The sequence below is a fragment of the Venturia canescens genome, chromosome 2 (genome assembly GCF_019457755.1).
Source record: "Venturia canescens isolate UGA chromosome 2, ASM1945775v1, whole genome shotgun sequence".
NCBI classification, from domain to species: Eukaryota; Metazoa; Arthropoda; class Insecta; order Hymenoptera; family Ichneumonidae; genus Venturia; species Venturia canescens.
In genome coordinates, this window is record NC_057422.1 from 14382487 (window position 1) to 14443434 (window position 60948).

The 60948-nt window shown below is 41.6% G+C and overlaps 6 protein-coding genes across 6 annotated transcripts in view; 5 read left to right on the forward strand and 1 right to left on the reverse strand.

Moving 5' to 3' along the window:
* Nucleotides 1–2303, forward strand: part of LOC122407349 (organic cation transporter protein-like) — a 3010-nt gene extending 707 nt beyond the window's left edge. Inside the window, exons 3-5 of the mRNA XM_043413507.1 lie at nucleotides 14–456; nucleotides 575–1298; nucleotides 1811–2303. Coding sequence (XP_043269442.1) covers nucleotides 14–456; nucleotides 575–1298; nucleotides 1811–2260 — 1617 coding nt within the window. The 3' untranslated portion in view covers nucleotides 2261–2303. The remainder of the gene's footprint in view (nucleotides 1–13; nucleotides 457–574; nucleotides 1299–1810) is intronic.
* A 27076-nt stretch (nucleotides 2304–29379) lies between these two features.
* LOC122405991 (tetraspanin-33-like) lies at nucleotides 29380–35147 on the reverse strand. The gene is made up of 5 exons (XM_043411119.1): nucleotides 34566–35147; nucleotides 33650–33853; nucleotides 33036–33209; nucleotides 32830–32961; nucleotides 29380–32428 (listed from the first exon to the last, which is right to left on the reverse strand). Exons 1-5 carry the CDS (start codon nucleotides 34650–34652, stop codon nucleotides 32192–32194), a joined length of 834 nt encoding a protein of 277 aa, XP_043267054.1. The 5' UTR covers nucleotides 34653–35147; the 3' UTR covers nucleotides 29380–32191.
* Nucleotides 35148–35362: 215 nt separating this feature from the next.
* Coq3 (ubiquinone biosynthesis protein COQ3, mitochondrial) lies at nucleotides 35363–38082 on the forward strand. Its single transcript, XM_043411118.1, has 5 exons — nucleotides 35363–35587; nucleotides 35701–35872; nucleotides 35996–36488; nucleotides 37060–37240; nucleotides 37822–38082. Exons 2-5 carry the CDS (start codon nucleotides 35811–35813, stop codon nucleotides 37947–37949), a joined length of 864 nt encoding a protein of 287 aa, XP_043267053.1. The 5' UTR covers nucleotides 35363–35587; nucleotides 35701–35810; the 3' UTR covers nucleotides 37950–38082.
* Nucleotides 38083–38386: 304 nt separating this feature from the next.
* Nucleotides 38387–50925, forward strand: LOC122405992 (CD9 antigen-like). The gene is made up of 4 exons (XM_043411120.1): nucleotides 38387–38716; nucleotides 46527–46838; nucleotides 47894–48157; nucleotides 48270–50925. Exons 1-4 carry the CDS (start codon nucleotides 38651–38653, stop codon nucleotides 48420–48422), a joined length of 795 nt encoding a protein of 264 aa, XP_043267055.1. The 5' UTR covers nucleotides 38387–38650; the 3' UTR covers nucleotides 48423–50925.
* Nucleotides 50926–51746: 821 nt separating this feature from the next.
* LOC122406967 (vasorin) lies at nucleotides 51747–57035 on the forward strand. Its single transcript, XM_043412846.1, has 4 exons — nucleotides 51747–52620; nucleotides 53936–54565; nucleotides 55009–55379; nucleotides 55475–57035. Coding segments are annotated over exons 1-4 (1257 nt in total). The 5' UTR covers nucleotides 51747–52618; the 3' UTR covers nucleotides 55729–57035.
* An 18-nt stretch (nucleotides 57036–57053) lies between these two features.
* On the forward strand, nucleotides 57054–60581 carry LOC122406966 (monocarboxylate transporter 5-like). The gene is made up of 5 exons (XM_043412845.1): nucleotides 57054–57184; nucleotides 57819–57957; nucleotides 58798–59751; nucleotides 59830–60021; nucleotides 60333–60581. The coding sequence occupies exons 1-5, from the start codon at nucleotides 57065–57067 to the stop codon at nucleotides 60428–60430; spliced, it is 1503 nt and encodes a 500-aa protein (XP_043268780.1). The 5' UTR covers nucleotides 57054–57064; the 3' UTR covers nucleotides 60431–60581.
* The last annotated feature ends 367 nt before the right edge of the window (nucleotides 60582–60948 follow it).

Sequence of the window (60948 nt, forward strand, 5' to 3'; positions counted from 1 at the left end):
TTTTCTTTCGAAGGTTTGCGACGACGCTTACCTGATGAATCTGGCGCAGAGTATATTTTTCGTGGGTGCAATTTGCGGTGGTTTATTGTTCGGTTGGTTGGCAGACAGATACGGCCGAATCCCAGTGCTGATGGGCACAAATTTGATGGCGTTCGTCGGTGGCCTCGCGACCGTTTTCATCACGAACTTTTGGCAGTTCACTCTGTGCCGTTTCATCGTCGGTTTCGCGTTCGACAATACTTTTGTCATAATGTACATACTCTGTCTGGAATACGTGGGCCCGAAATGGCGAACTTTCGTGGCGAATGTTGGCTACGGGGTTTTTTACACTATCGGGTGCATGGTCATGCCGTGGATGGCGTACTTCATTTGCGATTGGAAGTTATTCGCTGTTGCGACCTCCGTGCCACTCGCTTCAGTGATTTTAACTCCGTTCATACTACCGGAAAGCATTCGGTGGGTTTTAAAACTGCCATCAAACTCTTAAACACATTTTATTATATTTCATCGGTTTTTTCGATACTTTTGACGATCCTGCAATCTCCGACAACTTTTAATGCTCGGATGATTTCAGGTGGCTAATAACCGAAGGAAAAATAGAAAAGGCAGTGACGATAATGATGAAGATCGAGAAAGTCAATGGAACGGATGTGCCGCAAGGATTGTTCGAAGACTTTTTAGACGATTGTATGGAGACGGCAGAAAACAGTCCGGCAGAGGACACGAGCATACTTGATTTGTTCAAGACTCCTCGGTTACGTAGAATAAGCATAATATTGATAGTGGCGTGGAGCATAATGGCGATGGCGTACGATGGCCACATACGTTGTTTGGACCAATTGGGTCTCGATATATTTACGACATTCACGATCGGCTCGTCGACGGAATTTCCTGCGGTTTTGTTGATAATGTATACGCTGGATGTATGGGGAAGAAAATGGACGCTTTTCGGGGCAGTTATGATTTCCGGTATAGCGAGCTTCGTAGCGTGTTTCGTACCGGTCGGTATTTATTTCGCTTCTTGCGCAATGGTTGGACGATTATTCATCAATTCGGCAACGAATATCGCGCTGCAATACGCTTCCGAATTATTGCCGACCGTTGTCCGCGGCAAAGGTGTCGCTTTCATACACATTATGGGCTATGTGTCCTCGATCATCAGCCCATTCGTCGCTTATACCGTCAATATTCATCGGTTATTGCCCATGCTCATACTCGGCACTGTCTCCATATTTTGCGGCCTACTTGGACTATTCGTACCCGAAACGCTCAGGGAACAGTTGCCTCAAACGTTGCTAGTAAATACCTCCAAAATCTTTTTCTCTTTTATGGATATCGAACGTTCTAGTTTAGGCAACGTCAACCTAATTTTCAACGTATTAAAAAATTTCAACGTAACAAAAATTATTAAAAAGCGTTTCGTACCCGAAACGCTCAGGGAACAGTTGCCTCAAACGTTGCTAGTAAATACCTCCAAAATATTTTTCTCTTTTATGGATATCGAACGTTCTAGTTTAGGCAACGTCAACCTAATTTTGAACTTATTAAAAAATCGTTTGTGTGATAAATATTTTTTTTATTTTGATTTTCAAGTATATTTCTGAAGAATTTTCTTTCTCGTTTTGAATCAACAACATTCAAACGAGTTCAGCACTGAAATAATGTGCATTTTAACGAGTAGAATCCTGGACGTTTGTTTGGGGAATTCATTTCTTAAAAATATATAATAGAAAATGATGAAACTTTCTTCTGAGAAATTATTGTTGGAAAAAAGTTTGTTTTTCGGATGTTTTTCGCTTTTTTTCTCCAGGACGGTGAGCTGTTCGGAATCGACCAGAGTTTCTGGGACTTTCCTTGCATAAAAGGGGCAAGAACATTGCGAGGTGGTTTGGGCATGACGAGCGCCCTCGACCTGACACCGAACAAGCATTATCTTCACGCTGCTGTGCCGGCGCGACGAGATGCTCAATTACGCAGCAGTATGGTTTCCGGTTACACCGGAAACGAGAGCCGCGTGAAGGCTATCCGAGCTCAGAAGATTCGCGAGGGTATACGACCGCGAAGGAGTTTACTCGCGACCGCAACGACCCCCATGGAATACGTCGAACGCCTGAGAAAAGGTTATCGTGAAAACAGAGAAGAATTAGCACGACGCGAAAAAGCACAGCAGGATATTGGTGGACCCGTCCCGTCGCAGTCCCCGACCGATCAAAAGAAGAAAAAAGTTCGAGTCCAAACGGACGACGAAAAAAATCCATGACTCCAGTTCTTTCGACATCCTTTTTTATTGATTTACCAACCAAATGTTACAGACCCTGTAAAGACATGAGTCGTGTCGACGAATGTGTAAAATATCATTAAAATATTCGTAGGATCAAAGCATCCAATCGACTTTATTTTTGGTGCATGGAATGCGATATTTGATGGACAGTTTGAATCTAGATTTTCATCTTTTCTATGAATTTCCATTTTTTTTCTCGTATCTCCGAGTAAATTATTTTCGTCCCTGCAATCACTTGGGACGATCCATTTGAACATTGTACTGTTCACTTTCCTGCAGCAGAGTGAGTCGTTGTGGAAAATAAATTCACACATTTTTCTACATTCTTTAGAAAATCAAAGTTCTAACTCCTCGTTTTCTTTATGTGTATAGAAACTGAGGATTCTCTTCTCAGCTTTTCTTCTCGCTTCGCTCTCATTCCTTAAGATTTGTTGCGCCTTGTTTTTGTGTTTTGGTTATACAAATTGATAGCAACATCTGGACTGTCGTTTGGCGTAAAGGAAGAGTTGACCGAGCGAAAAATGGAGTAGGAAATAGCGATATTCCGTGGCACAAATAAATAATGCTTAATTAATGGAAATTTATTGGTGTAGTTTGAAATAAATTGGATGAATTAATATACAATTTCTCGAACGAACTGTGACGAGCGAGGAAGTGAAAAAAGGAGGCAAAATAATCATTTTTTACAGGAGATAAATGATTGGAGCGAGGATATTTATTTTGATGTCGAAAAGTCCAAACACCCTCGTCTCTCGCCCTTGTGGCGTGTTGGCGTGAGATTAAAAAATGGTGAAAAACGTTCGAAATGAGGGAATCTTCTCGAAGGCGTTCCCAAAATATCTGCTCAATTACTGGAATTAGTGACAACAGGCATAGCGGAGAAAAGAATAAAAAGAAAGAAGGAGCGTGAAGATTAAGACCGAAAGAAATTTCAACTGCATGTGCGGCAGTTTTTTGGGCTCCGAGAGAAAAATTCTCGTCGGCTTTTCCAAGAAAAAACGTAAAACCTCGCGGCCCGGCACGATTTTCGATCCGGTGCCATCGCAGGGCGTGGCACACCCCTCGTCCACGCACCCTGCCTTCGTGCTGGGTGGCTGCGTACCATCCTCGCACAAGGAACAAACTTAAAATGCTAAAAGAAACGCTCGTCGAATGTTCTAATGAGACAAAGAGACAACACTTTCGAAAACACCAAACGATCAACAATTTTTTTCATTCTGGGAGAGAATGTGGTCAAATTTTCTTCCACAAAGTAGTCGCACCGAAGCATCTTTGTTCCGACTATACTCGCTTCAATTTTTTTACAGACTGCGTTGGATTCTGATATTCGTTAAAATGTTGGAATTAAAAAAACCAGAATTTCGAATAGACCAATAATTTCGAGACGCCCTTACTTCGAATCAGAATAACTCAATTAATTGCCATAAAAAAAATCATTCGATAAGTATCACGAGCGACGAAATTCGAGAACCCTAAATGCAACAATTTATTCAACGTCCGGCCGTGTAATCCCACGATCAATAACGAAGGACTTGTGTACGCAGTCCGGTCATTTCGTGGCGGAGGACAACTGGAAAGGATTTTTTACAGCCTGGTCCGTGGTCTCGTGTTCGAGACTGTAAGATGATACGTGCTGCAAGAATTTATTTGAGTTCTGAAGAGCTCCGAGGAGCTGGAAAAGTGAATATAATAAAAGGAAAAAAAGAGAGAAACGTTAAATGAGAAAAGAGCTTTGGTTGGCTCACTCGACAGGACTAATGGGCTCGTAATGAGCGCTGGACATTTTCCCTCTGCCGGATACGCCCGCACGATATGAGACTCCACCTAGAAAATCCCTTTTTTATGCTCTTTTGCGGCTCATGAGAAATGAACAGCCGCGCGCTTATTTCACGTCGTGGCCTGCCATATGCAATTGACGTATTACAAGAAAAGTATAATTTTCACTTTACCCAACGAAAACTCCCGGAGCCCAGATAGGCGAGCATATTATTCAGGAAATAATAACGAAACAAATTTGACGAGAGAAAAAAAAGCTTTTCTCTCGTCCGGAGAATTTCTGGTGCGCGAGAGCTCGTAAAAGACGATACCCGCTCTCGAGTTTTACGACTTTTCTCTCGCAATCGGCATTTTCGGGATATTATTTTGAGAAAAATGGAATTTCTTGTTCCACTCATACGTGCGTCTGTTTTATGTGTAAGAATGTATTACCTCGCCCAACTATACGTGCGGATACAGGATGTCTGGAAAGTCTGTAGCCTGGTAAGTCCAGCCACGAAATTCCGAAGAGAAAATTTCCAATAATTTTAGTCTCTCAGAAGCTTTGTCGATGAGCTGTTGATCGATTTCGAAGCGAAATCGCCGCGCTTTAAATTATCCTTCGCGTCAACGAGACGAAAAAAGTTCGCTTCGAACGATTTCTCACAGTTGACATGCTCCGTGAATTTGGTACGAAAATTTGAGGACACTCTGTACGTGGATTGGAAACGAACGCTGCGGGGTAGAAAATCCGACAAAGTTTCGGAGGCCCTCGAGACAAAGTTATGAGCGCGCGCAACCCTGAAAGGGAGAAACCAGTTGGAAAATCGTAAAGCAAAAATGCTACAAATGTAATCGTGCGGTTGCCGCCTTTCTTTCTCGCGGTACTTTTCTCCAGCGATAGGGGGCGTGAACGATTTTGATGGAGAGATGCACAACACCGAATACGTTTATACATCTGGGTGCTCTCAAACTTCTTCGAGAATAAGAGCCAGCGAGAAGAGTGACGAAAACTCGTCGAACAGTAAAAAATCTGTCAGAATTGTGACGCATTTGTCAAACATTTTATTGCACCAGGATGCTTTACTTTCGGCGAAGAGAAAAAGCGATGGATGTCAAAAAAAAAAACACATTTCTAAGGATTTTAGATCCGTAGCCCCCATTTTCGGCGTTGAATGAACTCGTCATCGACGGTGTCATTGCCAATGAACGGGGCGCTGTAAAAACTTATACTTTTCCTACATCATCGCTTTTTTCAAGGATCCAGCAATAAAACATATTCATTACGGTCTCCCAAAAATTCTGGGGATCACAAGGCTTCATGTCTCAATAGCGGATCCACTGACCACACTCGCGCTTCAACGCATGATTTCGAGCAGCGTTTTATTCTGTCGCTCATCACCGTTTGGCTCGATGAAATTAATTCAATGAAGATTATTGAATACAAAAAGATAAACATTTTAAAAATCGACCGAAGGGGCGAAATTGAATCAAAGAAAGAGACGGAAAGAGGCGAGGGGTGAAGGGGAGACGAGAGGGGGGCAGAAATCGGAGCAAACGTCGTAAATTCATTAATAAATTACGAGAGCCAATTATAATTCTGTCCAATTTCGCAGGCGGGCGTGTAGCCAATAAATCTCACCGAAACAACCCAACGATTCCGTTGTGTGTGTGTGTGTTTCGTCGATTATGTATCCACAAGTTCACGCATACTAGTGCAGAAAATCCATGTGTACATGCAACAGCAAAACCTTACTTTTATCTCGTTCTCTCCCTCTCGCTTGCTCTTGCTTTCGTTATTTCCGTCCCTCTCATTCACATATATACATATCATGGACCAATTGGCTCTAAATGCGTTGTCGTCGATGCATAACGTTTCGATAATTAATCCGAGACTCCCACAACCCCCTCGAGTATCAATTAAAAATTACATTCGAACGTGACTTGAAAAGTCCATGGAGTCCAAACCACACCTTTCTCAACCACTGCCGATTTATAAAGCGCACATTAAGAATATTATGCAACTGTACGAAGATTGACATGCAAATTAATCACATTTCAATCCATACTGTTTTCTTACGTCATCGATTTCTTACGTGGGAATACACGCATGCGACAGAATGATGGAACAAATTCACCTTTTTCAAAACACTCAACGAATGCTGCTTGAGAAGAATCGAGATTCAGAAATATCGACGAATTGATTTTTCACTCCGAAAAATGAGGGAATAAAAAGTGACTTTTTGCTTCGCTATGACATTATTTCGCGGTTGAAAACGTAATTTCGAATGGTCTGAGGGAATTTTCGAGACTTTTATTCACAGCTGGAATTTCAGCTAATGTTGAATTTTTCAGGGAATCGAATTTTGTGAGAATCAGTTTTTTATGAAATGAGAAAACTTGTCTAGCGTCTTCAGAAACCGCAGATTTTTCGGACTTCTTCTGATTAGTGAAAAATCTCGTTTTAACATTTATTTTTTACAGACCCTGACTTTTTGGTTCGGAATTTTTTGGCGAATTCTCGGACACTGTAAAATCGTCGTAGTACGTAGTCATTATTAAGGGGGAATATCTGTGTATGATTTCGAGGGTGTTAGTAGGGCGGCAAATCCGTTTCGAACCGGAGAAGGGCATTCGACTGGCTCAACCACTTTCGTAAAGCTTTTTTGCTCGAAATCAATTTGTAGAGCACAGTCGATTAATTTCGGGGCTAGCCAGGTGTGGCTGCTTCGGCGTGGACGTTTTTTGTTTCTCTCTTCCTTTTGCTCGTTGTAAGTGCTCTCGCGATCGTGATATTGCGGGGGTTAAGCGCGCCATATAGGTAATGAACCGGGTCATCGAGGCTGGGGGAGACCGAGCGCGTTTCCGTCTTCCGCGTGTGGTCCGCGCTCTCGCGAACCTGATTCGAGGCTCATTTTTTCTTTTGCATATTTTATAACTATTTATGCGATACGAAAATCGACGAATTAGAACGAAAGATGAAAAAAAATAATTGATCGAAATATTTTCGAAGGAAGAAAGTGAAAGAGCGAAACTCGAGCGAGGAATTTTTCAATCTTCTATTTCATGGCGAAAATTTTGAATGAATTTATTTCGGTATTGTTCCACGTTCCCGTGTCTGCATATTGACGAGTAAAATCCCGCTAAAGCGCGATAAAAAAAGTGATAATGTACGCCACGATGTTGGCAGAGCGTGGGTAAAATCTGATCTCCGTGGCAACGAACGGAATTCTCCGGGACCGGAAGTCTCTTCGGGATTTTGCAGCGGTGATTTTCGCAAAATGGAGCAGCAAAAAGGTACGTGTATAGTTGCTCGATCGTTATACGCGAGGTTCAGGTAAAACGAGGAAGGCAAAGAGAGAACGAGAGAGAGAGAGAGAGAGAGAACTTTACGACAGTGCTCTCGAGAGAAGGAGAGAGCAAATCGTGATAATTCCAGCCTCCATGCAACAACACCAAAAGACTCTTTATAGTCAGAAAGAAGACAAAGAGAAAGAGCCAAGGAAAGAGAGGAAGGATAACTGAGAGACTGAGAGGTGGATAGAAAAAGAAGCCACTAAAAACATCACCGCTACCATTTCTCCAAGCTTTAACATTCTCATCGTCAGCCTGCAGCCAACAACAATGTATATGTGGAATCGCGGGTGTTCTCGATGCACTCAATACTGTGGTGTTTCTGAAAAAGGAAGGAAAAAGGAAAGAAAAAACAGGAGCACAAATGGCGGTGAATGGTGAGCGAGCTCGAGAGCTGGCTAAAACAAAGAAAAGATCGTCGACGCGGTGGTATCTATATTTGTATACATTTATGCATGTATATAGTGAGAAACGTGAGGAGGCAAAAGGCGAAGTGCAAAGCATTTTGTTGGGCGGAGTCGCGAGCGCATTCACCGGCTGCCCTAAGCAAACAGTAGTTGCAAACCGTAATTTTCCGTACGTAGAGGAAACGATCGTTTCGCGGGGTACTACGAGTCTATATATCCGTGTGATGCGGAGTTTCCAGAGAGGCCTCCAAGCTCTTCTAAGGTCGGCAAGCAGTCTCGAGAGTAAAGATCATCCTGTGGCTATACTCACAGGGTGTCCTCGAAACTGTGCGAAATATTCGCAGGCCAAGGGGGCTTCGAAATGTAGTCACGAGAGATTTTTTGGCTCTTTTTATAAGTTGATACTATTCAGGGTTGAAACGCAGCGGGCCCTGACGAAAGTGATGAAACAGTTGAAGATCGAAAATGTTTTACGAAATGCCGCCGAATCAGACTGAAGCGATACTTCGTCGACGAAAAATTGGAGAAAAAATGCTCGAAAACTTTTCTGATCCACGTTTGAAGGTCCAATGACCCACGCAATCGATTTATAACGCGATTTCAAGAATACCCTGTACATGGAGCGAAGGAATATGACGAAGTTGATGCGAGTATATGCATACACGAGTATATAGGTTGGAGCTAGAGGGTCAGGTGAAAATTGCCCGGTTGTTTCGTGCTCAAAGAGCTGCTGATGCTCACGCCGAGGCTGCGAATCAAGCTCCATCATACACACAGAAATGCAGCGTTATATGCGCACTGTGAAATACGAAGGGAGAGGAATGCAAACGCTCGCTTTGGTATGCTCTCTCACTGTATTCGTGAGGCTGGTTTTATCGACTCAAATTGCTCGGAAAATATGAACCTGAGGAGAAGAGCATCCTCGCGCCAAATAGCATCCTCACGCCCGCGATACTCTTCCATACTCTCGGGGCTCTTCAATCGCTATGCTGCTGCTCTCTGGGATGCTTACAACGCGTTTTGCACACTTCGTTTCGGCTCGTATCTTCCTTGATGGAAGTCGCTAAATAGTCGGCTGATATAAAAACTCAATCGATCTTCGCCCGCCTGAAAACGATCGTCCACGCGAACGAATCCGGTTTACCTTCAAAATTTTACAATTTCCAAAAACTTGCGTCGTCATTCCGCAGTCGTTGCGTCCCGATACGAAGAAACTGGCGCATAATTTTATTTGTGGCGTGGCGCGGAGAAATGATTCCTATGGCGATTCGTCTACATGCCATCGACGTTGAGGGTTTCATTATCCTCGCGTCAAACTTCTAATAACCCCAATCGATCGTTCGATTAATCAATAAGTTTGAACAATCGCGAGAACGTCGGGAGTTGGAGTGTGAAATGTCTCACCTGCGCGCTGTTCCCTCGCGACGTATAATTCGTCATAAATATCCTAGTTTCAACATCACGTCAAACGCGAGTGACAAGAACAATTGAGAGGTTGCTGCTTAGCCGAGCTCGAGAGCCTGCACGGAAGAAAACGTTTCTATGCCTGTGCAGTGGACAAGGCCACGCAGTGGCACGCCGAGGAGCGAACTTGAAGAGAAAAGGAGGCGAAATCGAAGAATACTTCGGAACGTTATAGGGCGAGAAATAGAGTGAATATACATGCATATACAGAGATATCTGCACGGTTTATAACGGGCTTGGAAGAGGCGTGAGAAAGCAACGCCGTGAGAAAGGTTCGGGCGCGCGATATCGACGAGATATAGACGCCCTCGACTCTTCGAATCACCGGGAAGAAGTGAGGAAGACAAGAAAGACGATTATAATGGGCCGTGGAACGTTTGATTCCGAATGTCGTGATGCTCTCGCGATCCCCAGAAGCGAAAACTCGCTTAAATAAAAATCCATCGGGTATTTAATATCGCGTGAATTATCACAGCCCTCGCGTATGTGTGTGAAAATAAAAAAAACGAACGCACACCGCACATATTTGAAGTACACAAACGCCCGCCCCCGTGCAGCACATACACAAATCGATTACAGAAATTTACGAGACAAATATGAATATAATAAATATGAAAGTTAACAGGCGCGGCGTTTCGATATAGCCAGTTTCTTTTGGCATCGTATCACGCACACCTGTGCGTTTCGACATCCCCGTATATTCCCATACACACGCATAAACTGCCTAATGTTTGAGCAAACTTGGGCTCCTCGTATTTTACAAATATAATATTAAATTAAATAAATTTATGATCCGAGTCGTTAATTTGTCCCGGGGCTTACGATAAGAATATCGGGATATAGACCGATTCGCAAATCGTCTCGTTCCCAATAACCTATGCGTTATGTACGCTTGTTCCGTACGACTATTTTTATAACTGTATTTGTCAGCTTCTGCGAGCCAGTTTTCAACGAGTTGTTCTAGCTTGCTGTCGATCTCAATAACACATTCGGAACGAATCGCTTCGTACATACGGACTTGTAACCATCTCAATTGGTTTCTTCACATGTATATTGTATTCGATGAACAATAAACTCGAACGTCGACGTCCCCGGGTATGGGATTGTATCTTAAGGAGAATAGTTTCAAAATTTATTCTACCCGAAACCGAAATTCTCGTGTCTGAGTACACAGAAGAGTGTCAACCGCGGCCGAAAACTCCATTTTTTTCAAATTTTCCCGTGCTGTGATGCGCCCGTACTTGTACGCCGGTACACAACTTTTTTTCGTCAGCATTCACATTTGTTTACTGCTCAATCGAACGGATAAATAAATAATTATTATGCGAGGGTGCAAATGGAATATTCTATGCATCCATTACAGCGCCCATAAATCCCGTCATCCGGCGGATACGCTCGTATACATTCGCGCGGTTGTATAATTCGCGTATCTTAGCCTCAAATCTCCACGAGAGAAATATCTGCCCATCGCCTCATGTAAATACTTACTGTAATTACGAGCTACGAGGTAATTACGGCCAAGTCGCGTGAAACACTGCGCACCATGTGCGCGCGCGAGCAGCACTCCGATTGTACGAGGCTACCGAAACGGACGACTTTTCAAGCGACACTGTTTAAGGAGTTTCGGTACAGAAGTCTACATATTAAGAAATTGATCAAATTTGGCGATCACGTTCTTCAACATCAAGTGCGAAAACACAATTTTTTTCAAAATTTTCTTCTACTTAGTTATCGAGTAATTACGCGTTAAAGCAGATTTCTTATGCCCGGGATGTATTTTTGTATACGTGAATTTTAGTGATCAATTACTCGATAACTGTGTAGAAGAAAAATCTTTAAAAATCTGTATTGTCAAATTTGGCACTGAAGAATATGTTCATCAAATTTTATGAAATTCTGAACTTTTTGAAATTTTTTATGTTTTTAGCACGGTTTCAGCATGGCAACATTGTATCGCCTGTACCGAAACTCCTTAACCTTGTCAACAAACAGCGTTTCTTATTTCATTATTGAATAACTATTGAGCGAGCGTGCAGTTTAGCATTAGCATCAATTTTTTCATATTTTTCGAGTTCAAGAACTTTTGGAATTTCAGCATCGAAACCCCGTGGAATCGGAGACTCCTGAATGGAAGACTGGATTTTGGCATACTTTTGGATTTCAAGAACTTGAAACTGCTCTCATTGCATGACTGCTGGAAAGTTGTACAACGATGAGGAAATCCACGCAGACGCGGATGCCGCTCAAGCTCCTTCGAATCGAGACCAGACTCTTGCCCGACTTTTCTCGTCGCTTATGTTATTCGATAAAATCCACATTACAGACGGTACATCAAGTACGAGCCACAGTTCCAATTGGCCCGTTGTTCGACCGAAGGCCGATGTTTCTTGCGGCTAGAATAACAAGCCCGGACAACGACCACGCGCTCCTCCACACATACACGTCCCTTCAGAACCCTCCGCGAGGTACGAGAATATGCGGAGTCGGGGGACACCGGAGTCTGCGCGAGCATTATATTGCCATTGTATTCCCAACGAGAGCTTATATCGAGACGGTTTAGATACATCGGTATACCCTATAAACTGTCCTCCCCGGCAGTTAACTCAAATTGCATTACGGCTACTCGCCTACGCTCGCGCACATTTATACGTGCCATTTTAGTCCCGAATAAAACCAGCCCCTAAACCGGAACCCCAACAATTCTATTCATTGAATCCCAGCAGGTTATCGGTCACATTTCGACAAACCGCATTTCCGATTGCTTTCGGAGCGAATTTTTTTATAAATCTCCACATATTTCGCCCACTTTTATCAAATTTTGCCAAATTCGTCAAAATATCTGATTCAATCTGAGCTGAATTGTCCACAAAGATTCTCTCGCGTCCAGCAACTGGGATCGGACGAAAAAAGTGATCGGAAGTATAGTCAAATTCGAGAGGCTGGAAGCGAAGAACTTTTGTACAGAAAGAAAAAACCGAATTCATATAAAAATGATGAAAAAATCGTTTACAGCATCGCGGAATTGGAGGAAATTGGTGACAAAAAATACACAAAAGTCAATAAAAGCGAAGTCGATTCAGGGCAGATATTCCTGTACTTTATAACGTCGATGAAGAGAAAAGAGCTCTTTGGAAAAGACCAGCAGGGTGGGCGTATTGTGTCGCCGAGGGGTAACAAGAAAGTCGACTCCCCCACCGGGCGCACACCAACCCTCCTGTACACAGAATTTATCCGCTCGCGTGTGTGTTCGTTGTATGCGATAGCTGTGGGAATGTGTACGTGCGGATATCGCATAGATCACGGAATGGAAAGGAGCACACATAGGAAGGCTCGCCCGGTGCTCAAGGGAAGTGCATAATTCGTCGTACAGCTCTTGTACACGATCAATCGACCGATCTATTTGTTTAATAGGGGGTTATTGTGTTGGCCAATGGGGGAGCGATGGAAGCTTCTTCGAATTGAAATCAAATGACGCGTGACGCCCTCGTCGCATTCTCTTGGCACGTACCCGCCGAATAATCATTTCATTTGAAAGTGATTCCCTTTTTGATGAGCTCTAAAACCAGGAGAAAATTTCGCGAATTCGAGATTTTCTGAAAGGAATCGATCGCTCTTTCGTCGAATGGAATCTGCACGCGCGGTTTCGGGCTTTTATTTGAAATTTTTCGAGCCAAATTCGTGAGAGCTTTTGGAAAAGGCGACGAGTCGAGGAAACGGAAAAGTTTCGTATTTCTTTGACGTTTTGAGTACTTTCAATGTGCTTGTTTATTTGAATTGAAAAATTAGACATGCCGATATCAAATTCTTCTTTTATTTCTCAATTTCTTTGTACGCACATTCGATTAAACTTGATTCGGTGCTCGCCAACGAAGTTTCCAGTTAAACCCGAGCGAGCCCTCACACACATAATAAATCTTGGGCGCTCGCGATCGCATTCGCTCACTTTCGAGTATATTCGAATCGATCACATTGACACGCACAAACCAAACGTGACGAATTTCTCGAGACTTTTTTCCTCGGAGCTCATACTAATGAAGTTTGTCTTTTGAATCAAATTTGAAACGTTTTTTATTCATCAATATCGTAGACAAAGAAAAGAGATTTTGAATGAATTTTTTCGCTCGTTTCGTAGCACTCGACCTCACATTTATTCTCACTGCGAAGCGTTGAGATACGAAAATCAATCATTAGTCGAGAGCTTACGCAAAATTTCTACTTTGTTGCGACAATGTTAAGAACGTTTCTCGACAATCGTGTAATTTGACGCCATAATGTCATTAATGAATTAATTATGAGGTTTGATTAACTTTATCTGCTTTTACCGAGGACTCATCGCGGCTGATATAAAAGCACAATTTTGTAAGCCTCGCTGGTAGGCGTTTATCGGTGCGAGTGGTACGAAAACATGAACGACGAGGCATCAGAGTTCATAGTTCGTAAAGATCAGTGATAATGCTCAATTAATGATGAAGCGAGCAATCTCCAGCACGTATTACGTCACTTTCTTCTTGTTCTGAGCCTTTTTTCATCTCGTATTCTCTCCAGGGATACAAAGTTTATATTTACTTCGTAGATTATACTTAACACCAAAAATATTTCTCATAATTAACGATATAATTGAAAAGTTATTGACGAGGCAGAATATTTGCTCAGCCTCGAGGGAAAGCCTGTTGGGAAAAAGGTGAGCGAAATGGCGTTTCCTGATCCGGCTCCCCCGGATTCCACCCTCTATAAACATCAGCGCAGGGGTGCAATTTTTTCAGCCTTCAAATGGGAGCGATAAAAAGTTCGCGAGAATTCTCGTACGAGGATTCTTCTTCATACTTTTAACATTCATAAACTTCGAGAAAACGGTTTACCCGTTCTTCGCGCGGCTTTTTCCGTCTTCCCACCCCATCGCTACCCTCCCCGGAAAAATGACAATGCATAAATCGTAACCCCGAAATAAAGAATACGAGAAGATTCAGGGGTTGTGGAGTAACTGCGAGGGCACATGAAAAACGTTATTTGTGCACTGTGCCTCCGAGTCGTCCAACCCCTACGACGTATTTTCCACTTTTTGGTACTTCGAGAACGTGAAAAGACGAGGTTTTGCAGACGAACACGCGCCATCCTTGGAAACGAGAGGCTGAAGAATGCTCGCTCTACATTTTCCTCGAAATTGATCGTTTTTTATTTCTCGTACTTGTTCGCTCCCTGCTCGCTCCACACACACGCACTCTTGTGCTCATTATTTCTCTTGTTTTATCCGACACAGGCGCCTTCGAGACGTTCTCTGAATACGTATTAATGAAAACGTCCGAATTTTTACAGTCACTTTTAATTGAACGTCGTAAAAGTACGTCACAAAACTTTTTCGAACGATTCATTTCCGCTTTCTTTATACTCGCGTCCCGCTAATTCAAAGCACATCTGTTTTCTACGGTGATGAAATTTCAGAGCTTCTTAATAAATTACAGTCTCAAACGAATTTTCCTAAATCCTCGAAATTCCAAAGAAATATAAGCGAATTAGAAAATATAATCGCAAATATTCGTCGAATTAGAAGTTTTCATTTTGATGATTCAACAGAAATTTTCTTCAATAAAAAAACGTATTTTCCCCACTGTACAATCTCCAGACTTTCCCGATGTACCGATCCCGCGCAAATTTTTTATCACGAAGCAGCATGAACAGGGGAATAAACGGTGCGAGAATCGAGCACTCGGAGGCTTTGGTGGTATACGGCCACATGAGCTTTTCGTTATGTACCTAATCTAGCGGAAAGCTTCAATGCGTTTGCACTGTAAACACGTAGCGTCGTGGATAGAGCATATCCGCAGCCATATGTTATTCTAAGGGGTTCCAAAGGGCTCTCATCGAAAGCGATATTATAAATGTATAGATATATACTCGGTGCGGTGTAATGCGACGTGTTGGGTGGATGAAATACACACTCATATGTGAAACTCGTATGAAGTAGAATAGCAATAGAGTGTATAGAAAATAATGTACGTCACTTTCAATCAATTGGTCCATTTATCTGGCCAGGTGTGAAAACTTTGTAGCATCGTTTTTGATAATCGATAAAGTAAACATTGATTCTCCTGGGAGGAGTTACTAGAGAAATTCTCCGTTAGGGCGACACAATTTTTATGGGAATCGAAATCGATCGAGAGTATTCGGAACGGTACTCTGATGAGGCATTGAGAAAAATCATGACGCTGAAGGTTGCAACACGTCCATCAAATCGAACGAAAAAAAAAGCATTTGCGATTCGTCAATTTTTTATTTCACAAATGTATTCGCGTAGGTTGAAAAAACTAAGAAATTGCGAATTGGAGAGGGAACGAAATTGGAGAATTAGAAATTGTTTGTTTCGTTAATTTCGAATGTCGTGCCATCGACTTCGGAAGGGAATCTGTCACGAGGAAATGGTGAAGAAATTGTAGCGGCGCCTTGACACGAAAAGATAAAATTGAGGCGAGGAAAGAAATGGTATTTAACAGATGTCGAGGCCTCAAATATCTCCCGAAGGTCGTTTAGTTCGCTGCCTCTTCTCGCATACCGAGTTCACACTTCTCTCCAAATGCATATGTACGAACGATGAGCACAGCGGCACGCGCCCACGCCCTAATTCGAAACAGATTCCCTAGCGGACTTTCTTCCGAAAGGAGCGAGCACATAAATTTGCCAGAGCACTTAGACCGAGCGTTGAAGAGACGAGGAACTTTTACTTGCTCTCGGCTTCCTTTATCGTAGCGACTTTTTTCTCTGTGGATTATGAAAAATTGCATCTGCAGGTTTTACAACGCTCCCTGCGCGTCTGAAGCTTCACTGACGTTCTGATGAGTTAGTGAAACCATGCTTCGGACCACCCTCGAAAACTTTTTTGACGAATCAGAAAAATATGCAGAATGAGAACGAATACTCTGAGGAAGGTCTAAGCGTTCGAAGGTCGCGAAGACCAACAACCTCTTAGAAGCAGCTAATCAACAAATGCATAAACTTACGGATCTAAAGTGCTCAGTTAAACGGCCCGAGAGCGGAGGAAAGCAGTAGAAAAACATGAGCCAATAAAAATTAGTTTAACGATACTCTCTGTGGGTATTGAAAGTGGTAGGAAATTGGTTCGATGACGGAGGTAACGCTCCCGAAGCTGGTGGAGATTCGAAATGCTCTTCTCCAGAGGCTTTTACGTGCTCGTCGATCGACTTCGAAAAGCGCGAGTCCGCGAGTATTATTTTTGAGTGCTGAAGCGTTTTACAGGGAGAATCGTAAGTGGAAGTCTCGACACGTCGTAGCGATCGAGGTTTCTTACAGCTGGAGAGCTCGTGAAGAAAGACGCCTCCGATGACTGAGGCTATACATTTTTTTCAGTTTTTTGTATCTCTTTTACTCTCAGCAGAGATCATTTCGAAGCGGTCCGCGGTGGTGGTGCAGAGTAGCTGGAAGATTGCTAGCGCGCGTGCTTGCTGCCGCCTAATAACGAGGGCGCACTCGCCAATTCAGCGCCATCAGTGGCCGCCGCGTCCCTAGCCATAAAGCGCGAGACACACAAATCGCGGGCGAAACCGCGGCGCAACTCGAGCACAATTCGTAATAGTTTGTTTACACGGCTGAGCGGTAAAAAGGCTCGTTACGTTTGAAAGCGAGCGAGCGAGCGAGTAAATTTGCTCGGAGGCTTCTCGCGATGCTGCTGGCTCGTCAGGGAAAGCTACCACTTTTGAGAATGGATGGTAAAGACTGTCTTGCGAGAGACGGACTCGGTGTTCGAACGCACCTCGATTCTATAAGGAGTCCCGAGAGCAAGAGAATCGTCCGCGAATTTATATCTGCTACGCCCTCTTGGCAACTTTTGTTGCGAGAATGCTATTCAACTTCTCGCTATTCTCCACCCGTTTACATTTCAACTTTACGGAGGCTGATCCCCGATGACTGAAAGTTTGTTGGTTTTCCCCTTTTTTGTATCTTCCACACGCGGTCGATCCTCTTTTCAAACGTTTTGCCCAGCAAAGCTGCTGGACGCTGGTGCGATCGAATTTAACTGTGAGCTTTACAGCTTCGGTTTGCACCATTTTCTTCGATCCTCCGCGGCTCTTGATTATTCTTCGCCTCCCTCGGTTTGTGCGAGCTCGTAACTTCTCCGGGGTTCGTGATCGCTCAAGTATTTCTTCTCGAAGCCAATCGATGCGAAAAGTCATCAACGACTGCCCAACGTTTTGCGGTCTCTCAGGCTAATAGCAAAAGTTCGATGTTCAACGTTCTTAGTATACGAGCGTTCAATCGTTAATACTCGATCTCTTGACAAGCTGTTCGTAACACAGTAGAAACTGCTAAACCTTCCAGCACAATCGACTTCGTGGCATCTCTGTCAATCCGAGCGACGAGGAGAGTCAGCTTCGGTATTTGATTAGCCCAATTCTCTGTCCACCTCTGAACCTCACTTGGAATTTTCGAAATCGAAATTGACAGCTATCTCTCTCGTACTCACGGTTGCGATATACCGACTGATCCATCCTCTTAAGATGATCGATCAGTCGGTAATCACAACCGTGAGTGCGAGAGAGATAGCTGCAAATTTTGAAAAGGAAATTTTTCCACATCGTTCGTCTCATCGAAAAAATAAAAATGTCATCGGATTTTTGCGATCGTGCTGCGTACGATGACATTTTTATTATTTTAATCGGACGAACGATGTCAAAGAGTTTCAATTTCAAAAATTCGAGGTGCGATTACCGACTGATCCATCATCTTAAGGTAACTCTATCGCTTCCAGTCTAGTCATACCATTGCTAATAGTTGAGACTTGTAGTAATCAATATTACTGACATATGAAAAAAAATTATTTTTACTAAGTCAAATTTTCCATATGCAATCCTTTGAATGAACTCAGTCTTTTTCTACTCGACCACTCGTGAGGTCAAATTGAGGTTAGGACCACACTCAGCTGGTGCCTTGCTGTCAAGTCTCTTTATCGTAGCGAGTCGTAGGAAATCCAATGCCGGAAGTTCAAGCTAAACGTAATATTCCATAAAAAATAGGCCGACGAGTGCAACTTTTTTTGGGTGTATATGAATTGCAGTTTTTTCCAGGATTTCATGGACTTGTATGCAAACATATTCTTTTATATCAACCGGAAGTAAGGTTTTTGTATGCCATTTTGTAGTTCCTTCACGAAAGCCATCCAATTTGAATAATTAATTTCTCTGAAATGAGGTGGATAAGCGACCCTGAAATTTTACACAGCCCTTTATTAAAAGTTTAAGTACAGCATACAAATTTTTGTATGAATACTTTTGAGCTGAGCCTAGCGATAGAGTTACCTTAATCAGCATACTCCGGCCCCATAATTAGAGGCTCTGTATCAACTTCCGGCGAAACATCCGTACGGAGATTCTTCGATAGAAAAGAGCACCGACGACTCGCTTCTCTGGCCCCGCTCCGCGCAAGAGTCATCGAAAGGTATCAGTATCTGTAACTCTCCCGAGGGACAAATGAATCGAGGTAGAGAGAAAGAGGGCGTTGAATAAAAAGGAGCGTAGAAATACATATATTCTAATGTGGGGCGCGTTCGCTCGTGGCGCGATCTTCTCGATCGCGTACGTATGTGTATATACTTTAATGCTCGTACACTGGGATACCAGCGACGTACGGTTCCGCAGTGGGGTGGCGCGGGAGCGAAGGAGATGCGGAGAGCGAGTGGGAGCGAGAGAGAGAGAAATGGGGCGCGTGTGTGAGCACACGAGATTTAACAAGGGTCTGACAGGCTCGTTGCCGTTGTTATTTATCGGTTATGTCGGCGCGCATCTTTCTCCCATCTCTCGACGAGCATGCTCAGAACGACAGAGAAAGAGAGAAGCGAGAGAGAGGGAGAGAGAGAAGGTAAATAAGCTCGCTTAGCTTCCCACCTACAAAAGGGCCCTATCTAGATTCTCTCTCACTTTCTTCATCCCACATAAACCAACAAAACATCGTGCAGTACCTGGCGAGGTCTACGGAGAGGAATAGAGAGAGAGAGAGAGAGAGAGAGAGAGAGAGAGAGAGCTCGAACCGCATACCTCGGATCACACACCGGCGTACATAGATAAATTGAGGGCAAGTAAACAAAATGGCGTAGCCGAACACCACTTAACGCGGTTATCCGGAAGGGTTGAGTCCTTCCGTTCCTCAGACAATCCACATACTCGCACAGCACACGGAGCCTTCCCCTTGCCGGGAGAGAAAGAACGAGGCGCGATGAAGCACCTCGCGCCACGGTGTTCGGCAAGTGTACAAGAAGGGCGGGCAAGAAAGCGCTCTCTCTCTCTCTCTCTCTCTCTCTCTCGCCCGTAGCATATACCCACGCGAACGCGTCACGTACATACTCAAAACTCGAATAGTTGCTCTTGGTCGTGCACTCGCCGAGACAAGAGTGTATGCGTACTCAACGGCGAGCCTGAAGTTGGTAATGGTCGCGTTGGGTCTCTCTTCGCACGTACATACGTCCCAGGCGCCTATGTAATTTCACGTTTTCACGTGTGGAATATCCCGGCGAGCCACCAAGGGGAGGCGGGAAGGGCAAAGGGAGAAAGATGCTGTTGATGATGGTACGCGGCTCAAGACCGGTGTTCTTCTTATCCCACGTGCTATATCTTCTTACCCCATATAGTTTAAAGTACGCGTCCCCATGTACGTGTGCACTCGGGCCCGCACACTCTCGGATACTTACGGCAAGGTGGGGTGTTCTCGCTTAGCGCTAGCACGTGTTAAAAACATAACCACTTACTCGAGCCGTGGGCTCTCTCGGGCCGTGGGAGGAAAGAGGAGGCTTTATTTATCGCGGAGCTCCTCCTACATGAGACACGGGAAAGAGAGAAAGCGCCGTGTCCCGAGACGAGACGGAGCGAAACGCGCCTTGCGGGAGAGAAAGACTCGGACGGATTATTTCCAGCGCATGCTTCTCTCCCATACGCGTCATCTCTCCCCCGACTCCGCGGAGAGTTCTCTTAACAAACGTCGAACGCTATCCCAGTCCCGTGCAACTATTATCACCGAGCAGACTGTGCCTGCGCGCACAACTCGCAGGATCCTACTTTATTCGTTTGAAAGCACTAAAACCACGTAACCCCGGTCATACACGCCCCGGGACCTCCAATCTCCGTGACCAACCTCCACCTCTATCGCTCCCATAAAACTCTAACCGAGCTCTCCTCGTCGTACCAACCATACGGAACTAACACTCCGCTGTACTAGTCCGCACGCTGCGGTTAACTATTCCGATATGCCGTGACTGTATCAACCGCTCGTTTGCTTATCTCTCCCGGGTCAAATCTAACGTTGCATCTATATATGCTCATACGTGATATTACATATGCGAGTAACTAACACCGGGATCTCTATGGCGCAGCTAAGGATCCACTTACCCTCGTAGTATGAGCTTCAAAATAGTATGACGGCCGCGGAGAGGAGCTTTCCGGGAGAAATCCAAGTACGCGGATTCCTCGTGACAATCGTTTGGGGGTTCGCCTTCGAATTGTTTTTTTTTTTATTTACAGAATGTATCTGCGAGAAGAATATTCCACGGACGATCGGTGGACTGCTCTCCGAGGGAGCGGAACGTCGACCCAATATTCCTTTTGGACACACCTGTAACTCCGGTATTTCCTTGACCGCGGCCGCTCGAATCTCCGTGTGCACAGAGTTTGCGAACGTAGAAATCGATTCCGGGGAGGAGGAAAAGCAAGCAGTCACGTGAGACTCGAGTTACGGTAACTAATGAGCTTTTGATTTACCTCTTTTGTACGTAACAGCTGTGCGCGATGTTATTCAATGTGCAACAATGGACGGAGGACTATTGCGGAGTTTGGTGTGATACTCGAAGGACGCTTCGAGAATATAAAACGATTCTCGTGATCCGACGCTGATTTTTAACATCCGAATCTTTGAATATATTGTAAAACAAATGCTTGGCATTTGTGCTCGCTGATTCGTGTTATTTCAAATTGAGCAAATGGAAATATGTATACAAATGAATGAGGCGTCGTGTAACTCGCGCGGCTATTACGCGGAGAGTGGCTAGTGGCAGCGAACACACAGTTATTTGCCCGGCCTCTCTGCGCCGAGTCAACCGTTAACTTTTATCTCTCGCTTGACTCTCGACTACTCTGTTACATCTCAGAGAGTTATTTAGTCACGAGTTGTTAGCCAGGCTTTTACACGAGTCAGTACGCCGCTGGTATTACTTTAATGATATTTGTTGATGGCACAATCGAAGCTGAATGGATTTCTGAGCTGCTGCCTTGAGAAGAATCGCACGATCGGAGCGAACAGTCGCAGTGAAAAGTTGATTAATTCATCTGCGTGCTCCGCAACGAGCCAACGGTATCGTCGCTTGCCATTGCGGACGCCATCATTTGTGTATATACCGAGCGAGAAAAAACAAGGGACGAAGGGAAAACATCGACGTCGAGCTTTTCACCACTCGCGTCTCGACCCTCCAAATGGCAGTTAACGCCACGAGGGCAGATTTACCACGGGTATAGTCCGCGGGGACCTGTCCCCGTGACTGAGCGATCCCCCGGGTGCGCGCACGCTCATACATGCGAATTGAGAAAATTTACCATCGTGTTCTCTCCGGTTTACTTGGGATATAGTCACTTTCGTCACTCGTATAAAACATAACAGAGAGAGAGAGAGTTAACACAGTCGAACGAGTCGTCCTAGCGGTGGCCGACGCAGAGGGACAAACCGGACAAAATATGTACGCGGATAGCGTTCGGGGACGCTGCTGCGCCAGAACAAACGAGTGTCTCATCGCTGGTTGTGTCTGCGCGTCCCCACCCGTATATCGCCCTCGTTAAGCTTTAATCGTTTTCATCAACTTGCTGTTATCAACGCTTTGCCGCGACGCGAAAATTCGCTGCTTCCAAAGCCGATCCACGTTCCCATGTAGCATCAATCGTCGGTGAGAAACGAGATCGATTCGTCGCGATCGGAGGCGGGCAGTAAAAATATAGGAAACTCTGCTCACGTGCATCCGAAGGAAATGGAACGTCGTTTTCTCCATGACTTTCATCCAAACAATTAATCAGTTCTCTGATACCGACGGAAGCTTTTACTTCGACCAAATTTTCAGGCCCATAGACCCAACCCAGTCGACAGTCGATGGATCGACTCTCTTCGAATTGAATCGCTATACGTGCGAACTTGGGAGCTTCTCATACATGAGACAAGCCAATGGGGGAGGAGGAGGAGGAGGAGGCAGATAACGCAGCCAGAAAGCCTCGTAAAAAATGGTTAACAAGCGCTGAGTTAGATTATATCTCGATAGAATTATGTCTTTATTAGGTGGAATCGGTGCCCGATGACTGCGAAGCTTCGACTCGGCGAGAACAAGAGCGAGAGAGAGATTGGAGGAAGGGGCAAGAGAAAAGAGAGAACCGCAGGTGTCCCAATGGACACAGAGGCCTGTGTCCCCCCCTTCCGCTGGTCTTTGTGAGAAGAAGAATATCTTTGGGCGTCGAACAAAAGAAGGAAAAAATGGGAAACGGGAGAGCAACGCTCCGAGGGTGTGAGCTCGTTTTAATATTATATACAGGATCGTCAGGCAAAATAGTGTGGTTGAAGAGCAACATTTCACATTATTCACTTGCTTGCCACGTGTGACCTCTCTCCCAGCAAGAGATTTCTTTCTCCTCAACATTTAATTCTTCGCCCAGGAGAGCCTACGGAGAAAGAGATCTTCGGTTGGAGATCACGATCGAGCGATTGGACCTAAGAAACTGGAGGTCAGTATATGGAAACAGGAATATAAAGAGAAACAAAGCAGTGCTGTGGACACCTTCCTCTCGCGCTCTTTCGAAGATTCTTACGAAAATACTCTCGCGCTTCGTGCACTCGGATTTGTGTCACGTCTCATCCCCCAGTACTTTCCTCGTAAATCTTCGCGCTCACAGTCAACTTTTTCCTGCCTCCGGTTGACTACACCCTAATACTCCTGGATTCGATGTACCCGCGGTCCGTCACATCCATCGCCATCGCGGAGCGAGAACCTTCCCGGAAAAGAAAGTTTTAGAAAAACACTATTTTGGGGAAAACACGAGATAATGAAGGACGATAAAGTTACGTTGAAGGAAGAAACGAGAAAACAGGTGAGATTTCGAAGCAGGATACAACAATGGAATCACATTTTGATGAGGGACTTTCATGTTTACGAATTACGAGCACGTATGAGCCCAAGAAACCGGACACGAACCTTTTCAATTCGTTTTCTCTCGAAAGAACTTTGTGCAAGTCTATAAAAAACACATTCGAAGCTGCAATTAGTTTTCACTGGCTTTTCAGTCCGGACGCATTCTCGAATTTCTTCGAACAGCTATCTGCGAAGGTTAGAAAATAATGTTCGAACGATGAGCCATTAATTTTCCTGTTACAACATCTCACGAGTGAGGTTGAAACTTTGTTTCGTCGTGGCAACTCCTTCGTACGGTCTTCCAGAATTTTGGTAGCGCAGATCGACCCAAAAACACTTTCAACCTCCATGAAATATGCGAGTTAAGAAAACTAGCAGAAAATTATTCGCTTCCCCGGCACGAGACAGCTATAACTCGGTCCTCTCTTCACGGGATACTTGACGAATGAGTTTCCTAATGTTCCGAATAACAGGCTTCGGTCTATTGACTCGGTGGTATTGTTGCGGACACATGGGCCAGCTCTCGAGAGTTCGAAAAAGATCGACAATGCAGTCTCCCCTCGGAACTGCATTTCCTCTTTTCTCTTTTCCCAAACTACAATTCCATTGTGTCAAAGAGACCGAAAGATTTTTCAAGTACCTTCCATGTGGCTCGTGTCCCGGGCACAGGCTTTCAACATTCGAACGAGCCTGGATATATAAATTAGAAAATCACGAGTTGGCCAACGAGCCGATGGTGCCTTGAACGTTACACAAATTAATTCGAGATAAAAATGTCAAGTCCGCAGATCCCCAATCAATTATACAATTGAGCGATAAAACTTAGTGGTGCTATAAAGTGTTGAAAAATTCATGGAAAATTCGTCTCGGCTCAACGATAAAATCAGCTTCGTCTATTTCGACCTCTACTCGCGGCTACTTCGTTGATGAACGTTATCGCTTATTCAGTATCTCCTACAAGGATCATTTTTCTTTGAGAATTCTTCGTCCATGGTATCGTCCTCATTATGAACGATTGCCAAATTATTCTTCGTTCTCAACACCGAACAACGATAGCCAGGCCCCGCATTGACGTATCGGTTGTCCACGAATCGAGTTTCAGTTACGAGCTTAAGTGAGGCGAGGGACTCGCGATCCTCGTATTTATATAATTTGGTGAGTATCGCGTACGTGGCGCGAAAGGAATAAGAGTTGGACAAGAGAGTAATGGCTCCTGCCAAGGAAAACAAGTAACCGAACAACGAGCACGTTAAGGTATAATGTATTGAAATTCACCTCCGGCTAACAAACGAAACTCGCACTGTTTGTGTGTGTTGCCTAATCGAATTCTCCATCTCTCTTCTCATCGGCACTCGACGTAAATCTTTTTCAATACTCTCGATATTAACGAACCTCAAGTTTTACAATGAACGATCTTTCAGCTGCGTAATGGGGTAATTGACGAGAAAAAATGCTTCGTTGTCATGGGCCCATTTAATTTCAACTCCGGAGATAAAAAATCCTCCGATTTTATGGACTCTCCTGCGTGGCCTCATTGTCCGAGCTTGCGAGATCAACGAACCGTTAAGGGGTAACCGTATGTTCGGAATTTCATTCCCAAAAGCCACGCGACATTATTACGCTACACCCCCGCCAGCTTCCTTCCCTTTCAGCCCTCACCTTCATCATTTATCTCTCGGCGAATCCTTGGAGTTGTAATCCCAATGGATGATCAAATGAGTGACTCTTCAGCCGAGTTTGTTACAGTGCATTAAATCTGTATCAGCTGTTCCGTGACGAATTTTGACGTGTCCAAAATCTTTTAATGTTCACGTAATTTATTGTATTTTCGACGTTTATTATCTAGTGTTGATAATGCCGGTTCATAATTAATGCTTTTCTAAAACATAAGAAACTAGGAATAAATGAAAAATAGTTTTGATTCGGCTTTTGTTTGGTTGCCAAATGATTATTCTGCCAACGAAATCAATTTGTTTTATCATTCGTTTCAATATAATTGGATATTTTATTGTAAAATAATTTCACGTATTAATTTTTATCATATCCAAAGTAATCGTGTCCGATGTAATTTTAATTATTGATTAGATAGCGACACAACCGTGCAAGAAGAGATAACCACGATTTTTGCGTTTGCTGCTGTTAGTCGTCTCGCAAAATCTTAGTCGGAATGCATATGTCGATTTTGTGAGAGTTTGTTGGATGTAGAATTCTAACGTGTACTGGTTGTTATGAATCTATGGTTGATTAGAAATAAATCATTATTTACTGTGGATTTTAGTTTCAATCTCAATATTAAATTAACTTGAATTTCATTCCTTTCAGACGAATGAACCATAAATATTCTTCATCGATAAAAATAAAAGAATCTTTGAATTTATTCGCATGTTTAACAGTACGAAAAAATAGGGATAAAATAATATACAGAGGAATAAAAGAGAATCAATCCGAGCCGGGCGATTTGGGACATAAAAAAATGTAAAAGTCGAGTGGAAATAATTTTTTAATAGCCAATCCGGGTCTGATTGGTTCAGGAACGAATCGCATGAGTTCAGTTGCCTACAGAACTTGAGAATTTATATTTTTCCTCAAGTTTTTGTTGGAGCATCACTTCTGTGCTATTGACAAATGATCGAATCCGTCGTATTGTCCAGCAAATGGGGTTTCGTTGGATAAAGAAAATAGTGTTTCCGGGATGATCGAGGGTTCCTGAGCCCACGTATCTTGTGGATGGAAATAAATGTGCGTTTGCATTACGTAAGCAGGAAATTCAGAAGCGGAAAAAAGCTCGTGTACTGTTTAATGGTTGAGCGTTTTGGGATATCTAATTTAATATAAATCATCATTTGTCGGCTGGTACAATCGCAAACGAGGGGAATTATAACGTCGCGATGTTTCTTAATGGAGGACGAGATAAGATCGCCCCTTATATGTGCGCGGGTGCATGTGCTGCCCTCCCCGTTCGAAGTACACTTGAACGACGTACGTGCGTGACGCGATCTTGTGTACGTAAGATTTTTTCAACATTATTTTTTCCTTTCATCTCCCTCACAATGTGCGGATACAGCATTGCGTTCCTCTGGCAATAAATCTCGCGATAAGCCAACTTACTTAATGTCGTCGAAGCTCCGCGCATGTGTTTGTTGGTTTTCCCGCTTTTTTTAATCCTCTCGCGTCCATATTTTCCTCATCGCGCGACTCGATATCGCACGCAAAAAATGGCTGAGTTAAATTCCGCTTGGTGTACTCCGTCAGTTTGTCGCCGAGCCTTTCGGCTTTGTTTTCGACAGTGGAGAATGATTAGAATCACCTCATCCGAGCTTACGAGATACACAAAAGAGCCCCACAATCTCCGTGAGATTTGAAGCAACTCGTTCGAGCCCGCACGAGCTCTTTTCTAAATAACAAAAAAAACTCTCGGGTTCGTTAGATTTCGGAGAAAAGTGAGGTTATTCCGGCTAGAAGCGATGTACACAAAAGCGAGTGTGGAGAGAAAAATAAAGCGGCCTCTGAGAAACGGAGAGAATAAGTGTCCCAGAGGACGAAAAGTCATCGCTACGTCGATGTGAACTCGACGAGCGGAAAAAATATACAGAGAAAGAGACACGGGGAGAGAAAACCCGGGAAAGGACGATTCTTATTATTCATAAATTCATAAGCGAGCTATTCACACCCTAATCGAAATCATGGGCGCCATTAAATTCGGGCCGCGCCTTAATAGTCGGGAACAATGTTACGGTGTGCTATTTGTCATACGAAAATTGAGTCGCATGGCGTAGATTGTCCTGCCCATCTGTGTATATATTTATATATCTTCCACTCTGCAGTTTCGTTACACTCGCGGATATACATATATGTAGGATTCTATCCACATAAATACGTATGTACAAAGAAGGGGAAGGGGAGAAACTATTGTCAACGGGCATGGAAACACGACATCCGAGCTGCCTCTTACTCTGCTCCTATGTATTCTATATACACATAATATATCCTACGAGTCCATTATATACGAAGGTGTGTGCATGTGTCAAAAGATATATACGTATACATGTATAGAGGTTTGCATTCGACAAATGGAACGTTTCCCGCTGGTCACGGTCCTAATCATTAATATATGGCTGAAGGAGCCATTGTTGCGAATTAGGTAGCATTGAACGAAGCATTGTCGTCAACAAGAGGAAGGGGAGGGGGGAGCGGCCCCCGGACGACTCACTTTTTCGGTAGCGAAGTGCAGGAGTGGGGCAAGAGGGGCGTAACGTGTCGCGCGACCGCGTACCACGGCGTCGTACGTTCTCCTCGAAAAATCTTTTTCACGAGTGTGTGTATGTTAATAAAGTATTTATGCGGGGTTCAAGTTAATAATCGAGTGCATGTGAGTGGGTGAGAATGGTTTATAGTTTTGAGGGAATTTACCTTTTCGTGGGTTTGTGGGTGTGGGTCTTGTTAAATGATGTTTCTGGCAAAGTTGGAAGGCAACCGCGTGACCTTTCGTTTTTTGAAGACTCACGAAAATATAATTAAAACTCGACCCGTGATGCATTCGTAAAGTTAGTTTTGTTTTGTGCTTAAAACTTGATTTGGTTTCACTGTGTGAGGGATGGCGGCGCGTATGTTTTTGTTATCGCTCTTTTTTTTACGATATTTCTAGTATATGCGGCTGGAAAAATAGTTACACATAGTCATCCGATAGACGCGCGTCGCGAAACTAAAAACAAGATGATAATAAAGAGGAGACTTCACGAATGTGAAGAAACGCGAGGCCCGCGCTCCGAAATCTCTTTTTTTGCTTATTCTTACTCGGTTCTGAAATTATTCATAAAAACCGGTCGTTAAATTTCGCACGGGAAGGATGAAAAAATGAGAGTGAGAAAAAGATAATTTACGAAAACGAGCCTGGCGACTATTAAAATGTGGTTTCTTTTTTTCTTCATTTCAACGCGCGCGTATATGCGACAACGATTAATCGCGACAATTATGCATGCATTTTTTCACGAGCGTTTTCACGAATTTTGAAGATAAAAATTTCGTAAGATCGGAATGTTTGTTAAACACACTTTGTAGGTCCGTGAATAAGAACATTATTATACCCTCTCGTGCTCTCGACATTTTTCGATAATACTTTTTTTACCTCCGCATTCTTCTACTAATTGACACGTATAAGCAAATATAAATTTTATTTAATTATTTTTTTTTTACATGCTAAAGCGTTACTCTCAAAAATTTCCCGAATAATTCTGTGAAATGGCTTTCAAAATTACATTCGAAAGCTACACTTTCGTTGATTTTTGGCGGAAACATTCCTTCCAATGACGATTCCACCGTAGTTTTGCCAGATCAAAAACTAGAAACTTTTTTCATCAAAACATCATACCTCAAAAAAAATAAGCATCGCAGTTTCCATAAGCATCGACTGGATTTCATTTTCCAACTGCATTTAAATCCTCGTCGTCGGCTTGAAATCTTCCATTCTCGAGCAGGTGTCAATTAAATGCGATGAAAGATTTCAGTCAAAATTTCAGTAGCACGTAAACAAACATTATCACTCCGCTAGCAACACAAGAATAATTAGCTCAGTACAATCACTTTCCGCGAACTCTAAACGTCGATAACTGCAATATTGCTCGAATTGGGGGAAAATCTCAACAATTGTTTTGATTTTGCCCGAAAAATACTGCAACGAGACTGAACAAGTTCTCTAACGGACAAAAGAGCGGGAGATACTGAAGCGCGGCTAAGACGCCATCTTGTGGCGTGTATTAGAAGTAGCAACGGACGGCGATTCCGAACTCTGCCGAGTATGCGAGTGCACCCAACCTACTTTATCGTTGAACGAGACGTTGGAAATTGGAACGAAAGTCAGAATCGATCTATTTCCTACCTGAAATCCTCGAAGGCAATACTTTTGAACTCCCCTCAACAGAAAAGATCGAAGACTGTAAATAAAATAAATCATACGAGTAAACGAATGATATTATGAACTTTCATTCGGAATATTTTATTTATCGCAGTTGGCGCGTCATCGTAGAACAATTTCCGTTAAATACGAAACTAGTTTAATATCCTATATAATATATATATATATAATATATTTATATGTGTATAATATAATTTATGCAAGATTCAATCGTCCAATCGACTAAAACTTATCATCACTCAGTACCTCGAACATCGACAGGCGTTCGTGTGTATTTTTAAAAGACAAAATCAGCTCGATTCAATTTTCATTTTTTATTTTCTTCAGCTTTTTGTTTATACGATTATTGTCAGATTCTTTAAATGGAGTAATAAAAAGACAAATATAAATGATATGACTTTTATGGAAAAAAAAACTGAATTATATACTGATTTTGGCACTGGACGCTTTTTCCTTGTTCGAGATATAATTCGGCTAAAAAATAAGCAGTCAAAATAATACCTTCGTCCGCGTTATACTGCTTTTCTTTTTTTACTTATTTGAGGTTATAAATTTGTATACAATATAAAACAACGAATCAGATCACGAAGTTCGGATAAATCGATGCGAATGGAGCCAAACCTACGATATCTAGACAATCATTTATATGCATATGTATTTGTATTATATTCATATTTATGTATGTATTTATATACAATACATTAGTGTATCAAGTTTGTTCGTAATTTATTTACATTTTTTTTCAACTTTTTGTACTGACTCGGATGAAAAATTCGTCAGTGTGTGAGAGCACAATGCCACTGAGCAATTGTACTGCAAAATGGATCTGTTAAGGTTTACCTTACTTTTCGGTTTCTTATAAGTTGAAAAAATTTTGACATTTTACCAAAATTAGCATCTGATTTACATGACTCTGGTACACTCGAGGATATTTGACGAATACATTTTACGCCAAACGTCATTTTATCGATCAGTAGTTCTGACGTTTTGGTTGTTGATTTTTGGAATGAAATGTTTGTAAAATGGTGAAAAATTTGTTCAAACACAGAAAAGTGATGAGACGATTTTTCCTTCGTTTGCTTTGTAAAATTTCGAAAACTTGGGAAAAATGTTCTAGTTTTGAGGTTAATTGAAGTCAAATAATGCTAGCTTATGCGTTGAACAAATCTTCACTTAGGCGAAGTTTCAATAAATTCCGTTCATCGTAATAGCTGAACATCGATGTGATATTTGGAAGATTAACATTTTCGAGATTTCTGCCGGACGGCTAAGTACGAAAATTCTCATAAAAAAAATACAATTTTTGGCTGAAAATTTAGGTTCAAATGATCCTTGAGGGCGATTCACAAGCCCCATTGTCTCGACGAACTTTGGCCTTCGCTCCTTTGAAAAATGCGAAAGGAGAAGCTTAAAACCTAAAATTCATCGAACGATATTGATCATCGTTTTTCCGCAGTTTTTTCTTCTTCTTCATCTCTTTCTCGAATTAAAATAGTGAGTGCAACATGGACACGGCCTTTAAAGCTGTGTGCGTGATTCCATCGTTTTTTCGCCTCTGTCTTATACTTTTTGTTATTATTTTGGTGCACTTACATTCGTGTATAAACATTAAATGGCTTTCGAAGTTAAAAATTTGAGTTTCAAGAGCGTCGCGTACCACGACATGTTTTTTTCTTCTCTTTTTTCGTTTTGTTTTGCTTTATCACCTAGAAAAATAGCTACACATCCAATAACACGTGAATTAATAGATGGCAGGCTTTCTGTACGTTGGTCACGACGACGGGAGTCTTCGAATTCTCGAATACTGATTAAACTGAAAATATCTGTTATAACAAACGAACATATTTGCTAGACTCAAAATTGAAAGACGTTTCATCAATTTTGGGGTTTTCCATACATCAATAATAATATTTTTAGTCATCATAATAATATAATATAAAAATTGTCGAAAAATCTACGCCTCTCAATTTCATTGTCTAATCCTACGAGCCTAGAAACGAAAAAATCGCACCTTACGAACTATCTTTTATAAACCACAGATCGATAAATATCGATTTAATCGATAAACGTAAATAATAATTGATCGTAATAGTATGCCCGTGGAATTGCTATGGGCAATTGAACGAGGACACTTGTATAAATGCATAAGTGATAAAAATGGCGGCGATCGTATGTAATCTTAATTTGTGACATGGATTAAAAGGCTCAGGAATAAAAAGAATAGAAAGGGAGAGAGCTCGGAGGGAGAGGCAGTGAAAATTCTAGTTTTTCATGGTTCATAGGAGCAAGGGATTACCCAATTTTCCAGATAATATCATTCACGCGGTCCACGACAATGTTTTAAATACCAAAACGATGGTGATTAATGGTATTGAATTTTGCATCGATGGAATGCAGAAAAAATTCATTTCTTTTTCAATTTCGTAATATCTCACATAATCAACATTTTATTTGCAGATTTGATCAACTGATTGATGAGAAAAAGATTCGAATGGCAAATTGACCAATTTTTTAAATCCTGAACTCGCAAATACAATTGTCAATGATGCGAAAATCGGCAGGATATTGAAAAAAAAAATAGAATTTCGTTGCATTTCAAGGATGAAAAACTCAAAATCATGACGAATTATGATATTAGGTATTTAACCAGTGCCGATGTACATGTGAAAGTAATTCCTGAAATAAAGGGCTAGTTTGATTAAAGATAGAATGCACAGGACGTACAAAGCGATCGCGAGCAAGACGAGCAACGCCATACGCGCGTTTGCGCTCGTTTCGGCTTCTTGACCGCGACTACGACCGTTGGCCACCTGCCTGCCAGCTGGTGATTCTATCTGATACCGATAGGAGGTGGCCTGAGGTCAAGCTCATGATCGCCAACGCGCCCTCTGCATTTCAATCTGTCCCTCCAATGTCTTTGCCAAATATATCACGAACAATTGACTCAATGCTATTCCTAATGCGATACCCGCTATCGTGTAAAGATTTCTCTCCGCCCAGCTACGCACGATTTCAATACAACCGCTCGTCCACACCTTTTTACTCGCCTCAGACACTGGAAGCACTTGCACCTGATAACCGCACATTATGTTTACCAATCCGCTCTGTAACATAAAATTTTCCATCAGTTTTCAATCATTATATTAACGGAGCACATGAACCATTTGGAGGGTCGCAGGAAATTAGATTTTTTAAGCATTTTAGGATGGACAAATTCATTCAAAAATTTTGATACGATCAATACAAATATTACAGCTACCCGATGTGAAAAGGGTTTTGAAAATGATCTAAATTAAAGCAGGTAATTTTGATCAATGGGTCGAATTTATTTGCGAATCAAAGAGTCAAGGGCTGGAGTAAAATTTAGGGATAATTTGAATTTTTCTCGCTAATTCGTTAATCATTATAAATAATTTGTTGCCGAGTTATTATCTATGCTCCAAAACTAGAAATGAATTTCATTGAATTCATTTCATGAAAAAGTATTTGGAAGAATCGAACTTACAGAAATATCAGTCGTGTTGATGCAGCACGAAAATGGCACTCCACAGCTTTCTCTACCAGGACTTGAGCAATTGAAGTACTCGTTTTTTCCCCAATCCATGTAACCACCTTGACTCAGACCGCAACATTTGAACTGCGGAAAAACAGAAAGCATCACATTACAATATCAATGATTTAAGACTTGCTGGATTTTTTCTAAAAGCTTACTTCTTGCTGGCCGAAATCAATGAAATTTTGTAGATCTGGATCTTCTCGATAAGTCTGAATGATTTTGTCTGTAAAGGATTCCTCCAGTAGAGACTGCAGTGTGTGTGGAAACACAAAACCAACAATAGCCACTCCCATTTCGAGCAGGAAAAAACCTAATAGACACCAAGAGTACTGAAAAAAAAATGGAAAATTTAAAAAACTGCTTTTTTGGCATTCGCTCAGTTTTCGAATGGAAGTTCCTATTGTTCAGAATATTTTTTTCTGTTCCATCCGAGAACAAGTTGATCAAAATGTTCTATTTGGTATGATGAAACTTGCAAAACTAGTCAAAATCTAAAGAAAAATTATGAATTGTAAACTTTGTTTTCAAATCATTTCGATGTGGAATGGTACTTTTGTTATAGATGACTGTTTTTAATTAAAAGTTTTGGTAATTATTATTCCGTTAAATCTGTACCCTTATAATGCTACCGTTATTGAGACATACTAGGAAAATTATTGATGATTAAATCATTTGAGTTAATTATAGAGTTGTTTATATTGATTGTAGTCAAAAGATGTTATCGATTTAGATGTTTTCAATGATGTCATTGGAATTGAGAAATACTCACGAATTTCAGAAGACAAGTGTTTTCTCTAAGAGCCCCAACGCAGCCAGCAAAACTGACAATGAAGACAACTCCTCCTGCTATGACCATGACCAGGGAAATATTCAAAACCACATCATAAACATTTTCAACTCTGATCGATCCTGTTGCTTGCCATTTGTCGTAAAACGCATAGAGACCTACACCGATCAATAATCCCCCGAAAAGCTGTTTTGAAAATGTAAAATAGAGCGTGATCAATTGAAAAATTTACCATCTGTGTATAATGTCATTTATCCTTACAAATATAATCTATAATAGTAGTTGACTCTGAACTTCATTTTTCAACGATTAGATATAGCATAATAGAATGCTGAATGAAAATTAAGCTTTTGTCATTTTTAATACTCATGGATCAATTTTCTCTTCATATTGTATGTCTGTTATTGGTTTTTGCTTTTTTTGATAATCCCATTCATAATAAATTACTCATCATTGAAGTGTTTTCCATTTTGTTTTAAGATGTTCTTCTTTGATCTTGCTTTTTAAGGTTAGGTCTAGATTTATCAATTTGAAAAACTAAACATTCAGACATATTTACATTGTAACAGTTAACAACTAAAGAATATGATTTTTCAAATCTCTAAAAATATCAAATACTTCTGAAAGACTGGTTGTTGAAACCTAACAATTTAAGGTATGCTAATTATATATTAATGACACGAAGAAGCAAGATTCAGGGTATGTAGATGAGAGATCTTTTTTAAAGATGGTGCCCCATTGATGAGGTTTCTTTGAAAGACAACGTTTGATTATAACGAAATATTCCGAGCAATGGCACTTTCAAAGTTGGACTTCTTCAAGGATCATTTACATTTGTGAAGTGCCAGCATAAACAAATGCAACAAGATATATCTCAATTGTTATTTGTAAAACTTACCCAAAAAATAAAATTCAGTAGAAAAATCATGTACTTTACACATGAGCTAACGTATGTAAAGTTATTTGTGCGTCTGCGATTATACATTTTGGTTTAGCAGTAGGAAAAAAAAGTGGCCGAAATAAAAATAAACTTGGTTGATAAGCGAAATTCTCCGCCTGTAGATTTAGGATGAAAAACACCACACAGTCACATATATATGTCAACAACGAGAATGAACGATCGCTCGACGATTGATTGCAAATACACGAAAAACGTCGAAATATATTGTTTTCACTCTACATAATGGGAGTCCACATGCTGTTCGGTTATGATTTATTACACGGAGTTTTCTCTAATAATTGTGCTTTTGTATCACTTCGCGAATGAGTTCACAGTAGAAAATAGATATGAGCATTCTTTGACAGTTTGGTACTAATCCGCCATTACGACTCTGTTCCAGCGTTCCTCACCTCAAACAACTTTGAGGTACGCGGAAAATCAGCTGGTTCCTTTTCTTTCCGTTCCGCCGAATTTATTTCGGGGGTGCGCAAATATTTCATCTTACAAACGTTTAATTTACTCTAACAATAAGTCACTAACGCTTTAAAAACAAATGGGAAAATTAGAAAAAAATCAAGACGAAAAGTCAAAGAGCACCTTGCTCAACTGATGATGATACGGGTTATTGAATTCGTCGGTACGTCGGTACCATCGCTTTCTGCTCGTCTTTGCCGATAACTTGTTTAAAAAATGTTTCTCTTAATTTTGCAGTAAAAGAAAAATTTCGAAAGATTTACATTTTAGTTCATGAGATTTTTAAAAGGAAATGAATCTGCGATCTTTTCAAATTTTACAAGTGGACACTATGCTTACAATATATTTTTCAGGAACATTACATCGTTTGTTTATAGATGTAACCTTTTCATCCATGCAGCGATGAGATTGCTCACACGAAGAATTCGCTGTAAACTTGGCAGCGCCAATTTAAGTTCTAAAAGTACACAAATTATTATACCGCAAGCAACATTTCTTACATAAATGTAAGTCCCTGATGTGTTCACAAGGTTCACAACTAATTATCCAACGCGACGACGTATAATAAAATATTTCACATTTTTTCTCTCTATTTCTCTACTTTCATTTGTTTCTACAGATTTGTCGCGTGAACAGCTGATAGCATAAAACCGGGCGAAATTATTATGACAAATTGACAGTAATTTATTGTTTTTTTTTATTGAACGAATTGAAGAATCGTTTACGAAAATGAGAGCATTGAGGATCAACAAATCGTTTGATCATATTGTCAAGCAATTTTTTCGATACAAGTACGTATTTGACAAGATTACATATCAATAGAAATCAATATATAAAATGAGTTATCAAACTTTTCAAAATATATTCAAAAAGTATATGCAATTTCTGGAAAAGAAACTTTGTCGATTTAACAGTTCAACAGAATCAGTGAAACAGCTTGATGATGCGATTAAAGCAAAAAGATCAACAGTGGACCAAGCGGATGTCAAGCACCATGCAAAGCATAGCGATCAATGGTGGAATCTTGAAGGAGAATTACGAGCTTTGCACGCTTTGAATCCTCTTAGAGTACAATTTGTAAGGGACGGTTTAGCCAATGCTGGTTGGAAAGAGAACAGTCCATCACGCCCCTTAGAGGGAGTCAAAATTTTGGACGCAGGTTGCGGTGGAGGCATTTTGGCCGAACCACTAGCAAGAATAGGAGCCAATGTCACTGGCATTGATGCTTCCGATGAATTGATATCCGTTGCCAAAGAGCACGTCAGCTTAGATCCAAGTTTGTGCAAAAAATTGATTTACGTTCATGGCACTGTGGAAGAACTTGCTAACAATGAACCTCAGACCTACGATGCTGTTGTTGCTTCTGAAATTTTGGAACACGTCGCTGATAAGGAACTTTTTTTGAAGGTAGAGCTTCATTTTGAGTAAACGTATTTTATGTATAAAAAATTTTCTTGTTCATGTTCCACCGAAAATCAAACATGGAGGACTAAAATCTCCTGGTTTGTTTCCAGTCATAATTTTCTGTCGGTAAATTGAAAATAAAAAACTCAAATGAAATCCAGTGAAAAACTGAAAAGTACCCTAGCGGATTGTACGACCAGGCATCGCTCAAAAAAAGTACAAAAACGACCGAAGTTGGTCGTTTTTCGATTGTTTTCGACCAATTTCGGTCGTTTTTGTACTTTTTTAGACCAATGCCTGGTCGTACAATCCGCTAGGGTATGATCTCAAACACTCTGCAAGAAACTTTTTTAATTTGAATTAGCAGTTTTTATTCTTATTTACTAAAAGCGGTTGCAGAAAAATATATTTGAGGAAAGTGTTCTGAAACTTTATTATGAAAATTAAAATTCGATCAATTAATATGTTTGAATTTGGATGGGGCCTGATCTTCGAATATGTGTTTGAAAATTATTGAAGAGTCTCCAACAAATCATCAATTATGTATAATGGCATGAGTTTTCGTGTTTTCTAGTCTTGCGTTGATATTTTGAAACCGGGTGGCTCAATATTCGTCACAACGTTAAACAAAACAATACAATCCTTCCTTGGAGGAATCGTTGCAGCTGAATACATCCTGAAATTGGTAGCTGTTGGAACCCACGATTGGAACAAGTTCATTGCACCAGAGGAAACTCAAAGGCTTCTAGAGTCCTGTAAGATTCTTTTTTGGTTTTCTTCATTTACCTTTAATACTCACTGTTCCAAAATTACAGAGCCGAATCTTTCTTTATAATTCATTCGAAGGATCCTTTTCGATGTGTTTTTTTACATTTTACAATTGAACAAGAAATTTCCATGAACCAAAATAATATGCATCAAGCCGTTTAATCGAAAAAATTCAATGAAAAAACTTTTGCCGAGAATTCATTAAAAACAATTAGTCAACCAACTTCAAGATCTCTTGGAGAAAATATTTAATTGTTGTAAATTAACAGACATTCATTTCGATGGATTGTTCAAATTGTATAAAATCTTGAAAAATATAAACAGAGTTTCACGTTATTATTTCTGTCATCACAGCTGAAATATGAATAGCTTAGTAAAAATTGTCGTTTGCTCTTCTTCTGTGTTATTCTCTGTTGAATTTCGGTTTGGTTCAAATTTTGGTTTCACTTGATTTCAAAGAGCTTCTTTTTTAAACTTCCAGTTCATAACGGCTCCAGTCAAACTTGCATACGTAAATAATCAATAATAATGCCTAAAAATATTACATAACGTTTATTTCTACAATTAGGTGGCTGTAAGACCAAATTGATCCACGGTATGTTCTACAATCCATTGAAGAATGAGTGGTTCTGGACAGCTTCAACCTCGATAAACTACGCGATTCATGCAGTCAAGAAAGAACAGACTAGTCATTGATATTTATTAGCTGCTACGACGAGATTGTAAATATTAAATTACAGGAGAAAATGATGTTTCGTTGAATTTATAAAATAAAGAAAAGTGACAAAAAAAATTTAATGAAATAAAAGGAGAAAATGTCCTTGTGGAATGAGGGGAATTCTGTTTTATCGATCGAACGAGAAAAAGACGCCTAAAAAAGGAATAACGATGAATTAAGTAAATATAAAAAAATTGAAAAAATGGAAAAAAAGTTGAATCTTGATGAACGATAAATCACAAAAGTCTATCGAGTCATCGAAGTTAAAAAGCTAAAAGTTATTCGAGGACAAACATTCGGCTTGACTCCACCCTATGTGAAGCTGGCTTTGCGTGCTAAGCTCGACTTTTCCTGTCTCTTTTCTCCTCTCATTCTCATTCTCGCTGCCTCGCTCGCTTCTCCAGTTGGCATGCGGAGCAGGCAAAGAGAGTAGGCAGGGAGCCAGTCGTATGCGAACCGCTGAGAAGCGTGCATTGTAATTTTGACTCGTGACCAAAGTTTCGATTCGATACAGCTAGAATATTTGTGTTTGAAACTAAACAAAAATTTCACAGCGTTTAAAGCGGAAAAACGAAATTCGCCTCTGTCGCAAAATATTCATTGTCTAGGTGTGTCGGCACCTAAAATTCCAAACGAACGATCAAGCAAGAAAAACGAGAGTAAAAACCTCCGGTTAAAAATGGTGCTTTCAGAGTGTTACGGTATTGTCAAGTACACCCTTGTCTTCGTGAATTTCATATTCTGGGTAAGTTACGCCATCACCAATCTGTTCATCTCTCAATCTTCCCTCACAATCATTTAACTCAATATTTCTCTCGTTTATTATTCAATTAAGTGAACTAAAATAATTCTGCAACTCTCCCGCCAATGTTAACTTTGGGATCTCATCTCGAACCTCAAACAACCATATTATATATTAAAAAGCTGTATTCGCAGCGAGCACAGATTTCGTTGTCAGCTCTGACATTTTTTCGCTGCAACGTGACTGTGGAATTGAAAAAAAAAATTATTTTACGATCCTAATTTGCATTTGGTATGTCCTTTCAACGGCCTAGCAAAGTCGTGATCACGATCTCGTTTCGGACTATTGTAATACAATTCTTTCCTCCTCTTGGTCGCTCCCTCTGTCTGTCTGTCTATATCCCTCTCTCTCTCTCACTCTTTCTCTCCTGCATGTATATTTGCGTGGTTTTCATATGGAGAATCGTCTGACGGTATTCTTATTAAGCTCTCGTATTTATGCGAGAAAAACATACCTTAAATATGCATATGCACACGTTCTGGTATAGAAACGAATGAACCGACTGAATTACAACAACGTACACAAATACAAAACATACGTGTGTATTTATATCACATAGCTTTGTTGTAAAAAAAAAAAAATGACGCTGAACTGAGACTCCTCCGACGTTACGAGGAGCCGCGCTGACGACGATTGTATCACGAACATAAAAAAAAGAGCCTCGAAGGATGTACACGCTATATTTAGTGTTTACGCGCACGAATTTCGTGAAAATCCAACATTTTCTCTCTCGCCTCAGATATTTTCCACGACTCGTCATCGCTTATTTCTGTAACTATTGCTATTCTAATAATCGCAAATATCTCATAGTTTATTGAATCTGGCGTCAGAGTTTGACAGCTCTTATATGAGCATAGCTGGAAAAAGAGACGACGCGACTTCTGTGACAATATTTTTTCCTTTATCAACAAACTTTCTCTAATAAAAGGCGAAATAATTTGTTTTCCTGCCTCTAATTCACTGTGATAGAAAAACAAAGAAAATATAGATCGACCTTTGGCATTTTCATGGCAAAATGTAATAGCGATGAGCCTTATAAATTCAGCTTCTATTTTCTGATATTTTTCTCATTCTTAACCTAAATGCGAATGGGTCACGCAGAGCTTTTTGGTAATTATTTGAGCGGTGAGATAGTTAAATATTTTTTATTAAATTACGTTTACGCTAATCGAATTCGAAGGTAATTTTGGTAGCTCCGAGTTCGTAAAATGTTCAAAAGTCCATTGATATTCGTAAGTAAAGTTGACGCAGCATTGGCAAATTCTTTTGTTATTGTTTCGATGCGCGAGAGGCTTGCGAATGGTGTAATACACGAGCACCGACGAAGCTAATGACTCACGTTGAAAAGGCAATCCAGGGTATTCGAGTAAATACGCATTGTTGGGTGAACGATGAAACGAATTAATCTTTGTGCTGATTAAAGCAAGTGCGTCGGCTTATTTAGGACAACTCGCGTAATGCGTAGATAATGGCAGCCGGTCGTTATATATTCGCTGTTTATTACAACGCTGCTCCCGCGAAGGGTTATTCTTTTCTGAAGAGCGGTTACGCGAGATGACGTAAACACGGGGCCTGTAAACATAACGTTGTGCACAACTTTACGAGTGGCCAAGCATCGGAACGTGGACCTTTTTTCTGCCCTTTTTCGACGTAATTTATACGTCGGTTTTCTGCCTCGAAAATGTCAGAAAATAGACTTCCATTCTGAGAATGATGATCCTTGGCGTGTACAGATCTAAAAGCGCTGCTTCAGACGTCCGGGATTGTTCCAAGAATGTCCGAGGCTTTTTCAATGCGAATGTGGCACTGGAATTTTTCCGTAGTAAAAATTTATCAAATATGGCGTCGATCTCGGAGCAGGCTGGAAGATCTTTCGATTCCCTTTGCAAAAAGTAGTGAGGCGAAAAGTCGAGGTTTCTCGAAAAGCTTTTTGAGCGGTTCGCGCATGGAAAATCGAGGCGGAAACACTTGAAACGTTTGAGATTTCAAACTTTTATACAAATGAGATATAAGCACGTGAAAGATTGACTCACAAGAGTGAATTACGCGAGATATTATTATAAATTGCGTCGAGGCGTTGTTCTTTTGTTTATCTACGTCGCAGCATCATTCTTCAGCCAACTCATCGACGTACATTCCAAGCATGATAATTCCAGCTGCGGTAGGGGTAGCTGTATCGATTGCATCTGGGGTGTAGAGCTCTCTCTCTCTCTCGCTCGTTCTTTCTCGTTATTCCCTCCCCCGAGTTTTCTCTCGCGCTCTTTCATTCATCCACACACCCAAGAGACGACTCGCATACACGCGTCCATCCATCTCCCTCACTCGTTGCTTCTACTCTGCTGGCGAATTGGAAAGCTTTCACGATCGGGGAGTGTAAAATCCGTGCAATTTCCGTTACAATCAAGAACACGAGTCGCAGAGGGGGAAGGAGACGAGAGGAGAGGAAGTGAGCCTGCAGGATCCCATATCCTACCGAGAGTAAATGGGTCACGGCCCGGTAAACTTCCACGGTCAGGTCACATTGGTCCAGATCATACATATGTATACGTTCGACCTATTTAGTTCGGTTATATCGTCACAGCAATACGCTGGCAATACGACGAGTCTGTGCACACCGAGCCACGCAGGAATAATCTCATTTTTGAGCCAATGACAAATTATGCACTGAGCCCTCTTTCCACACGTATAGCAAGTCGGTTTACTCTCCTCCTTATTTCCTCTCCCATAAATCCGATTCAAGTTGAAAGTTGAAGGCTCTGAGGCCACACCAGCAATCTTGCTATGATTAATAATCAAGCCAAGAGCCACGCTGCCGCTAACGAGCTGGAATATGAGCAAAAATGGAGAAAAAAAATGGACTATAAACGCTGTTGCGTGGGACGAATTACGAGCTGTGTCTCTTCATACTTTTTTTTTCCTGTTTTTTTTTTTTTTTTTTTTTTTTTATCTTCCGGCTCAAATATGAAAGTACGCAGTCACATATGAACGACTCAGGCTCTGACCTTTCGCAGGACTGTACGAAAATAAAAATGAACACTGAGAATGACTTTTATCAATCTGTTTCAGTGCGTGATTGAAACTGTTCGATAATGAGAAACATCCAGGAATAAAAATGCTGAATTTTAGTACCTTACGCAACAACGATCAATGCTTTAATTCGCTTCTCGCCATTTTTTTCCTCCTTTTTTCCGAAATTTAATTCTCGATGTTCCCTCCTGCAAGCAGCAAGGGGCTCGTGATTCGTGCGAAAAATCGTCGAGTTCGTGCCTGATGAAACACGGACCAAAGGTCGAAGGGGTCGAACGCGAATTCGATGTCAACAACGATTCTTCCCTGAAGCGAACACAATCCTGGGGCATTTCTCCCTGGTTCTTTTCAACGGATATTGAAATTGTTGCTGTTTCTATTAGTTTATTTTATTTTCTGCAAACATTTATCAGGAAAGACTTCAGTTTCGTATAAAAACGTGCTGGGTTCGACGGGATTTTTATTCTGCAAACAACCCCACGATTTTTCGCTCACAGTCACCGACTTTTTCGTGACTGTGTGCGTTGCTCGCAATGTCTTATAGCGTAGGCGTATCCCAACCGCGTTCAGAGAACCCGGAGAATGAGGGTAATCAAACTGACGGTTCAAATAAGGACGTGGCCGGCTAACTCGGCGGGCATAATGGGCGTATAGTCGCTTGCAAAAGTTACCTGTTGCGGGCTCCACCCGAAAAATCACACCTCTAATTAACCGTGGCGAGATATTAGCTTCCTGGCTCGTTAGCTACCTCGTTAACGAAACTTTTCATCCCGTCGCCCGAGAAATCAGTAAACTCTCGACTTTTTGTGAAGCAGCTCGTTATTTTCGCAATTTTGGGTGTTTGCACAACTTTTTGACTCTACGCATGAACGGCGGACCCGAAATAAGTGCGGTTCAACGAATCTTTTTTTTTTTTTATTCGCGTCGGGAAATTTGTCACTTGGAAAAATAATCATTTCTTCGCCTCATTTAACTCGTGTGCAGTCCTTCATCTCTTAATTACGCGAGCTCTGATTAAATCTTTGCAATAAATTTAACGAACGACGTACTCGTACAAATTGAGTTTTAATCGAAAATGTATTTTTTCATAAATCCGCTACGACACTGAGAATTGGATTTTCGCCGAAATATTGAGAAATTTTGGTATTTTCGTCGCTGGGTTTTCGTCAAGTAATTCAATGGGCGTTTTTGATGGGGAATTTTGACCTGGACAAGAAAATTTTCACAAAATTCGGTGCTTGGATAAAATCGTTTTTTTAATTCGAAAAAATATATTTAAATATTTCAAAAAATCTTGCTTTTGTTTCATATTATTCTTACATTTTTTCATTCACAATCTGTCGAGTCCTTCATGAATCTGGTTCGGCGTGCGTCTATTTCTGGGCAAGGAAAGAATCTCGTGAAGGCATGCACACGTGTGTTTGGTTTGTTCTTGCGGACGAGTCAACGCGCGAATCTCTCAAGTTGAGTTGCATCCGTCAGAGCCCCAAGGTGTCAAGGACACGAGGCCGAATTTTGTGGCTTCTCGGTCGTGATTGCTTTATTTTCGGTTGTGATCCAAATTTAAGGAATTTGTTGGTGGGAGGCGGAGGAAATTTAGAAATTGAAGATTTTGTTGCTCCACGACGATGGACGCTCGTCCAAACGTTTCTCTCTCTCTATAACTTCGCAATAAAAACGTCAAAGACGTCCCAAATCAGGGGTCAATGTGCCCGCGTCGAACGTGATAAGCGCGCATTTTTTTGAGCAACGTGTTTCGACTCTCCATAGTCATTAAACTCTAAACAGTGAACTTCCTGTCTCCAAGTCTCCCGGATCCATAGATAATTATGTCAGCGAATGGCATTTGCTTTGGATTCGTTCGGGAGGCTTCTCAGCGAAGGGTTCAACAGTTTGTATATCTTCTAAACTGTATTTTGGTGTACGAGATCTTTGTAGTTTTCTCCGCATGTGGCAGGCAATAAAACTGAAAGCGCAGACGTCTACGGAACGCGCCACTCTTTCTCCCCGCAGCCAGCACACACAGATCCACACGCACTTAAGTTAATTTTTATCTCACTTGTGTTAATCCTCTTCAGCCCTCGAAATTTGTCTGCCTCGCGAGTATCAACGTCGTGCTCCTGTTTCGAAAAATGGCTTCATAACTTTTCTACCGTCACTTGGAACTCTCGTGCTTGCATTTCGCTCTACTAAACATTTGTACTTTCGAAATTTCCGGTCCAACAGTTTTCCACATGCGAAGAAAACGAGGAATAATAATATTTCAGGACCCTCTGGAGTTTCGTAAATTTTTCAACACCCTCGTAGACGGAGGCAAAGTGGGGAAAATCACTCTGTAACAATATTTTCATTTTTTGCCATCCTGGAATACCGTTCGAAGACGAATTTTGTCGCGACGTGGATTATGAGTGAAGGAATTTTTTCCTGTCCAGTGAATAAATTCTCCCACGAGATCGTCACAATTTACCGTCAAATCGATAAAATCGAAAAAAAACGAATTCGTACAACCAAAGAAATTGCACCCCTCCAACTATTTTCGTTCGAAAAAATGTCACCGCGATTTCCCGGCCTTGCCAGCATTAGCGTCGCGAACAAATGTTAGTAAAATATCTTAAAAAGTAGAAAAATTTGCGTGATCGATGGCAAACTCCCTCGATTATTTTGGCTACAAATTGGGTGCGTGGCACCAGCAGTTGACAGACTGTCACATTCGAAGTCGCATAAGCGATCCTCGACATTCGCTCCACCCAATTTGTAGCATCGAGCGAGAACGGGACAGTTGGAAATGCATTGAAAATCGGGAGAAAAAGTTGTCTGTGTTGAGTACGTTGAAAACGCAGGAGCCATTGCGAGGAAGACTAAAAGTGCGACACTGTGGACAGAAGACGATAGATAAGAAGAGCTTGGAAGGACTAGGAGAGTTATTCAAGCTGGCGAAGCCGGGCTGGGGCCCGAGTTCGCCAGATGTTTTCGCCTCCGCACACGCGTCCGTACGTTCCGCAGGTACGTTGCCGGAGCAGTGTGCGAAGTGTATGAACACGAGTGTAGCTTGGTTGGAACACACGTGTGTTCCACGTGCGACCGTTACAACGGCGTGCATTCACGTTCTACAGAGTGCCAGTGAGTATTTCTCTCTGTACGCTTACGCGGGAGAGGAATACATTAGGGTGACGTTCCCTTTGGTCTTCGTAAAATGGCGTGAACGTCGTCAGGCGTGTTGTCCAAGAGGAAAAAGGGAGAAAAATAGAAGAGAGACTTCCAGTCGAAAGAGAACCGTCCAAGTTTTAGTTCAAATCTTCCCAACGAAAAATCTTTTTTTCCCAACGAAAACCGGTTACGGTGCATTATGTCCACAAAAGTTCTTCCGACCGTCCTCGGGCACGAGAGCGGACACACGAACCTGCACGGGAAGCGTGCACGCACGTACGAATATCGCGTACGCGAGATGAAGGGCTCGGAGCTTTTGGTCATATCCATGGAAACGGCCGGGCACGATGTCGCACGCGATAGAAGCGTCTGTGCACGTCGTAAATACAACTGCGTCGACGACGAATACTCGATTCGATCCCGACGAGTCCCCCTCGCACAAATTTTTCGTCCGTCGAATATGTTTCCAGGTGACGACGAGGGGGTTCGCCTTAAAGTGAGTCATGTACGAACACCTGCTCGGGGAAAATTCAATGGGGTTGTAAAAGCGAATTGAGCGAGTTACCGTATTGCGTCACCGGCCTCCGGTTCGGCTTCTTTCTTCTCTTCATACACTCGTCCTAAACGCTCGTTTTCATTTTTTTCCCCGCATGCGAATCGATCGAATATTCGCCAAGCTGCGAAGCAACTCCCCTCGCTGTTTTCACTCGGAAACGCTTCTCCACAAGTCCGAGAAAAGTCACAAGATGCGTTGGTACGCGCACTCTCGAAGAATATACGCTTCTCCATAAGAAGCCTCAAGTGGGTATCTCGTTACGTCATTGCTACGAGCGTGGCGCCTGGTGTGTATCGCTGTTACAACCGGGAGTCTTCTGTATCACCGATTTATGGGGACTGACCTCTGCCTCGGCGAGGAAAACAATAACAGCGTAAATCAGAGGGTTGTGCCGGCCTCTCAAGCAAATCTCTTCGGCTCCGTTTCGTCGTTTACATTAATTTAGCAAACGCGCTGACATCTTTATCATTTCATGTTGTCTCAAAGCGCTCCATTTCGCGGAGTTATTCAACGGTGCAAGGCAATACGTTACAAAAATAATAGAAACGTGAATATTTTTCCGATCAACTTTCATCGGAGTCGAAAAATAACGCTGAAATTTGCAACGTTAGAAACCGAGAAAGTAAACGAAAAAAATTGACGCATCGTAATTCTCCAATTATTTTTCCTTTGTAATATATTTGCAGCTGGTGGTTTTTCAAAAAATTGGAGAGTTACGAACATTTTATTTTTTTTTTTTTGTTGGGTTCTGTAAACTCCAGTCTCATTTTCTAAAAGGCTGGATGGATTTCGGTTGTTCAGGACAGAAAAATATCGATTTTGAATATATTTTCAGTTATTGTTTAGTGGAGTGAAAAAATGTTTGTTTCGAACATTTCATTTCCTTTTTCGTGTGGGTTAGAGAAACTTCTTATGACAGACGAAGTTTCCGGATGGTAAATCTGAGAACGTGAACAAAGGAAAAGACGAGAGTTGGAAGGGGATTTTAGCATAATATAAACATTGAAATTTCCATATTTGCAGGCACTGGGACTGACCACGGTTGTTCTTGCAATATGGATGCTGGTGGACCAAACGTTCCTCGTGTCTCTGGCTCAGGAACAGCAGAATTACAATGCCGGTCTCTATATTATGCTCGCCGCTGGAAGCCTCCTGCTGGTCGTTTCATTCCTCGGCTGTTGCGGCGCCTTCCGCGAGTCGCAGTGCATGCTCGTGGGCTTCTTTAGCTGTCTGCTGGTCGTCGTTGTTGCGCAAATCGCAGCCGGGGCTTGGCTTTACAGCAACAGCGATCGTCTCGAAGGATTGGTCAAATCATCGGTGATCAGTACCGTGAAAGTGAGTCTTTGGAATTACACTTAACATTGTACTGAAAAACAGTTCGATTAGAAAAAATTACCCTCGTAATAGCACAGAAAGGAAGTGGAAACACGAAATGAAGAAAGTTCGATCAACACTCCGGCGACAATTACGACGATTCTGCCTCAGAAAAATCTGTCCAATAATAAAAAAAGTTTGGCTGTTTTCCAACAAAAAAAACCTCTCACCCCGTTACGATGAATTTTCTTTGAGATCAAACGAAGTCGCGAATTTACGATATTTTGATGTTTTGTTTTTTTAAGAAAATGTATTTTTATGAAAAAATTTTCATCGGCGAAGAAAAAGTATTGATAAACGAAGAAAATAGATTACCAATAATAAGAAGATTCGAAATGACACGAATCAGGAATTCAATGGAATGATAAAAAGTTGAAAAAATGATATTTTATTTTAGCATCCGACTGAGAGAACTGAGCCATGAATATGGACGTCTGAAGGATTATCAGGCAATTAACTAGTGATGAATTGGACATTTTATATTTATTATTTCATCATTTTATGTTGTAGCTTTTTCCCCAAACTTGGTAAATAGACATGAGATTAATGGGCTGCAGTCCTCAGGTGTCCTCATTCTGATCTTCGACAAATACATAAATTGTCGTTGCAAAGAAATAGAATTTACGTTCGCGTTAATCTATTTAATTGAAATTGTAATGGAGAATAAATTCATCATTTCTCAATCATTGTCATTACGTCTGAGCCAAAGACGACTTCGTTTGATTTCAGTTTTTTGAGCCAATTGAGTCGTATGAAAAAGAATCGGCGATTGACATGATTTTGTCATACAATTAGTCTGATTCTGTATAAATTAAAAGGGACTTGAAAAATTGTAATAATATTTACAATTTTTATGTTTCGATACGAATTAATAACGAATTTTCTTCGATTTTTTTCAGATAATTTATAAAAAATTGCATATTTCGGGCTTAGAAGAAAAATTAAAGAATTTCTTCCGGGCGGACAATAAAGTACATAATAATCGAAGAGATATTAAAGTATGAATATGTTTGCAGAACGAGTATGGCAAGATCGAGTCCCGAACCCAGACGGTGGACGCATTTCAGTCGGGTTTGGAATGTTGCGGTGCAACAGGGCCAGCTGACTGGGCCGGAAGTAAATATTCTCAGTCGAGCGGTTTGAGTTTGACAGTATCGACGGATTCGAACAATTACTACAACATACCGGCATCTTGTTGCAAAGTTAAGGACTCTGCAGGTTGTAATTTGTCGCGTCGAGTGAAAGTTGCTGACGTTGTGAGCTCCGACATTTATGGCGAGGTAAAAATCCTTTATCAAGCGTGGGTTAAAATGGTTTTTGTGGTTGTTTTCATAGATTCGATTAAAGTTGAGTGGGATCGTTGTAATAATTTTCCTCGTTTTCTTGTTTCAGGGTTGCGTGGACAAATTGGCGAACGCTTTGAAAAGTCAAGCGTTCACAATACTAGCGGTGACGATTGGAATTGGAATTCTGGAATTGATCGGGCTCATATTTGCTTTGATACTATGCTGCGCAATCGGCTCTTCGGATCGATACAAAGCTTAAGGAGATTTTGAGCGAAGAATAACAGAAGCAAATGATAATTGGTAGTCCTCCTCGCCACCGCTAAACATCTACGCCGTTGGCCCCCCCCCCCTGCCGCCACCTTTTCCCAAACTAAACATCCCACGGCTCGTAATAACGCTGATTTATGATTTATTTCATAATATTAGTTCTGTGCCAAGATTCGTGGGGTAACTTGTCTGTTTGCATGTGTGCCTGCGTGCGTGCGTGCGTCCGTTTCGCGTCGTTTTATTCGACAATCCAGTGAATGATTTTGTCGCCCACGGTGGTTAATTATCACGTGGACAGAAATTCTACGATGGAGATACGAGAAAATAATAAAAATAAAGCCACAAACACAAAACTGACAGCACCACACTTTTGTGTGACGTCAAAAAATTAACAAAATGTCGTGAATATCGTCGGTATTAATGTCTGTCTTTACTCAATAAGCAGATGGATCAACCATCCCTCAAAATATCCTCCACGGATTCAGACTCGCCACTATTTTCGACGAAATGGAAGAAAAAACAATGAAAATTTGATCAATCTCACGGAAAGTCAGCGAGATGAAAAAAAAAGATAAACAAAATAAGAAAAGGGAAGAACACGAAAACACGAAAACAACAATAAATTCTTCAGTCTATGATCAATCTACCAAAGATTTATTTTTTCTTTCGCGTTGATCGATTTTGCATTTCATGGAATCTCAAAAAAGACTGCTTTTCAACGTGAATTTAAAAATCTATAGTTGAATATCGACTGAACTCACCTTCGATCAACGCTTGTACAGAGAATTTGTATTAAACATAAAAAAAAACTAAAAATATTTGGATATTAATATTATTATTATTATTTTCGCACAATCAATGTTTTCGAAGGTAGCGATTGTTTGTTGTTTTTTTCTCAATATTTACTGCGTTCAATATTTTAATAAGCGTACAAGGAGTGTCTGATGATGATAAATTGATTTTTTTATTTTCAAGAATCTCAAGCCTTCAAGTCGAATTTTGTTAATTTCTTTTTCTCAGATACTCCGAACTGAATTCTCGTTTTCTTTCGATGTATATCACAAAACACTGTACATCAACTCGAACATCGCTGACCCAAACTGTCTGTACACGTATTTATTTAGTGACAATTTGCGTACGTGAACTATTTGCGATAAATGAAAATTAACACGTTTGTATACTTTACAAACTCTACAAAAAGATATTCTATATATATCGTTTTTGAATATATATATTTATACACACACACACACACACACAAAATGATTACACTTTGAATTATCGTGTAACGTTTCTTTTGATAAATCTGACGTTTTTTGTGTGAAATTGTCTTAACGCACGATTGAAAATGTTTGGATGAGTAAACAAGAAATAAAAAAAAAAATTTAAATCGATATATCGGTTGCCCAGAGTGCGTGTCCAGTGGCACTTTCGAAATATTCCGTTTCGAGTCTTGATGATAATCATTCTGTGCGCCTCATCGTTACACCATTGTATTCTACAACCATGACAAAGATTTAATGTTTCAAAAGATGGTTATATATGGATATATATATATATATATAAATATTATATGTATAATATATATTTAAAGAGAAAAAAACATGACGTAGAGGAAAGAACGTCGGTGTTAGGTCGACGAGAGTCTTTGTTATGAGATGGATGCGTAGAACGTGGTTTATCACCACCATTTATGCAGGCGTTTAAAGGGTGTACGTGGGCATAAAGTTTCAAGCTTATAAAATTATTTGACAAGTGTATTTTATAATTGGAATATTTCTTTGCGTTTTGCCCTTCCGAATCGATCTCGATTCGAGTTCTCTCGTGATGCTTAAAAGAGCCTGCATTATTTGCTGATCAATCGATTCTTCGTTTTTGCATTGAAGCATCAATCGTAATGCAATGAGTCATAAATTTAAGTTCATAAGTATAGCTTACTTCAAAGATTTATATTATTAATATATAAACGAGGAAGAAATAAAATTAAAAAAAAAAAAGAAACCCTTTAAGCTTAAGACACGCGTTTAATATTAGTTCGCTAACGTTCGTGATTGCTGTTTATGGCTATGCGAATGATCGAGACCATCGGTGTCGATAGTCGATGATTCGAGCGTCGAGTATGCGCAGACCTTTCGTAACGGTGGCCTCCGGTCTCATTAGTCTTTTCATTTTCGCACTATTAGCTATTATTATTTATAAAATATGAAAGGGAAAAAAGGAGCTTGAAATCGACTCAAGAAAGACGACGTTTCGGTAATCGCTAAAGAACTTTAATGTTTGTGCGTAAAACAGCAATCTCTGGTCCATTCTATAGTAATATAAAATATAAATATATACATGTGTGTGTACGTGTGTGTCCTTTGACAAAAAAATTATATTTTCGTAACCGAAGAGTACGCGCATTTACTTTTATATAAATTATTGTACTCCCAGGCTGCATTGTATAAATACCAATGTCTGATCGAAAAAATACAAAGATAAAAGAATGTCCAATACATCGAGTCTTGTTCTTTCATTTGTGTAGTTGTCCACACTCGTCACAGCCTCGTATCAACATTTCGATAAATAGTATTCGTCAAAAGGCGAAAAATCGAAATGTAATATACGAATTATTTATGTTGTTATATTCGATTATATTTGAATACTCAGCAACGCTAGATTCCCAATATTAGGGGCGAGGGGGAATACTTTTTTAATTGTTGAACAGAAGCACAGCTACTGCGACTGCTACCAAGTCGAAAGCAATCTTCAAAGCTTTATTTGACAAATCTTTTGTTCTATTTTATCGAAACATTATTCAGAGGTTTTATTACTATTATTTAAAAAAAGTTAACGATTGTTTTCGATTTGAAAATCTCTCTAGTTTTCTCGCAAATTCAATTATTCGGGTTGAAAATTTTTGTACTCGGTGGTAAGAAAGAATTGAGATATTCCCGAAAGAGGTATAAAAATTTCGATGAATTTTAGACGGTGTCGAGGCTGCAGATATATTAAAGTAGAAGTGAAAATATTTTCGAGGTGCGTCGTCAAGAGTCTTGAAAAGTACAGTTTCGGAAATGGTTCTCCAGAAGAGACTCGCACCTACGAGGATCGGCTTCCTGCATCTCGTTCTGTAAATCTCGAGTGGAACACCCACGCTACTCGCTAGGAAAGGGATCGGTCAGTAGTACTTTCTTCGTCACTCGCTTTGGCTCGCGAGCGCTGAGACGAGGGAGAAGGAAAAGAGGCGGAAGGAAAGAGGTGGGAAAACCGGCGAGGTATATCGGATGGAGTAGGGGATACGCAGGTGCGGCCCCGATACTCGAGTGTTGCTGCACCGCTGTGTTCTTCGGACCGCAGCACGGCGACGGAGCGACGTTCGGTTTTTTATCCGCGCCATACACGCGCATTGTGTTTCACACAAGCATCCGAATGCTTGCGCGTGCTTTTTCTTTCCTTTTTTTTTTTTTTTTTTTTTTTCGTAGCTACTACTTCGCTAGTCTCGAGACACGTACCTGTTGCTAGTAATCGCGTTGGAGTTTATCCTCGAGCAGAAAAGATCGTTCGTGTTAAAAGAGTTGTGGTCTGAAAAATCGTGCTCGAAAGAAATCTCAACGACGAGAGAAGAAAAATTGGTCCTTTAGAATCATCACACGGATTCTCGGCAGTGAATAACCTCCGAAAATATTCGCGTAGCGTGTTTTTTTTGGATCTCTAAACAACACACCGTTAGCGACAGGACACTCGGTAGCTATTTCAGTGAAATCGTCGATCTTCCACGTAGAATTTAGTTAATAATATTCATAACACGTCCTTAACGCTGGACGCGTCCGGGGATATCGTACCCGAAATTGCGCAATGTCGAGTTCCCGTGTCCCTCCATTCCTTTTCTTCCTCACTCACACCACCTAAATTTACTATAAAAACCTTTCCTCTTCTTCTTCATTTTGTTTGTTCTTCGTGCCGCCAATTTCCAAGCTATTCTTGACGACAAACCAGCGAATCTGTGTTGTGTGTGTACGCGTGTGCGGAATAAAGAAGCGTTATATACCGACAGTATTCGAGACGACAGATGACCGAGGAATAAAAATTCTTCGCTCGTGACACGAGCCATGTAGAGTGTGCGCTGCTGACGAATCCGTCCATTATTATTTCATTCATCGCTCGTTTTTTTCGTCGTTCCTCCACGCTGCCGCATCATTTTTCAACATGTAAGTTATCGATATTTCCTACACTGCTATTGTTGTTTAAAAATTACCGTGGGAAAAAAGTCGTCACAGATTTCACGAGTACGAGCATCCACTCAACTCGGATTACCTGTTGAGATACCGAGACGCGTGGGTTCTTCGCGACAGTTTTATTTTCCCCTCATCCACTCAGCTGTACATTTTGTACCTGTTGAGCTCACTGTCATGGCCAAAGGAACATCATACAAATAATTTTTTTATTCTCCTTTTCGAGTCTGACTTTTCGCTCGTAATTATTCCTTCAAAAAATTTCACAAAATTCATTAAAACTGCAATGGTTCTTTGTTCACAACAAATTTCGGTGTTTCGTGTGTGTTCGAAGCGTTTATTCTTCACTCAATTATTCATCGCATTCGAACTTCGGCGAAAAAGCATGTTCCAGCTTTTCCATTGGTCTAGTAAACATTGACGACACTTATTTAGAGCTATTTCTGTGCTCGCGATAAGAGGTGGAGTGGATTGTCGGGAATTCGTAATTCAACCTGTACGAGCCTCTGTTATTTTACCCATGGAAGCTGCTACGAAAAATATTTCAACGGCTCAAAGACTTTCTGTCGAAAAAATGAAATTCGTTACTTTGAATTCGCGTACAGATTCGTTCCCAAAATTTATTAATTCGCACGATTTTTTAATTTTAATCGTAACTAGAATTGCAGTCGGAATAACCACCAGACGATTTATAGAACATCTTTTCAACATGGATCGTGATATATTGCGGTTTGTGATTCTCGAGTCGTTTTGAATCGTGGTTACGGGTCGTAATTAATAAAGTTTTTTTGAGTTCATTCATCTCGACCTGTTGCTTCATCGAGTGCGCACAGGTACGTTTCTTTGTGTTATCTCTTGCTATCTCCCCCGAATTGGTGACCGAGCGGGAACGTCTCTGCTGTGAGAGCTGCTCTGGGTTCTCGTGACTCATCGGAGCGTGATCCCTGGTGAAGGAGGGAGAGAGAAAGAGAGATTTCGAGCGCGAAGAGCCCTTGCATACAAAGGTGAACAGTTCGAAACCGGTTTCCGTCCATTTTTATAAACATCACATTTTTGTGCTCTCGAGGCTCGCGTGCTTCGATTTTTAATATTTATCTTCCATTTCTGTGAGTCTCGAACACTCGGGTGCCATGCACGATGCTTTTAAAAGCTTGACAAATTTTCGGGTATTTCGTAATCGGCGCTAATTTTCATGGGAAATGTCAAGAAAATTTTGAGACTCGCCTAATAACAACAAAACACTTTCCCTTTTCCTTCGCGAAAACTGACACGGCTGTCATTTTATTTGCAGGCTGAAAATGTGGTCTCCGAAATTCGGTCGAGGCACCGTCTCGTGGCTGCTGGTTTGCGCTCTCGTGGCCAATATCCGATGCTACAACGAGGAATCAAGCTGCGCTGACAACAACTGGCACACTCTCGAAACTCCTGAATCTGCGAGAGCGAACTGTGGAGCGGCTTTCCAGAACCGGTGCGAGTGTCGCATGGCTTGCTACGACGGACGTCATCAGTTCGTCGTCAAGTGCATCGATTCCAAATTCACGGATACCAAACCCCTCGAGAACCTTCCCAATGCCACCGAGGTTCTCATATTCACCGGTAATTATATCGAGAAACTGCCCTGGAACGTTTTTGGGACTCGGGACATTCCCGGGCTCCGGGTCATCGACATGTCGAGCAACAAAATCCGTGAAATACACGGGAAAAGCTACCACCACGTGCAAAATGTCGAACGCCTCATTCTCGACTTCAACGAACTCTCACTGGACTCGGAAATCGATCATCCACGAGTCTTCTCCAATTTCGCCTCCCTCCTCGAGCTCCACTTGACTGACGCCTTTGAAGATGCACCGAAAAACGGCTCTTCCTGGACCACCAGACCCACCGACCTCGCCACATTCCTTCATGATATCTTCGTCAACAGGTAATCCTCGAACCCAGCACCAAGTCAATGGCAACTCGGGCGCCTGCTCTTTTGTCGGTTCTCTTTCGCTCAACAAATGTTTCACGACGATATTCGAAAGGGGGGACTTTCGACTGAGAAAATAGTAAAAAAACGTCCCCAAGAAACAGCTTTGTATTTTTAAAATTATGAGGAGTCCTCTGTCCTGAAAAATTTCTAGTTCAAAGTTTGTAGTATTCGAAAAAAAACCTTTTTTTCTTTCTCATAACATAAAAGTTATTTCGTATGGTTAAATAACTTCAAAATCAAGAGCTCAAGCTTTGAATGTGTTCTCGAAAGTGGAGAAAAGGTGCTTAAAAATCGTGCTTAAAATATTGTGAACTTTGATTTGGGATCGTCAGTTCGAAGCATCCTTAGATTTGTTTCCCAGGGATACGTAATTGAGAGTATAAAAAACGTTGCAGCAATTTGACGCAGCTGATTAAGTTGCATTTGGAGCAGAACGAGATATCGGAATTTCGTGATCCGAACGTATTCTGCGACCTGCCAAATCTGCGGGATCTTCACCTCGGGGACAACGCTCTAACGGCACTGCATTTCAACCTCTCGTGCCTTCACAATCTGCGATTTCTCGATTTGCAAAGGAATCATTTTACTCGAGTGTTGGATCGTGATTTGAGAACGTTGGATACATTTGCTAAGCATAATCAGTCGGTCACGATCGATTTAACGAGCAACCCGTTCGAATGTTCGTGCAAATTGAATCCTTTCATCAAATGGATGAGGAAGACGAAAATATCGGTGAGGAACGAGAATGTTCTGAAGTGCACGGAGCGTGAGTATATTTATTCGCAATTTCGATGAGTACTAAATGAGAGAATAAAATCGTGAGGTTGTTTTTCCATTGCGAATTAATGTTGATTATTCTAGACGGACAGAAAACACTGCGGCCCTTCCAGGAGACGAAGAACTGCCCATCGAAGCTCGCTGCCTCGAACAGCCTGCGAGGAAGCGCAGCTGCAATAACGGTACTTTCACTCCTCCTCGTGGCTCTCATCTGCGCATTAATCTACGTGCAGCGTGAAGAGCTTAAGAAAAAATTGGGACCGGTAATAGAATCGGTTAATCGACGAGTGAGGTACACCTCCATCGCAACTGGCGAGGCGAGAGAGAATGAAGTGTAAAAACAAGCTTTATTACGCTTTCCACGCATTAACCTTGATCCTGCAATAATTACGTAAAGCACTTCCCGATTTATTGAGTAGGAAAGAGCGACGGCTCGTTCGCTCAAATGTTACGAGCCAATATTTTTGCGTTACAGCAATTTCTTAATCAAATTTCAGGCATCAAAAGTTTGGCTCAACATTGGCAAAGTGCTGAATCGCGTTACGATTGAAATCATAGAAATTGAGGAAATGGAATGATCTTCTTTACACAAGAATCAATTACTGTTGAAAATTTTCGAAAATTTTATTTAAAGTATTTAACCAGAAGATAAAATGTCACATCAGTTATTTATTACGACACACTTGTACACTGACCAGTGAGTGTTTCTGTCCAAGTGTCAATTTTCATTATTACGTCGATTATTCGATATTCTTAGATTGCTTTTGCCGTATAAATGATCCAAGAGTTGAACCGATCTTACATATTTGAAGTTTTATACAAAATATACTGGTAACAAATCGTTTTACCATTACATCGGTTTCGTTATTGGAGAGTGATTTTATAATTTACTAGTGAAAAGGTCAGATAGAGACGAGTAAATGATTTTATAATTGAAATTCCCATAAATAGATAAAAATTTGATTTAAATGGAAAAATCTAATATATACACTGCCCGTTGTGTATGGATCTGCGACTGTTTGCGTGTGCACGTGTGATCTGCGATTGTTTGTATGAATGCGGACACGAAGTTGATGGAAAAACATTGAAACTGCTAGGAAAAGTGATTGTTTTTTTTTTATATAATAGGGAAATAATTTACGTGCAAATGTTTTATTCTAGACTGCGTTTAAATAAAAACAATAAGTGTCATCGACCATTCGTTGATTTCGTACACAGTACAGTAACAACGATCATAATTATTCTATACTTGGAAAAGATGCTTTTATTTTAACATGTGATCAAATCGATTATATTTATTTATTAAGAAACGTCAAATAGTTTGAAGTTTCATGTAACGTAGGCTTAGCAATGAACATTCATTGCGACTGTTGCGATTCGGGCTGAACGAAAGTTGAGGGATTTAGAGAAAAAAATAGTATTCGCTGCAACGGTGAATCATTTTTTCTCAACACCTCTTATCTGTAAATATAGCTATCGTGCTGTTGATTTCGTTCAGACGAGATTAGATACCTAGACAGTAACGACGAGGGCTTTATCGTTTTTAACGTTCATCGCCAGTTGTCCGGCCATTGTTCGATGCTGCATTGTCTTTTCTTAAGTTTCGAATAAAAAAAGAAAGAAAGAAACATTCGAATAAAAATAACTGTACCACGCAAGTTTTTACTCCGGAAAATGTCACTCGGCAAACGTCTCCGGCTCGACGAAGTCATTACTTCAATGCCGGAGCTTGGTCCAACGTTACCCGACGGTGGCTTCTCCTGGATCGTTCTCGTCGGCGTCATGGCCATTCAGGTAACGCTTGGAGCGAACGCTTTTGACTGACAGCTCTACAAGCTCGCTGAATTTTCATGTTTTTTCTGTACGATCTTCGCGAAATATTTAAACGTCAAATTCACGTCTGATTTAATGAAGTGCGGACAAATTATTCAATTTTATACTCAATTGTTTACGGAACTTGGTGCGGTTATCTACTTCGATTCAATACTCCGAAATTAATCACTTTTCCTGCCATCGTTTTTTATGAGCTTCTTTCAAAACACTGTTCAAATGTGCACTCAATTTTGAATGAACTGAACAAGTTTGCAAAGATTCGAATTTTTGGCTTGAAATTTTGTGAAAAGCATTGAAAATCGATTGCAATTGTAACTGCACGTTCAATCCCAGCCCAATTTTCGAATTTTTTCTTTCGAATTCGGTCCAAAAATAAGTGGAAAAATGGATTTGTAACCAGCACACGTTGGGTTCCGCCATTACTTGAATTTTTTATTCCAACTTTGCGCTTATAATTGAGCAGTAATCGTCACATTATTTGGAACGATGGATTTGGAGTCAGCACACGTTTAATTGAAATTCAGAAACTGCGTAGATTCGAGTGACAAACGATCGATAAGATTCGGATTTGACACTTTATTTTTCCATGATACAGATGACTGTACCAAGTATATCGTCGATGTACGGTGTAGTTTTGGGATACATGGTAAGAGACGATACTCCGGACTTTGACATGTGGACGAAGAAGATCGCCCTGACGCCGATACTGTTTACAGCCTTTTGGAGCATAGCAGGTGAAACCTAAAAGTTCAATCGAAAATCGAAATAATACGGTCACGTCTGAAGCGACAGTAGCGCGATGATTTTATTGAGCTACATTCACCGGCCGAATCCGAAGTCAAGGAAATGTGGCACTAAACTTTAGGGGCTCGTAATCCGTCAAATTTTGGAGCAACGAATTTTAAAAAAAAGTCGACTTTGTTTCGGTAGTTTTGGACTCGACTGTATGTTTTGAAATAACAACTTAGGAAACAATCAGAAAATAGTTTACGTGCTCAAACGGTCCTGTACGAACAGTAGGTGATCAAAGGAGTAGAGCCACTGTAGAAAAAACTTTGATTTAGTTCAAATTCTCCACTAAAATGACGTGGAAAAATACTTGGAAATAAAGGCAACGAACGAAAGTCTCATCAGTATTTCGTAGAGTCTCGTGTCTTGGTGCGAATTTCTTCTTTTCTCCTGACCATCTTCGCGAGAGAGTTTTTTAAGCCGTGCGAGATGTAAATTCATCGACGTCGTTGAATTAATTGGCTTTCGTTAGTCGTGTATTTTCTGGTGCCTTTGCGTCAGCTCTCAGAGGTGGTAAATAGGCATAGGCAAAGCCATCACGCCGGTAAAGAGCCTCCGGGTGATTCTAATTATTGAAATTCCTCACTTTTCTGTCTGTATGGCAGGCTCGTGTGCACGAAGATAAAATCGGGGTCCGGAATCCGTTGATGGACTCGAGACAGCAGCTTGGCTTTCGTTGATTCGTTGAGGTGGCTCTAGCAGTTTGATCCCCCACTGTATGCGTGAGATTCGTTTGAAGCTGAGAGGATGCGAGAGATGTTGAAGTGAGGGTCGCTTTGGTACAGATCCCTGGACGCGAATAATCGTCAAGCTGGCATCGGTGCCGCGGCTCATCGGTCTCGTGGGAGTTTCGTTGCTGTCGGTCGGCGTTTTGGCGTCGGGTTATTTGGCGAGCGGTGGAGTGGGCGCTTATTTGGCAGGAATGAGCGCCGGAGCGGTGATGGGGATCGGGGCGAGTTTCGTGCTCGTCCAGAGCGAGAACGTGCTGCGAAGACACTTCAGAACGCGTCTGAGATTGGCATTGACGCTGCGCAGCTTGGCTCTGAGCGCGGGTCTCGTTTTGGCGCCAGGATTCGCGCTGGCTTTGCTCTCCGAGTCTGGCTTGCACATGGGCTTGCTCATGATGGCGTGCGTTTTCACGCCGACGGCCCTGGGAACGATGGCTCTCCGCTCGCCGAATCTGCGATCCTGCTCGTCCCCGTACTCGCTCCTCTTGAGCGAGGAGGACAACGAACTGACTCCCCGGAGGAATCCTAACGTCGCTCGCGACTCGCAACCGGCAGAAACTTCGGTGAACTCTGGCGACGCGATTTACGAAATCGCTGAGGAGGCTTCCGCCAAAGGAGAAGATCCGCCGTCGCTCTTCTCCCAGGGAAATAACGCCTTCAACTACCAAGACCCCGACGACGATCTCGACCTCTTCGTCGCCCCTGCACTCAAGTCCATTCACTTCACGTGGAAACAGGAATTCCAAGTTTTTCGATCCCTCAAATTTTGGCTCGGTACCGCAGCCTGTCTCGGGGCCAGGCTCGGAGCTCTTTTCCTGTGGATTCTTCTGCCCAGTTTAACCGTCACGAGGATCGAAGATGCTGACCTCTCCGATGGGGCGAGCCTCTCCATCGTCGCTGGGATCGGGACTCTCGTACCGAATGCCGCGGCCTACTGGAGACCGAGCACCGCGAGATGGAGGAGCTTGGCTTTCGGCGGCTCGTCTTGGCTCGGAGCTTTTGTCCTCTTCGGTGAGTTCCGCGTCATCCAATAAAAATTCCCGTTGTTCGTGCAATTCAATGGAAAATCATTTATTTTTCGCGTCTCAGGGCTTTCGTACAACTTTAGCTACCCCGGCCTCGCGATTCTCGCGTTCGCCGGTGGCGTTGCCGTCGGCGGTTCGGCGGTCAGCGTCGAGTCAGCGCTGCAAGACACTTTGGGAGATCAACCAGCCAGAAAAGCTCACACGATCCTCTCCACTCTCGTCGGACTCGCTATTCTCCTGTTCTCGTTTATTCAAAGTGCGTATAACGTCAAAAAGTTTCCTCTAACGAATTTTAAATCTCGTCTCCGGCACCAGTACGAGCCGGATTAATGGAAATCGATAATAACGAATTCCCCACAAAATAAATCTTCGCTGAGGATTCCTGGGTGAAGAATCCCCACGACGTTTTCCCCAGTCCCGGAAATTGTCTCCTAATGAATATTGACTTGCCACAAGTGTTTGACGACCAAGTTCGCGTCAATGATGCGAGAGGCCACGGTCGCTTGGGAGCACCATCATAAAAAAAAACACTCGAGAAACTTTCATAACGAAAATTCTGTTTTCCAGGTCCTTCTCTCTGCCTCCAATTGGCGGCTCTTTCACAGTGTGTCGGAGGAGCTTACTGGGTGATAGTGCCCTGTCTGGGCTCGATCCGGGCTCGGTGATCGCTTGTCATCGGGCTGTTAAGTGACTCGCGAAGGTGCAGGAGCAGTCTATACCTACGTTAAGAATGCATTTGTAACGTTTTTTACGAGATTCGTGAAATATTGTAAAGAATACGAAGCGAAGAAAGAAGAACTGTTGTAACAGTAGTTTCGAGGCGACTCGGTACGAATTTTCAGTATTAACACGCGATAAAAGTGCGTCGAGCGGAGCCCACGAGTCGCGCGTATACTCGATGCGTCGAAAGTCTTGAAAACCGTATGAAAATTAATCTTTGTATACCCGCACGAGAGCTCGCTCGAGTCAGGAATTCTCACGAGCAAGCGTGAACCCGCGATAGAGCAATTCCTGCCGCGTTTCAAAGGACTATTCACGGAGAGCGAATACCAGGGATTTCTGACACGACGTAGATCAAGGTGAGGATTACAAGCGCGGTGAAGAGTCTTCCCCGCGCGTCTTTTACTCGCTATTTCCTCGTGTCGTTCCGCGCGTACGAGCGGCACGCCGGAGGCGTTAAATT

Coding starts and splice junctions, on each gene's coding strand:
- LOC122405992 (XM_043411120.1), top strand. CDS start 38,651: ATGGTGCTTTCAGAGTGTTACGGTATTGTCAAGTACACCCTTGTCTTC. Junction 38,717..46,526: donor TCGTGAATTTCATATTCTGG/GTAAGTTACGCC, acceptor CCATATTTGCAG/GCACTGGGACTGACCACGGT. Junction 46,839..47,893: donor CGGTGATCAGTACCGTGAAA/GTGAGTCTTTGG, acceptor ATATGTTTGCAG/AACGAGTATGGCAAGATCGA.
- LOC122406967 (XM_043412846.1), top strand. Junction 54,566..55,008: donor CATGATATCTTCGTCAACAG/GTAATCCTCGAA, acceptor AAAACGTTGCAG/CAATTTGACGCAGCTGATTA. Junction 55,380..55,474: donor TGTTCTGAAGTGCACGGAGC/GTGAGTATATTT, acceptor TGATTATTCTAG/ACGGACAGAAAACACTGCGG.
- LOC122406966 (XM_043412845.1), top strand. CDS start 57,065: ATGTCACTCGGCAAACGTCTCCGGCTCGACGAAGTCATTACTTCAATG. Junction 57,958..58,797: donor AGCCTTTTGGAGCATAGCAG/GTGAAACCTAAA, acceptor GCTTTGGTACAG/ATCCCTGGACGCGAATAATC. Junction 59,752..59,829: donor CGGAGCTTTTGTCCTCTTCG/GTGAGTTCCGCG, acceptor TTCGCGTCTCAG/GGCTTTCGTACAACTTTAGC.
- Coq3 (XM_043411118.1), top strand. CDS start 35,811: ATGAGAGCATTGAGGATCAACAAATCGTTTGATCATATTGTCAAGCAA. Junction 36,489..37,059: donor ATAAGGAACTTTTTTTGAAG/GTAGAGCTTCAT, acceptor CGTGTTTTCTAG/TCTTGCGTTGATATTTTGAA. Junction 37,241..37,821: donor TCAAAGGCTTCTAGAGTCCT/GTAAGATTCTTT, acceptor TTCTACAATTAG/GTGGCTGTAAGACCAAATTG.
- LOC122405991 (XM_043411119.1), bottom strand. CDS start 34,652: ATGTATAATCGCAGACGCACAAATAACTTTACATACGTTAGCTCATGT. Junction 33,210..33,649: donor ACACTTGTCTTCTGAAATTC/GTGAGTATTTCT, acceptor TTTTTTTTTCAG/TACTCTTGGTGTCTATTAGG. Junction 32,962..33,035: donor TTGATTTCGGCCAGCAAGAA/GTAAGCTTTTAG, acceptor GTTTTTCCGCAG/TTCAAATGTTGCGGTCTGAG.